Source organism: Rousettus aegyptiacus, unplaced genomic scaffold (assembly GCF_014176215.1).
Source record: "Rousettus aegyptiacus isolate mRouAeg1 unplaced genomic scaffold, mRouAeg1.p scaffold_m13_p_12, whole genome shotgun sequence".
Lineage (NCBI taxonomy): Eukaryota > Metazoa > Chordata > Mammalia > Chiroptera > Pteropodidae > Rousettus > Rousettus aegyptiacus.
The window spans coordinates 44759964-44832052 of NW_023416287.1; the positions used below are offsets into that span (position 1 = coordinate 44759964).

At 36.4% G+C, this 72089-nt stretch overlaps 1 protein-coding gene and 3 pseudogenes across 1 annotated transcript; 1 reads left to right on the plus strand and 3 right to left on the minus strand.

Moving 5' to 3' along the window:
- Window positions 1–9056: 9056 nt before the first annotated feature.
- MC2R (melanocortin 2 receptor) lies at window positions 9057–22880 on the plus strand. The gene is made up of 2 exons (XM_016139167.2): window positions 9057–9102; window positions 20755–22880. The coding sequence occupies exon 2, from the start codon at window positions 20879–20881 to the stop codon at window positions 21770–21772; it is 894 nt and encodes a 297-aa protein (XP_015994653.1). The 5' UTR covers window positions 9057–9102; window positions 20755–20878; the 3' UTR covers window positions 21773–22880.
- A 7695-nt stretch (window positions 22881–30575) lies between these two features.
- LOC107507844 lies at window positions 30576–32235 on the minus strand (annotated as a pseudogene).
- Window positions 32236–32286: 51 nt separating this feature from the next.
- LOC118610294 lies at window positions 32287–32405 on the minus strand (annotated as a pseudogene).
- Window positions 32406–54254: 21849 nt separating this feature from the next.
- On the minus strand, window positions 54255–54373 carry LOC118610465 (annotated as a pseudogene).
- Between the last annotated feature and the right edge of the window lie 17716 nt (window positions 54374–72089).

Sequence of the window (72089 nt, forward strand, 5' to 3'; positions counted from 1 at the left end):
TGGGAAAGGTTAGCTTGGGCCCTGACAGAAGGCAAAGATGAAATGCCAGGGGCAGTAGCTCAGAGCAAGAGTCGGTTGGCAGCAACTAAGAGAATAACGGTTACAAAATCTCAGCAGGAATTGGAGGTATAAGCCAAACTTCTAATGATATCACAGAATGGCAGTTCCAGTAATTTAATTTTTATATCCAAGAGAAGACAAGAAATTTGGGCCTCTAATGAAATACATATTAGGTAAGAAAGATAGTTATCTGGTCTTACAGGATGGTATTGAAAGAGTCATCTCAATTTCCTGAGCTTCAATTTTCTTATATGTAAGTCAAAGTTTTTAAATCGCAGGACCTCTGGATGCCCTTCCAGTTCAGAAAGTATGGGATTTGCTAGTGGTTTTTCATTAACATAAGAGCAGTTGGCCCTGTGTATATGGACTTGCGCTGAGGCAAAGTCAAGTGCCTTATTTTTTCAGAGGAAGCTCCAAAACCAAAAATGATTGATATCACGTGAAAGCCAAAACCACAGTATTTGCTAACAGTTCTTGGTGTTCTCAAGGTTGAGGAAACTTATTATTTTCCACTTAAATTAAACAGATAGCTGCCGGAGCCAGCCGGCTAAAGTCGATCAGTACCTGAAAGAGGGGGGTGAAGCCTAAGAAAAAAGAAGAAGATAGGAAAGCGCTTCGGGAGGGCATACAGTCACTGCTGCAACCCAGAGTTTATTTAGCACAGCCTTTATATAAGTTTTTGGATATAATAGCAGAGTACAATAGCAAAGCACAGAGTACAATAGCAAAGCACAATGTACATTACCATAGGAATGCTGACATTTACATAAGTTCCTATATATCCTTCCCTCAGGGTACAAACATCCTTTTCTGGGCTGTAAAACATTCCACTATCTTAAAAGGATTTCTTTAGGAGGCAAACCTCCCCTCCAGGGTCAGTAACATTTAACTCCACAACCTGCTTCCTAGAACCATTGTTTAAGCAGTCTCAGCAGCTGCTCCATGGCTATCAGCTGCGTGACTTCTTCAGTGCCTCAAAATGGCTCCCGATAGATAGCCCGTGTTTTCTGATAGATGTGATTTCTCTCTGGTGAAGACAGGTTTAAGAGAATTGTTTAAGAGAAGCATTTTAGACAGTTTGGCCAAGTGCAAAAAATGAGCGTTCCGGGATGCTGTGTAATTTAATCATGAAAACTCTACACATATCTTCCAAGAGCGTAAAACACCCTCTCCCCACCTACAGACCACTCAGGCACGATCCGTGATGTTAAACCTTAAGGACTGCATAGAGTATTCTTGTTATAGAACCATTCTGTTGCTGTTTAATGAAAACCAAGACAGACATGCTTAGCACTACTCAGTGACACAGGAGCAGTGTGGGAACAGGATATGGATACAAAAATAAGACAAGTCAATGATTGGGACATTGGTTAAGATGCTGAATACAGTGTTTGGAGGCCCAAGCTAACATTTGCCATCAGGCAAATACATAATGACCTCTGCAAACTCCACCCAACTCAGTTTTTGTTGAACTTGTTTGTGCAGAAAATCTTCCATTTGCCCCTCCAGATCCTCTCTCTACCCTTCCTCCCAGCTCTGTGCCTTGAGAGGCTGAGCAGTAGAAACATATCAGTAAGTGCTTACCCTCTAGCTTCTGGTTGGATAAAGCCATGAAACCCAGCAGCAGATCAGAGAAGAGAGAGGAGGGAAGGGTATCCTCCCAGCTCCTCCTCCTGGGGTCACTCAAGTATAATCAGTAGGCCTTCTGCTGTCATTTCACAACCAGCGCCGCAAACAGGTGAATAGGTGAACAGAGTATAGCAAAATCACAGAGAGAGCACAGAACTTTAGGACAGTCTGTGCTCTCTCTGTGGTTTTACTATTCTCTGCCCACATGTTTGTACATAGCATTTTTATTCAATAGAGTTCTGACTGCCTCTATGTTTAACCAAAGCTCAATATAATCTGGAAGGGATATGGAAACACTAGAAAAATTCAAAAAAAAGAAAAATAAATAACTATTGGGATGAAATGAAATAAGGCAAGAGAACTAAGAATTTTTTTTTAAAGAAGAGAAGGTGGAAAGGAAGTCTTCACTACCATGGGCTCTTTAAGAAGATGGAAGCAGTAAGCAAGAATAAGGAAATGCAGACTTAACTTTCATCTACCTTGGAATTGCACTTGAACTTGGACAAGTCAGCCCTTCTGGGGTCAGTCTCTTCCTTTATAAAACAAGGAGGGCTGGACTAAAGTGAAGGATATGGTGTGCCTTTCAGCTTTTAACCAGATTTTCACCATGTTGACTCTATGACTTACTCTTACACTTTCCTTCATTTTGTAACTTCCCCTAGCCCTAAGGGTGGTGCCCCAAACACAGAGCGGCTAAGAAACAAATCCCTTTTTCAAAAATAGCCACCATGTCCCCCATTTCCCATCCTCAAATCAATCAACATGTTCCTTCTAAGGGTCTTCAGCTTCAGGATATGACTGGTACCCCCACCCTCCCAGCTTCACCCTCACCCACTAGTCAAAGAACAGGATAGGATACACAAAAAGCAGTCCTCATTAAGCATTCACTATGTACAAGGCACTGCCTTTGTATTCTTGTTATCCACATTACCAAAATTTTCACCTACTTTTAATACACTCTTCTAATTAAAAATAAAATTTGTTTTGTAGTGTAAGCCCTGCCATTTTTTCTTTTTGTAATGCAAGTGCTTGACTTAAGCTTTGATTGCTGAAGCATCTCCTTCAAAGATGACTGTATCTTGAATAAACACATTGCCAGTCACAGGACTAGATAAAGAGCCAGGCTGCCTCCCCAGTCAAGGCTCCTATTTTAGAGATACGGTTGATTTCGTACTGACCTTTTGGGCTACTTGTATGTTTTTCTCTTTCCCTGTTTTAAATTCTTGCTCTTATGTTTTAAATTCACCAATAAAGAGTGAGCCTGAAAAAACTTAGGCCTCCAGCCTCTATCCCAATAAAAGCTGAACCCCAGATTCCTGTGAGCACATGCTTACTCTGCCTCTTTCTTCCTCTCTCTACTCACGACCTCACCATGTGGCCCCAGGAGTGCTGTATAATTTCCAGGTTTTGTAAGTAATAAATCTGTATTTTTTCAAAGTTTCCTAATAGTTGTTGCTGAAGGGCAACTTGCAATCATGATAAGAACCACAAGGGCCGGTCCCATCACAACACTGGTCTTTGATAGGCTAAGACCAATACAAAACACTTTTTCATTGCAGATAAGGTTTTTCATAATCTAAATTGTGCTGGCTTTACTTACCACCCTGTCCTCACCCTGTATTTAGTTAAACAAACTCTTATATAGCACTTACTATATACCAGGTATTGTTGTAAATGCTTTATAAGTGTTCATTTGATCCTTGCTACAACACTAACCAGTAATATATTAGTTAGGGCAGGCAAAGTTGCTATAACAAATTAACACAAAATATGAGTAGCTTAATATGTAAAGGATTATTTCTCATGATATGTAAAATGTGGTTCAGGGAGGGCTCTGTTCAACATCACCACTCAGAAACCCAGACTGACAGAGGTACTTATAGTTTTACCATATAGAATACATGGCCTTCTAGGCCCCTGCAGAAGGGGAAAAGAAAACAACTGGGAGACACACTGGCATTGACTGGCTTGATGTGAAGCTCAACTCATCACTGCACACACCATCTGTTGGCCAGATGTATTCAGTACCTACTTAACTATAACAGAAAATGGAAAGAAATGTGATGTTTGGTGAGCACAGTGTCTCTGTCACAGGTCGAAAATACTAGTATTTTTCTTAGAGAGAAAAAAACTTTTTTTTTTTTAAAGGCCCGGAAAGGTTATGTAACTGGTTTAATATTACTCAGCTAGTTGGTTGCAAATCTAAGATTTATACCCAGGCAACCTGGCTCTATGGTCCACATTATCAACTTCTATGGTAGGCTCCCTCCTTACTCCCCGCTTCTCTATTCACTCTCCACTCCTTACTATGCCCCAAACATGTGCTTTTAACACTCACATTCCTTCTTTTTCTGAAACATGCTTTCCAACTAAATCTGCTTGGTAATATCCTATTTATTTACCCTTCACAGTGCAACTTCAGTAATGTGAGAAGATAGCTTCACATTTGCCTAATAAAGAAGGCATTTTGAGATGTGAACTCCCCCAAAACTTTATATATATTTATGATACAGCACTTATCACATTTAACCTTTGTGTGTTGCACATTTATATCTATGTGATTCTTCTTCCCAGCTAGGATGATCTCAGAGATTGTGTCATATACATTTATCTTCCTAGCATCTAGCAGTGTGTCAGGCATATGGTGTACACAATTAAATAAGTGCTAAGTAAATGAGTAAATGAATCAATAAATCTGTATGTGAAGGGCTAGTAAATTGAAGGGGCTAATAAAAACAGCCAGAGATGAAACAAGAATCTTTTACTGAGTACCAACTCTGTGCCAACCATTATTGCTACACTTTTTTGCGCAAGTAGAGGTGTTCTACAAATGGATTTCAACATACTTACTTTCACGCTGGAAATGGGGTCAAAATAAGAAATCTGAAACTGAAAAATTTGCTTCCTTTGGCAATTCCTTAGGCAGAAGCTAAATTTGTGCCTGTGACTGACCCACTTTATTCTGGGTGGCATAGCTTTAGTGAGCCCTCATGGTCATACACATATGTCAAATACATGCTTCTAATTTGCTTGGTAACTCATATATTGGTGAAGTCACTGAAATGTTAAATCGGAGTAAAATAACTTTGCCTCATATTTCTGAAAGAAAGTAAACAATTAAGCAGCAAGCTTTACCAAACTCACATATGTCATCTTGTCATTCTGGCTGAAGTGTGTCCACTCTTGTCCAAGATTCCAGCCTATTGTCTCAGAAGCCTATGTCCTGCAGTCTTTCTGGCATCATCACCTGCCTCACCAGTTCTCTACTTCCTACTGGATGTTTCCATGGATACATGAACATACCTAGAAGATCTTTTCCTGAAAAGAATGCCTCCCTGAACTCATGCCAGCTCTCCCTCTGCACTCTCTTGCATCGAAACTTCTAAGAGGACCTGTCCATACTCACCATCTCTTCCTCCTCACTTTTCATTCCCTCCTCAGGCAACTTCTAACCTATACAGTTGCTCCTAATCTCCTCTCTTGTCCCTAAAATTCATTCTCCACCGAGCAGACTGAAGGATCCTTTTAAAACCTGAGTCAGATTATGCCACTTTTTTTCTTTTGAGATTTTTACCAAAATTTCTTTTATTTCTTTAATTTATGAACACAAGTGTTTTCATGTATCTATAGTATAGGAAACTCACTGTTGAATGTTCACTTTAAAAAAGAATTTATTTTATTAGTTTCAAGTATACAGTACATTGGTTAGACATTTATATAGTTTATAAAATGATCCCCCTAATTGCTCTTTCTCTCCTCTAGCTCCCAGCTAGCCATTATATTAAAGCTAACTGCATTCCGTATGCCATGCTCCCCATCCCTGTGACAAACTACTAATTTGTACTTCTTTAACGCTTCACCCCATTCTCCTAGCCCCCTAATCTTCCTCCCCTTCGACTGTCACCAGTTTGTCCTCTATGTTTTTAAGTCTGTTTTTAATTAGTTTGTTCTTTTTGTTCCTTAGATTCTGCATATAAGTGAAATCACATGCCACTTCTTCCTAAAACCGCAATGACTTCTCATCATTCTCAGAAGAAAATCTTAAGTGCATATTAAGTCTCTACCTAGTGACTTCTCTTCTATGAATCTCATCTGTAAATGGAGTCTATAAGGCAATCTTTCAGCTTTGTTGTGAAGATCAAATTTCAACATATGTAAGAAACTTAGAACAATGATAGTGACTGGCACAAAAGAAAAACTATGTAAATTATTATTGCTTCAATGGCAAATTTCAGCAAAGATGTTTGTGGAACATTAGAACATGCCTATGTATCCATATATCTATCCTCATTTCCTGGCACAGAGCTACTAACACCTTGTAGTTTTCTAAGTGATAAGAGCAGTAGGAGTATCTTTTGTCCTAATATATGGCCCTTAACCCTGGTTCCTGACAATAAGCTCCTAAATACCTTAGAATTTTCCTAAGTGACAGGAGGGCCAATTGTTCTAATGAAGCAATTCTGTGATCATGCCTATGTGATTAAGTCTCCATAAAGATTCCAAAAGTACAGGGTTTGGAGTGCTTTTGGGTTGGCGAACACATATACTTGCTGAAAAAGTGGTACACTCCAATTCCACCGGGATGGAAGCGTCTGCAATCAGGACCCTCCCAGACCTCACCTTGTGAACTTCTTCATCTGTATCCTTTATAAGAAAGGAGTAAACATAAATAAGTGTTTCTATGTGTTCTGTGAGCCACTCTAGCAAGTTATACAACCCAAAGAGGGGTTGGTCATAGGAACTAGATTTATAGGGTCTGAAGCACAGGTAGCAACCTGAGATCTGAAGTGGAGGTAATCTTATGAGACTGAGCCCTCATCCCACGGTATCTGACACTATCTCCAGGTAGCTTGTATCAGAACTGAATTTAATCGTAGCACACCCAGCTCGTATTGGATAATTGCTTGATTTGTGGAAACCACCCACACATCTGAAATAAGTATTGTGAGCATGTAAATAAAGGAGAATCCCAGGAATGTGTGTTTTTCTTTACAGAGTTACTTTTAAACCTCCAGTATTTGATGTGTTGTCCCAATGGCATGGCCCTGCATATCTGAAAGAAATATTTCTGTCCCAGCTCTTCTTGTCCCCCATTCCATCTCTCTCCCTCAGCTCTGTCTCCTGACTCAGTATCCCCAATCTCTCTCTCTCTTTCTCTCTCTCTCTCTCTCTCTCTCTCTCACACACATACACACACACACACACATTTCCTTAATGGAGGCATAACACTGAGTAGGGTGGTGGAGTTGTGAGAAGAAGCAGAAAAGCGTCTGAGCTGCTGGATTGTATAAGAAGAGAAAAAGTATGCACACCAGAGCTCCTATTATACTCTCTAGAATTCCTTTTTCCAATCTCTAAGAGGAAAAGAGATGGAATGGGGATGTAATGCAAGACACAATTGTAGCATCCCTTATTGCAGTTTTTCAAGCAGCATCTCAGCTCACAAATTTGCTTTTAAATGTTCACATGCTGAATGAAATCTCTTCCGACTAAGGAATATCTTAAAAACTGACCACTATTTCAATAATACTTTGGACCAGGCTATAAGAACCACAAGTACTGGTGTATGATTTTATAGTTTTCTAAGCACTACTACAAACTTAATCTCATTTAACCCTCACAACAACTGACTTTACAACCCAGAGACCTGACAGAGTTAGAATTCTAACACGTATCTTCTGGTTTTAAATCTCACATCCTTTCTACTCTGCTATTTCCAAGAGCTTTTTGACTGATTTTCTTGGATAATTAGAGGAAGATGAGCACCCTCTGACCCTGAGAATAAATAAAGAACTAAAATAGCAAAACTCACTTTCTTTTCTAGGGCTTAGCCAAACCCATAGCCCATCTTATCCTTCTTTGAAATCTCTTTCATGTCTCCTAAATTTAGCTGCCCAAGTCTTCACACAGAGGGAATCTGCTGAGAATTGCCTTTCCCAAAGAGCACCCCATGTTGCAAAACCCCTTTCATCTGCTGAGCCTGCCTGGGACCCACTCACTGGGTCCTGCCATTAGTTTTCCTAACCAGCTTATCAGATACACGGATCTTTGACAAAGGTTCTGTGAAGTTGTAAATCTGAGAGTTGAAGATGAGGTGTTCCTTCTTTTCCAGGCAACACAAACAATGGCTTTCTGGAGGAACTGTTCAGCTATTATATTCTGTCTCAACTGTTTGGCTCTGGTGGGAAAAAGAGGCCTGTGGACTACTCTGGTTTGAGCCCTAGGGTATGTTGCCAATTCCACAACTATGCACAAACAATCCTAAGCCTGAGCTGAGTCCAGCAGTGCCCAAAGAGAACATGCTTTGCCTAAGGGACAGGCCGGAAGAAAAGCACTTCATAAAAATGTGTTTCCCTGCCTGGGAAATCAAACTCAGACCTCTGTCCTCTGTCCTTTCCAGACCACCCATATGGGAACATCTTTCAGCTTGTGGTTGGAGCTAATATTTTCAGAGGTGGCCACTGGTTTTGGATCAGTCCCAAAGTTCCGGTCCATCCTAAAACTTGGCTCCATGCCACATTAAAACATTCAGGTTGATAATACCAATAGCTATTCATATTTTTATTTCCCTAAGCTGCCTTGAGATAATTTCAACTCCTATTCTTCTCCCAAACACAGGCATGTACATACATATGCACATATACACATACATACACATGCATCATACATACACATGCATATACATGGACACACATATACAACAGTCTTTCCCTGTAGGGATTGGCAAACAGAAGCCAACAATATTGTACCCTAAAACTAAACAATTTTGCTTTGAATTACAGAGCTATTGATAGTGGTTTCTGTGAAATTTTATGACAGAGAAGAATTGGCAAAACATGAGAGTTTTCTTCTCATTTTGGCCCACGTTCTGTTAGGTGCCCTCAAGCACACAATTTCCTCTGTCTCACTGTTTAGTCTTGTGAAATATGGGTAATAGGGTTATTCTCTTCTTCTTAGTGATTAATGAGCCAAATGTTTGCAAGATGTCTTGAGAAGTTTGCTGAAAATTTTAAAACAAATTCATCTAAAACCATTTCTTCAAAGCCCTAGTTTATTGAATTCCTTGTATCAAAACTAAATGCAACTCTAAAATGCTGTCAAAAAGGAGCAAGATCACAACTCTGTATCTGCCATAAAACTTGTCATAAACTTAGGGAGCAACCTTGTCTAGCTGAGCCCATGGAAATTGTGTCTTAATCTATTTCTTTTTATTTCTCTAATTTCACATTACAAGAAATATGCAGTCCATTTCATACAACATTTATTCAAGGTTATGATAACAAACTAACTGTCTCTCCCAAGGATGCATATGTTCTTGTGCTTCCTGGCCCAAGGTCTTTTCACTGGCTTTTCTTTCAAACCTTATTCATTCTTAGTCATCTCGGCTAGAAATTTCCTGCTTCAGAGCTGAAAGTAAGTACATTTTCTACTAATTTCTCAGGTTCTTATGTGCTTTGGGATCATAATCAGAACAGTTAGAAACAAATCTGAGAAAATATTGTGTTCAGAATTCCTCCTAATAGTTTATTCTTTTAATTATGGTCTTTCATCCTTCCTGAGGAAGTTCATTTTTCTAATTGAATTATAACAATAAAATCTATTACTTGTTTGTCTAACTAAAGTAGCCTTCACTGTTAATAAATTTATTAGCTTCTCTATATTCTCAGTCTTTAAATTATTATGGCCAGGGTTTTCCTAATGGAAATAAGGGTGAAAAAAATCCTACTTCTTTTACTCTTTCATGAGAGTCACTCTTTTACCCAGTTAACTTTTAATTAAGTATGATAGTTTTGCTTTTATGGTAATTAAGGAAGCTAGCATGTGTTTGGCTTCCTGTATTTCTGCCATCAACATATGGAAGTGGATTATTAGTGGTTCTGGGACAATGTATATTCTCTCTCTGCCTTTGTTATCCATTAGTTCCACAGTCCTCTGACTTCCTCGGCAACAGCACAGAGTGTAGTATGAACAAGAAGTAAAAACATGTTCATTATCACAGACCCTTCTGAAATTGTTATCTCTTGGACAGCCATTCAGTCACTGTAGTCTTGAGACACTCTTTTCTTGGTTGACTGTCATTGGGGGACATGCATTCTCCAGAATAGAGGTCTCAGTCTTTTCTTTTCTTTTCCTTTTTTCTTTTTGCTCTTTTTTTTGGCTTTTTAAAAAATTAATTAATATATTTTTATGATGACATTAGTTAATTAAATCTGGTAAGTTTCAGTTGTACATTTTAACAGTAAGGCATACATATATTTACATTGTGTGTTTACCTCCCATAGTTAGATTTCTTTCTGTCACCACATATTTGACCCCTTTTACCTCATCTACCTCCTCCTTCCCCCCTCCTCCCTATCCTCTGGTAACCACTAGTCTATTGTCCATGTCCATGAGTCTCTGTTTGTTTGTCCTGTTTATTTGTTGCTTTTAGGTTTATATCCCACATATAAGTGATATCATGTGATTTTCAACTTCCGTCTGGCTTATTTTGCTTAGCATGATTATCTCGAGGTCCACTCATGTTGTCACAAATGACAGTATTTCATCTCTTCTTATTGCTGAGTAATATTCCATTGTATATATGTACCACAGCATCTTTATCCATTCATCTATCTATCATAGGACATTTCAGTTGCTTCCATGTCCTGGCCACTGTGGTTAATGCTGCTATGAACATCTGTGTACAAATACCTTTTCAGATATGAGTTTTCAAGTCTTTGAAGTTTCTAATAAAAACAGTTATTCATATTTTTATTTTTCAAGGCTACCTTGAGATAATTCTCCTCCTCTCAAACGTGTGCATGTACACACATACATATATATGCACACATGCAAAGTCTTAAAGGGATAGAAATGGTAAAAGGATACAGGGGCATACTGAGAGTAAGGCCTTGAAAAAGACTGAGAACAGGAGAGCTTCCTTCTGTGCACCCAGAGCAGAAGTGCAGAAGGGATTGTGACAAGCTGTGCTTACTCATTTGTGTATTTATCAAAAATGTCCATTGGATACTTAGTACCAAGCCTTGCTGCAAGCCCTAGTCAAATTGTCTACTATGAGCTTCCAGAAGCAGTAAGGGAATAGAGGAGACAGCTCTAGAACAATCTTGACCTTTCGATGCATCCTGCATCTCTTGTGGCAGAGGATGAGTTTCGCTCTAGTAGCGAATTCCTCTTATTGCCTCAGAGAAACTTAAGGTAATTCAGTGTAAAACATTTTAAGCCATTTTATTCTTTACCTTGTTAATTTTTCCAGGTGTGTTTACCATCTGAAATCTTAATGGTTTATTCACCTTTAATGAGATCTTTCTGCTTGGTGTAAGCAACATTCATCTTCCATTGATTGTACAAATATGGGTATGGCCAGGTTCTCTGTTAAGTGCTGGGCATACAGAGATGGTAAAGACAGTTCTTATCTTAAAGAACTCAAAATCCATTTACAAGAGAAGACAGTGTGTTTTAATGTGAGCAGGACTATCAGAAAAAAATAAAGACAAATTGTATAGAAAAATATAGGTGAGAAGCTCTCTCATGCTTCTTTGGGAGAGGGGAGGCAGTTTGGGAAAGTCTGCATAGAGATAGGAATGTATATGCTGAACATGAAAAGGTGATGAAGAAAATAGGGAATGGATACCACACAATAATTATATATTATGATGAAAAGAAAGAAAAGAATGAGGCTACCTCATTCCCCAAAATACAGAGTCACTTCAAGGCCTCTTATAATTGATTCTAGACAGAGTTCAAAGCAGGCCGTGTGCTGGGTTCAGATGAGTCATTGTTTATCATTAATGAGTACTGCCACATGAATAGCCAAACTTTAGAGTTATAACTACTTCTATTCAGTAATATCAAGAAAACTGATATCAGCTGGTAATGGTGATGTGGTGCTAGCAAAGGCTGTTGGGACAGTTCAGGATCAGTAAGTGAATTAGAAATTTATCTACCTTGGAGTTTCTCCTTGCCTTTTCTTTCAACAGTGTACTGATTAATAATATCCACAATTTATTATGATGCTACTTTATTTTATTTAGCACAAAATGGCCTTAGAATTGGAAGCACTTACTCCCCAGCATCTTCCACCACAAAGTGCCTAAACTAAACTTTCAAATATTTGGGGAGTGGGTGAGACAAGTACCCACTCAGTCTGTCTGCTGGACTGGAATCCTGCTGCTTCCTCTTATGCTCAGCCTCCAGAGCCTGTTTGGAAAAAAGGAGGGAACATGGGCCCTAGGGGAAGGCAGATTTAGCAGCTGGATAACCTTAAGTAAGTACTTAATCTCTCTGAATCTCAGTTTTCTTATCTATAAAATTGGTGGGGGAGCAGGGAATAGGAGTAGTATCCTTTATATTTAATTGGAACATTAACTAGAATGCCTTTCACTGTGAACCTTCTCTGACCTTCTCATAGACACCACTGTAAGAGAAGCTATGGTAAAACCAAATTGCCTTTAAAGTGAAGAATTTTAAGGATGTGCTGATGTACCAGGGAGTCTGGTTTTCTATCTGTTAGAGTATTAATTGAAATTGCTAAACACACATTTGGGTTCCTACACAGTAGACAATGAATTACCGATAATGCTTGTAGATAAAGCCAATCCTTTTCTGCATCATGTATACCATGTAGCAGCCATGACTCATTAGCAAGTCACCATAACCTTACCTGTTTTCTTTCTCAGGTGTGTATATCTTATCTCCTCAGCTAGATTTTGATGAGCAGTATGGTGTTTCTTATCTTTTTTATTCCCAACCATACATAACCTGGATCCTAGAAGATGTTCACAAAGGCCAGTTCTTTATTCGATTACTTGAATTAAAGCCAAAAGATCCTAAAACTTTCCTTCCCCCTAACCCTCCCATACAGCTATTCTCACCACATTCCTTGAATAACAACTACTTCATTAACAGCTCCTCATCCTCTGGGACTGAGACTCACTGTGGAGTATAAAAAGGCAGAGACACTAGCTCCTCAACACTCCAGAGCAGAGTCCAGAGACTAAAAGCTGTCTGTAATGCTCATGGTGGTTATGGGGTCCAGTTAGGCTGGGGTCAGTCCACTCCCTAAAGGTAGCGATAGCAGGAGTCAGGTGAGTCAAAGAAAGCTTTGAGTCACCAATCTAAAGATATAAAATAAGTTTAAAATTCTTCATCTGGAATAGGAAAGCAGTTGTTTAATATTGTTTTATTTAATGGCGTTTGTTCAGCTCACTGAACCAGTTAAAAACTATTCCATGCTTTCGCAACAGAGTGGAAATTGGAAACTATTTCAAGGATGGAAATATAAACGAAACTGTGCAGTAAAGAATCTGGTATTGATTTTTTAAAAAGTAAATTACAGAAAGGGTTTGATGGAGTTTTTTTCCAAAAAAATCTCCAAGAAAGATTAAATGCCACCAAGGTTGCTCCCTAACACATGTCTGCTCCAGGCCCTCAGCTTCTATTATATGCATATATACTTGGTTCCCAATATTATGGAAGGTCTCCTTTGCCTAGTCTGGGAACAACTGAACATTTATATGCAAAAAAAAAAAATTTAGATGTAGATCTCATACCTTACACACACACACACACACACACACTCACACACACACACACTCCCAGTGGATCACAGACCTAAATGTAAATATAAGACCACACAACTTCTAGAAGAAAACTCAGATGAAAATATACATTACAGCTGAAAGTCTAATGACATGCTAAATGTAATAATGGCTAATTGTCACTGTGGGACCCTGGAACAGAAAATGTACATTAGATAAAAACTAAGTAAATATGAATAAAGTATGAACTTTAGCTAATAATAATGTGTCAATACTGACCATCAATTGTGGTTAATGTACTATATTAAAGTGAGATGTTAATATGGGAAACTGGGTGTACTTTGTATGGGAACTCTCTGCTAGCTTTGTAACTTTCCCGTGAATCTAAAACTGTTCTAAAATAAATATATATATATATATTTAAAAAATAGTTCATAGCTCCACCACCCAATTAATATTTGAGATATTCTTCTAGCGATTTTTCTATGCCTTTTCATATATATATATATGTATATGTGTATATATATATATATGTATATATATATATATATATATATATATATATATATATATATACACTTCTGCACCACTGAACCATGATTTTAATTATAAAATAGTGTTCTATCTTATGGGCCTGCCGGAATTTATTTAACCAATTGTCAATTACTAGTTATTTATGTCGTTATCAGTTTTTCACTATATAATTAACAATTCAGTGAACATCATTGTATATACATCTTTGTACATATCATTGATTGTTTGTTTAGAGCCTCTGAGTTACAGATCTATCAGGTTTTTAGTCCTAAAGGTAGACAGTGTGACAGTGGAACTATATGTGTCACCTTCTATTGGGTTAGAATGTGTGAGTAAGATGCTTATTCTAGATTTTTAGTGACAACACATTTTCTAATTAATGAGTTTGAAGAAATACTTATATTTGACAAATATGGTACTTGGATTTTGAACAATTTGTATTTATTATAATTTAAATAGATCAATTGTGATTATAATCCTTCACAGCACCTTAGTTTATTTACAACTACTTTTTATCTTCTATTCTTATTCTTACTATATATTAGTATCAGGTAGACAATACAATGGTAAGACATTTATATGATTTATGAAGTGATACCCTGATTACTCTAGCACAACCATTACAATAATATTGACTATATTCTCTATGCTATACTCTACTTTCCCATGACTGTTTTGTAGCTACTAATTAGAACTTTTTTTATCCCTTTACCTTTTTCACCATTTCCTCTCCTCTCTCTGGTAATCAGCAGTTTGTTTTCTGTATCTATGAGTCTATTTTCATTTATATTGTTTCTTTTGTTCCTTGGATTCTGCATATAAGTGAAATCATATGGTATTTCTCTGTCTGACTTATTTCACTCAGCATAACATCCTCTATGTCAATCCATGCCGTTGCAAATGATAAGATTTCATTTTTTTTATGGCTGAGTAATATTCCATTGTATATATGTACCACAGCTTCTTTATCCAATCATCTATGATGGGCACTTAGGTTGCTTCCATATCTTGGCTATTGTGAATAGTGTTGCTTTGAACATAGGGGTGCATGCAACTTATGAACTAATATTTTGGTTTTCTTTAAATAAATACCCAGAAGTGCAATTGCTAGGTCTAAAGGTAGTTTTGTTTTTAATTTTTTGAGGAACCTCCAGACAGTTTTCCTTAGCAGCTGTATCAATTTGCAATTCTACCAACAGTGTATGAGGGTTCCCTTTTCTCCACATTCTTGCCAACACTAATTTTTTGATTTATTGATGATAGATAACCTGACAGGTATGCGGTGATATCTCATTGTGGTTTTAATTTACATTTCTCTGATGATTAGTGATGTTGAGCATCTTTTTATATGTCTATTGGCAGCCTGTATGTCCTCTTTGGAGAAATACTTATTCAGATCTTCTGCTTATCTTTTAATTGGATTTTTTTTATTGTTGTTGAGTTTTAAATATTAACCCCTTATCAGATGTATCATAGGTAAATATCCTCTCCTGTTCAGTAAGTGGTCTTTTCGTTGTTGATGGTTTGCTTGCAAAAACTTTGTAGTTTGGTATAGTCCTAATTGTTTATTTTTCCTTTAGTTTCCTTTGCTTGAAAAGATATATCAGAAAAAAAGTATTACTAAAAGCAACATCAGAGAGTTCACTGCCTATTTTTTCTTCTAGGAGTTTTATGGTTTCAGGTCTTACATATAAGTCTTTAATCCTTTTTGATTTTATTCTTGTATATGGTGTAAGAAGGTGGTGGCGTTTTCCCACCGCCATTTATTGAAGAGACTGTCTTTACCCCATTGTATATTCTTGCCTCCTTTGTCATAGATTAAATGAGCATATAGATGGACTTATTTCTTGGCTTTCTATTCTGTTCCATTGATCTATGCATTTGTTTGTTTGTCAGTACCATGCTGTTTCAATTACTATAGTCTTGTACTAAACCATGATATCATGCAATGTAATACCTCCAATTTTGTTCTTGTTTCTCAAGATTCCCATGATTATTCAGAGTCTTTCATGATTTCATATAAATTTTTGGATTATTTGTTCTAGTTCCCTGAAAAATGCCATTGGTATTTTGATAGGGATTGCATTGAATCTATAGATATTTGGGGAATTACAGATATTTAACATTAATTTTTCCTTTCCATGAGCGTGGCATATGCTTTCGTTTATTTGTATCTTCTTTAATTTCTTTCTTTAGTGTCATAGTTTTCTGAGTGCAGGTTTTTACCTCCTTGGTTAAATTTATTCCTATATATTTTATTTTATTTTTAGGTGCAGTTGTAAATGGAATTTTTTTTTAATTTCTCTTTCTGATAGTTCATTATTGGTTTATAAAAATGCAACAGATTTCTGAATTAATTTGTATCCTGCTAATTTATGGAATTCATTGATCAGTTCTAACAGTTTTGGGGTGGAATCTTTGGGGTTCTCTCTATATAGTATCTTGTCATCTGCAAATAATGACAGCTTTGCTTTCCCTTTCCAACATAAATGCCTTTTATTTCTCTTTCTTGCCTTATTGCAGTAGCTAGGACTTCTACTTCTATGTTTAATAAAAGCAGGAAAAGTGGATATCCTTGTCTTGTTCCTGATCCTAAAGAAAACAGTTTTAGCTTTTCCTTATGGAGTATGATGTTAGCTGTAGATTTGTCATATATGGCATTTATTATGTTGAGGTATGTTCCCTCTATTACCACTTTGCTGAGAGATTTTATTATAAATAAATGCTGGATTTTGTCAAACACTTTTTCTGCATCTATTGATATGACTATATGATTTTTATCTTTCAATTTGTTAATGTGGTGTATCACATGGATTGATTTGCAAATATAGTACCAACCTTGCATCCCAGGAATAAATCCAAATTAATCATGGTGTATGAGCATTTTAATGCATTCTTTAATTTTATTTGCAAATATTTTGTGGAAGATTTTTGCATCATTGTTCATCAGGGATATTGGCCTGTAGTTTTCTTTTTTTGTACTCTCTTTGTCTGGTTTTGGAATCAGCATAATGATGGCTTTGTAAAAAGAGAGTTAGGAAGTTTTCCCTTCCCTTGAATTTTTTGGAATAGTGGTAAAATAAGTGTCAATTCTTATTAGAATGTTTGGTAAAATTCACCTGTGAAGGCATCTAGTCCAGGACTTTTGCTTTAGGGGAGTATTTTTAAATTATTGATTCAATTTCTAGCAACAATCAGTCAGTTTAGATTTCTGATTCTTTTTAACTCAGTCTTGGGAGATTGTATGTATCTCGAAAGGAATTAAGTTCTTCCAGATGGTCCACAATTGCTCTGTGGAGTCAGTTGTCACTTCTTTTTTGTTTCTTTTTTCCTTGGTGAATCTGGTTAAAGATTTATCACTTTTTTAATCTTTTTAAAGAAACATCTTGGTTTTATTGATCTTTCGTACTGCTTATTTACACTTATTTCACTTATTTCTGCTCTAATCTTTATTATTTTCTTCCTTCTACTCTTTTGTGCTTTGTTTGCTGTTCTTTTTCCAGTTCTTTCAAGTGTAAGGTTAGATTGTTTATTTGAGCTTTTTCTTCTTTATTGAGATAAGACTGTATTGCTATCAATTTTCCTCTCAGGACTGCTTTGGCTGTGTCCCATAGATTTTGAGTTGAGTTTTCATTTTCATTTGCCTCTACATATCTTTTGATTTCTTCCCTAATCTCATTGTTAACTCATTTAGTGTTTAGTAACATGTTGTTTATCCTCCATGTGTTTGTGTATTTTGCAGGGACTTTTGTTGTAGTTGATTTTCAGTTTTATATCATTGTGGTTGGAGAAGGAGGTTGATATGACTTCAATCTTCTTAAATTTTTTGAGACTTGTTTCACGGCCTAAAGTTGTCTATCTTGAAAAATGGTCCATGTGCACTTAAGAAGAATGTCTTGGGCTGAAACACTCTGAAAATATCAATTAAATTTATCTGGTCTAGTGTATCATTTAAAGCCACTGTTTCCTTGTTGACTTTCTGTCTGGAAGTTCTGTCCATTGGTGTCAATGAGATTTAAAGTCCCCTACTATGAGTGTATTACTACCAATCTCTCACTTTGTGTTGGTCAATATTTGCTTTATATATGTAGGTGCTCCTGTTTTGGGTGTGTATATGTTTACTAAAGTTATGTCCTCCTGTTGGACTGACCCCTTTATCATTATATAAAGCCTTTCTTTGTCTCTCATTATAACTTTTGTTTTAAAGTCTATATTTTTTGATATATATTGTTATCCCAGCTTTTAAAAAAATCTTCACTTGTATAAAATATCTTTTTTCCATCTCTTAACTTTTAGTCTGCGTGTGTCTTTCAATTTGAAATGGGTCTCTTATAGACAAGCATGTATATGGATCTTGTTTTTTTATCCATTCAGTTATCCTATGTCTTTTGATTGGAGCAATTAATCCATATATAATAAAGTGATTATAGATAGGTACATAGTTATTGCCATTTTATTATTCATATTTATGTCCCCCCATACTTCTTCTTTTTACATAATTCCCCTTAACATTTCTTGTAATAGCAACTTGGTGGTGGTGAATTCCTTTAGCTTTTTCCTGTCTGGGAAACTCTTTATCTTACCTTCAATTTTAATTGATAGCCTGAGTAGAGCAGTCTTGGTTGTAGGTCCTTGTTTTTCATCACTTTGAATATCTCATGTGAATCTCTTCTGGCCTGCAAAATTTCTGTTGAAAAATTAGCTGACATTCTTATGTGAGTACCTTGTAAGTAAAGAGCTACTTTCTCTTGTTGCTTTTAGAATTTTCTCTTTGTGTTTAAACTTTGCCATTTTAACTATGTTTTGGTTTGGGTTTGTTTGGATTCCTCTTGTTTGGGGCTCTCTGCACTTCATGGATTTGCATGTCTATTTTCTTCAATAAGTTAAGGAAATGGTTCACTATTATTTTTTTCAAATAGGTTCTTATTCTCTTGGCCTCTCTCTTCTTTTTCTGGTACCCCTATGATGCAAATATTGGTACTCTTGATGTTGTCCTAGAGGTCTCTTAAACTTTCTTCATTTTTAAAATTCTTTTTTCTTTTTGCTATTCTTCCAAATTACTAATTTGACCTTCTGCTTCATCTAATCTACTATTGATTTTTAAATGTATTTTCATTTATTTTATTATTAATTTTTCATTGGTTCTTTTTAATGGTTTCTATGCCCTTTTTATGCTCACTGTGTCTCTGTTGAAGTCCTCTCTAAGATCATCTATTATTCCCCAAAGTTCACTGAACATCCTGAAAACCAGTGTTTTGAACTCTGTCTTTGGTAGGTTGCTTGCCTCCATTTCATTTTGTTCTTTTTCTGGAGTTTTCTCCTGTTGTTTTATTTGTGACGTTTCTTTGTTTTCTCATTTTAGTTGTTTAGTTGTTAGGTAGATTTGTTAGATCTCCCAGTATTGGGCAGGTGGCCTTATGTAGTAGGTGCCCTGTGTGTCCAGTGGCACAGCCTTCATGATCACTTGTACCAGGAGTTCCATGAGTGTCTCTTGTGTGAATTATTTGTGCTATCCTGTTGTTACGCCTTAGTTGCTGTTAGTATGTTAGTGGATGGGATTGACTTTCAGTGCTGACTGGTTTTGAGGATTGACCCTTCCCCCAGTGTATGAGCTACTTTGTGGAGGCTGACCCTACTGAGTAGAATTCACCCCAGTGAGATTGTGTACCTGTTGAGATCACCCTTTGGCTATGTCACTTGTGTGCCTTATCAGGTGGTGATTTGATTTGGTATGATGCCAGCCTCTCGGTGTGTTTGTTTTGTAGCCCTTTGAGAGGGGCTCCTGTTTGAACCAATGTCAGCCACTGCCTGTGACCTTCCCAGGGCTGCCTGGTAGGCAGTACAAAGAGATTCATGGGTGGTTGTTGCCCGTGCTGGACCTGGAGGCATGTGAGAGAGACCATTTTAGGAACTCAAGTCAGCTGCCTCCAGTACCAGGCCTGGGGCAGCTTAGCAAAAGGTCCAAGGCATCCCATGAATAGAGAATGGTAATACATTTCTATCAACAAGTACCTCAAATGGAAAAGAATTAAGTGCTCTAACCAAAAGATAGAGTGGTTGAATGGATAAGAAAACAAGATCCTTACATGTGCTGCCTACAAGAGAGACTCACTTCAGATTAAAAGTCACACACAGACTAAAAGGAAGAGGATGGAAAAAGATATTGCCTTGATGGACCTAGAGGGTATTGCACTGAATGAAGTAAGTCAGATAAAGACAAATACCTCATCAGCCACATACATGTGGAATCTAAAGAACAAAACAACAACAACAAAAGTTAAAACAAACTCATAGACACAGAGAATATTTTGAGGGATACTAGATGGGAGCAAGGGTTCGGGGGATGGTGAAAAGGGGCAAAAAGATTAAGAAGTACAAATAGATAGATACAAAATAGTTATAGAGATATAAAGTGTAGCATAAGGAAAATAGTCAACAATGTTATAATAAATATTTACTTCATTTAGTGAAGTATCCCTCATGAAGTAGGGTGACTACTCCATGAGTTATATTGATCTCTAATCACTATGTCATACAACTGAAACTGATATATTACTGTATGCCAACTGTAATTGAAAAAAAAAAACTCATTGAATTGTACCATGTAAATATGAACAACTAATTGTCTATTATAATTCAATAAAGCTGGGAAAAAAGGGTAGTTATGTGTTTTCCTGTTTCTATATATGCCTTTAATTTCCTTTACTTCTTTTCTTATTCTAGTCTATCCATATATAATTGGGTTCATGAGAAGAATATGAAAAGGAAAGGGGAGAAGACAAAAAAGTAAACTTTATTTTTATCTCTGGGCTTAAAATTCCACTATAGATATTTGTCACAGAGCAATTAAGATTGAGGGTTCAGTAAATTGTTTTATTTAAATTATTACACCATTATATTTCATTAAGGCAACAGAAATTTCTTCGAGGTAACATGGCTTGTTTTTACCTTGTAGTCAATTTTGCAGCTGATATTTATATATATTCTTTCTTAGGTGATAGTGTGGCTTTTACCTCAGATCTCCTGCAAGTACTACAAAGAAGAAAAAATTCTGAATAATTAGTCCAGATTTCTTTCAAGACCAAGTAACATTTTTGACTTTACCACAAGCAGAGGAAATGAAGCACATAATCAGTCTATATGAAAACATAAATGATACAGCAAGAAATAATTCAGACTGTCCTCATGTGGTTTTGCCAGAGGAGATATTTTTTACAATATCCATCATCGGGGTTTTGGAGAACCTGACTGTCCTTCTGGCTGTGATAAAGAATAAGAATCTCCAGGCACCCATGTACTTTTTCATTTGCAGCTTAGCCATTTCTGATATGTTGGGCAGCCTGTATAAGATCGTGGAAAATATACTGATCATGTTCGGAAACATGGGCTATCTCAAGCCTCGTGGCAATTTTGAAACCACGGCTGATGATATCATTGACTCCCTGTTCATCCTCTCTCTACTTGGCTCCATTTTCAGTCTGTCTGTGATTGCTGCTGACCGCTACATCACAATCTTCCATGCTCTGCAGTATCACAGCATTGTGACCATGCATCGCACTATTGTCATCCTGACAGTCATCTGGACATGCTGTATATGCAGTGGCATCACCATGGTTCTCTTCTCCCATCACATCCCCACAGTGATTACCTTCACATCACTGTTCCCTCTGATGTTGGTCTTCATCCTGTGCCTCTACATTCACATGCTCTTGCTGGCTCATTCCCATGCCAGAAAGATCTCAACACTTCCCAGAGCCAACATGAAAGGGGTCATCACATTGACCATCCTTCTTGGGGTCTTCATCTTCTGTTGGGCCCCCTTTGTCCTTCATGTCCTCTTAATGACATTCTGCCCAAATAATCCTTATTGTGCCTGCTACATGTCTCTCTTCCAGGTAAATGGCATGTTGATCATGTGCAATGCAGTCATTGACCCTTTTATATATGCCTTCCGGAGCCCAGAGCTTAGGGAAGCATTCAAAAAGATGGTCTTCTGTTGCAGGTTCCAGTAGAATTATTGGTCCCTTATTTTAGGAGTTATGGTGATAATATTGTCAACTGATAGAATAACCAACAAATACTAATGTTCTCAACCATTTTTTCCTTCCCTAGTGTGTATGAGAATTATTCCACTTATTAGTATTTGTAATAGTTTTGTTCTATGTGAACAGTCTTGCCTTAGTACAGCTTTTATAACTAGAGAGATAAAATAATGAACTATAAAGAAGGACAGAATACAAAGCACACATAACAATATAATTTGAGAGCTTCGGACTAAGGCAAAAAAGCTTGTTCTCTCCTGGCTGGAGGCCGCTATAATTGATTTCTAAAAGTTAAAGTACCAAGATAAATACTCAGGCCAGAAACTACATGGCCTTTAAGCCAAAGATGCCAATAAATTGCTGCAGTTGAACTTGCCCATCACACACTACCATATGTAAAATCTCTTTCCTCCCTCCTACCTGCCTACTTTACTGTATGTCATCTCAAACATTTTTGGAAGCAGGAAGGTAAAAATCATAAATGTCAAATAATATGCTTTGAGTTTTCATGAATGAAGGAAACTTCTCTGTTAGTCTTCTTTGCTCATTCAGTATCCCACTACTGTTTAAATCCTTATTAAAACTTTTCATGTTTTAAAAGCATACATTTCAAAGGAATAAATAAAAATTTAATCCATTTATAAAGGCCAGAGGAAAATTATAATTATCTGAAGAAGGTATAAACAATCTTTGTGAATTTGTCACAGTGTAGAAGTACAGGAAAAGAGGCCCCAATATGTATTTTGTGAAGTATTGAGAGAGAGAGACAGAGAGACAGAGACAAAGACAGAGAGATAGACAGAAGGACAGAAAGAGAGAGAGAGAGAGAGAGAGAGAGAGAGAGAGAGAGAGTTAATTAGTTAATCATGCTTTTGGACTATGGAAAAAACCAAGACCAAAACAACACTTCAAGACAGTGCTATTATTGAGACCCAAGCCAGAGACTCTTCCACAGATGAATCTGAGAGGCGGACTCGATGACTAGAAAATTTCATTCTCATCAGCCACAGGACAGATGCTAGATATTGAAAAGTATCATCACCAATGGGAATAAAACATAATTTGTAAGTTCATCCATTTAAAGAAATTTATTAAATTTATTGGGGGTGACATTGGTTAATAAAATTACATAGGTTTCAAGTATACAATTCAAAAATAAATAATATGTATATTGCATTGTGTGTTTACCACTCAAAGTTAAATTTCCTTCCATCACCATGTATCTGACCCCACTTACCTTTTTCTGCCTTCTCCAACCTGTGTTTATGAGTTTTTGTTTGTCTTGTTCATTTGTTGCTTTCATTTTTTTTTAGCCCACATATGAGTGAAATCATATGGTTCTTATTTTTTTCTGACTTTTTTTGCTTAGCATAATAATCTCAAAGAAGATGTGGTACATAAATACAGTGGAATATTACTCAGACATAAGAAAAGATGAAATACTGGTATTTACAATAACATGGATGGATCTTGAGATTATCATGCTAAGCAAAATTCATCTGTTTTTAATAGCTAAAAATAAGCTTAAAGCAGAAGTGACTTCTGATCGCAAGTTCTTGCTAAGTTAGAAAGTAACCTAAAGGCATAGTGATAAGAGAAAGAAAGGAAAGAAGCCAGGTCTTCAGATGCACAGAGCACGGTTGCTCCAGATCCACTGGGAGTGACAGTGTCTTCTGGAAGAGGCAACACTTTGACCTTAGAAGAGTTTTCCCTAAGTTGCTGAGAGCAGAAGCCAACCACACATAGGACTGCTGGTCTGGTGATGGGTTTGATATTAGATATGGGGAGGGACTAGATCTTAAGAGACAGAACAGAAAGCATGGAATTAAAGAGAAGACAGCTGTAGGCTTTTTTTCCCAGATGGCCTCTGTCACAGATTGAATATGAAATCCAAAGTGTGTCTTCTTGACCTCTGCTCTATAGAAATCCTTTGGTTCTTCTCCCTCATCAAAAGGGCTACATTACTCTAATGTATATTAGCCTAGATTTATTAATAGATAAAATACTATATTTAAATTTATTTTTCATAAAATCTAAAGCACATTCCTATAAATGCTTTTTTAATGTTAGTTCTACCATTAAAAGAATAATATATAGCACAATTTTCTGTGATTATTCTGAATATTTTCAATAAAATATAATCTTTCTTTGATGTTGGGTGATTTGCTCCATGTCATAAATGGTCCCAAACTGCTGCACTTATTGAATTCTGCTTTTGTTAATAACTTTGATACCACTCTCAAGCTTTCAGCTGTCACTGTTGCCAGAGGGAATCACCCACCTCTGACTGCCTTTAATTTGTTTTGTTTAACATAAGAAACAAAATCAATAAGGCTATTCTAATAGTTTATAAAGCGAAAACATAGGATGAGTGCTAACTCAGAGACATTTTCAATTCTAGGTTCTCAGCTATATTCAAATCAGATCAGGGTATTTAGTACTCAGAATTATTGAAAAAGCTATGGTTACCTACCCCTACCTTCATATGTAATTCAAACAAAAACAGTATTGAACTGCATTCATTTGAGTAAGGAAGATCAATAAAGCTCAGATTCTTTCCATGATGACTACTTCAATCCTTTTATCATAATAACAAATTCTAAAACTGATTTGCTAATGCCATATGCATGTGTCCAGTTTTGTTGATCATCTAGCCATGATTCAGACAACTGAGAATGCTAGAAAAAGAATGAAGTACTATAGGTTACTTGATGTCCTCTTTAATTCAGAAGTGCACTACTTCTGAGCCATCTCTAATAAAAAGGAAAGAAAATTTCCTATTTTTCTCTCTCATTTTTCCATTGCTATGGTTCGAGTGTTTGTTTTTCCCCCGAATTCACACAGTTTGAAATTTTACTCCCCAAAGATAGTAGTATTAGTAGGTGGGGCTGTTGGGAGGTACTTAGATCACCAGGGTGAAGCCCTCATGAATGAGATTAGTGCCTTTGTAAAAGAGGATCCAGAGAGATCCCTCACCCCTTCTGCCAAGTGAGGAAACAGTGAGAGACGGTGCCAGCTATGAAGCAGGAGGAGGGCCCTTACCCCACCACGCTGGCACCCTGCCTTCCAGACTCCAGAATTGTGAGTAATAAATTTCTAATATTCATAAGCCACACAGTCTATGGTATTATTACAGTCTGAACACACTAAGACACACATCAATTCATGGACAGACATAAATAATTCAGTAAACATTCCACTCCTTCAACCACACATTTATTGGGCTGAGGTAGGAAAGGGGCCAAGAAAGCAGTCAAGGAGCACCCCTAGACTATCTAGTTAAGACCTCTGGGAAACATGAGCAAATCAATAATAAATCTTGAGAAACTGTCAGAGTTAATATTTCCTGGATGGTGGGGACATGTAATAACAATACTAATGATATGATAATAGTACCTATTAATTACTAAACAGTTACTTCAAGCCAGGTATTATTCTGAGATATGTGTGCATTAATCCTCACAACAACCCTAAGAATAAGTACAATTACTATCCTCATATTTTTTTCAGATAAATAAACTGAGGTTCTGAGATATTAAATAACTTCTGTGGCAGCAGATTCTAAAGTAGGTCTTATGATTCCTGCCTTATGATATTTCATATCTTTGTATAACACCTTCCCTTTGAGTGTGGGTGGACTATGACTTGCTTCTAACCCATAGATTATGGCAATTGTGATAAAATATCATTCTCATGACTATAATACATTATATAAAATACCATCTTGCTAGCAGGCTGCTAGAGACTCTGCTTGCTGGCTTGACAGAGTAAACAGACACTATGTGAACCCATTTGACAGGTTCTAATTCCTGTGCAAACAAATGAGCTCTCAGCCCTGAATGCTGCTGACAGTTACATGTGTCTAGAAGCAGACGCTGAGCATCAGATGAAAGTGCAGTCCAGCCCATACCTTGATTGCAGCCTTGTGAAATCCTGACGATCTTAGCAGATGACCCAGCTAAGACCTGGGCAATTATGAGCCATGGAAACTGTGAGATAAATATGCATGTTGCTTTAAGCCTCTAAATTTGTTGAAATTTCTTATGCAGCCATGGAAAACTAATATACTTACCCAACATGAGTTAGTGAGTACCAGAGTCAGGAGTCAACTCAAGGCTGCAATGTGGCCCAAGAGTCCAAGCTCTGTGATACCATTATGTACCATATGCAAAAATGTGTCCATAGCATGGCATAGTGATGAGTCACTTTGTTTCATTCCATGCCAAGACAGGCAAGTCAAGAATACCTGGGGCCTTCTTCCTCCAACTGAGTACTTAGCTCCTAAAGTAGAGGTGTCACTCAGAGAGGACACCACTTTCCTCACCTCACATCCAGAGTCCTGACTCAGATATTATGCCTGAACGGGGAAGCAGGCCACAAAACAAATAGCTCCTAATCTCTTCTTAAAGTAACTGACTTCATTTTAAACAGTGTATAGAGAAGTCCTAGCATTCTCAAGAACAGTGGAGATTGTAGCAAAAGGTAATTGGGAAAGGAATAATAGATTCATGTGAGATATAGAAAAATCTACAGGCAAGGCAGTTTGCTGAGAAAAGGAAGAAAGCAATGAGGGCCTTCCTAGGGTCAGAACAAATCTCAATCACTGACCTCAGAAACTATCCCTTCAAAGGAGCCCAAATTTAATTAGTCTTCAGAACAATTTATGTCCTAGGACATTATTGAAAATAACAAAATAATCATTCAACAATTAGTGAGGCTTAACATCTGGGTATGGTCAGGAAAATAGCAGTCAAACACAGCCCTGTCACAACCAGGTGACAGTAAAAAAACCCGTTTGCACACACTGCTCCCCACCCCCACCCGGAGGACATCAGAGGCATAACACTGCAGGGTGCGGTAAAGGGGCAGAATGCACAAAATCCAGCCAGTCACTAAACAAATAAACAAGTAACTAAGAATAACAAGTTCCAGAAGGGGGAAGGGTCTACAGGAACTGCCTGTGAGAGCCAATTAGTTCTCAAACTTAACAAAGACATCAAAACAGCTATTATAAATATGTTCAAAAAATTTGAGGAAATAATGGTTAAAGAAGTATAAGAAGGTATAATGACAATGCCACATCAAATAAAGATTATCAATAGAGACAGAAATTATAAAAATGAACCAAATGAAAGTTGTAAAGATTAAAGGATAATAACTAAATAAATAAAAGAAAATGCAGGAGTGATACCACAGAAAGGGTAGATTAGTTGACTCCAAGAATTAGTCCCTCTACTAACTGAAGGACAAACCAACAGACTAAAATTATCCAAACCCAATATCTAATCAAACACAGCAACCAAGGGAGTCCTTAATGAAGAAAGAAGTAACTAAATTTTAGTAAGAAAGCATAGTGGCCTTTTTTATTACTTACTTGCTATTCTCTATCCTCCAGCTTGCTAGTGGTGATGAAAATGGTGACCCACATTTCTGGTGTTGCTTGCTGGTGCCAGGACCTTCTTCTTGAAAAATTGGGGTTGTGCTTTTTGACCAGTCTGGTGGTCCCCTGAGGAATCAGCACAGTGCCTGACCTTTGTTTCACCTTCCTCAATCTGGCATGAGATCCCAGGAGGTAGCTAATGAAAACAGATAAAGATATATGCTATCCATAGCTACCAGGGACAAGAGATGGAAAGAATGGGGCAAGCAGAAGGCAGACCAAAAAGCCTGGGAAGGAAGATTCTTAGGCAAATAATGTCTTTGAAGGGCAATTATGTACACCGGGGAATCTGGAGTACAACACATATATCCATAATTCACGAATGACCTGAGAGAACCCTACATGTGCACCTCAGGCTGATCCTTAGACACTGCTTAAACAGGAAGTGAAGATGAAGGCAGAGTTTAAGCAATCTGGCTTAGTGTTGAAGGAGTATCCTAGCTCAGGGCTAGTCTATAAAAACTAGGGATGATTTGTTTTTCTTTTTGCCTCCTGGCATTTAAGGAATCTCTGTCAATCACTGGCTAAACACAGAGATAAAGGAATAGAGACACCAGTGACCACATACAAAAGGAAGACAAATTTTGCAGAAATAGTTTGGAAAAATCGCTAAAAATGTGGATGGCTGTAGTCTTCAGCAATCAATACCAAACTCTGGGGAGGGGAGAGAATTTGATTTTTAGAATTACCACATTATAGTGTTTAATTATAGTGTCCAATTTTCAATGACAACAATAACAAAAGTTATAAAGCATATGAAGAAACAAGGAAGTATGGTCCATTTACAGAGGAAAGAAAAAAGAAATTGATAGAAATCCTCCCTGAGGAAGTCCAGATGTTGGACTTACCAAAAAGGATTTTATTCTTTACTTGTTAAAATTAATTTTTGTCACTTTATTGTTAACAAATGAATGTTATCTCAGATTATAGATGTAATTGTAACTTAATTGAACAGCAAAAAAATCATGCTAATGGTAAAAGCCTGTTGGAATTTACCAAATGCATATTAATATAGTTTTACATTGCTATATGAACTGCTCTCAACTGCTAATAATAAAAGTTATAACTGGTTTAATCACTTTGAAAACCCATATAACAAATAGCTGTTTTGTTCTAAAAAATTCACACAGCTTTAAAATGGATTTAATCCATTTTTAATCCTCATCTGAAAATAAACAGCAAATAGAACTGGAGATTTTCAACATAGATATCAAACTGATATAGCAATCATAGTGCATGCAATTCAAAATGAATAAAATTAATAAAAATCCAATGGTAGTCCAAGATTTTGCCTGTTGTAGCAATTACCTTAATGCTTTGGAAAAGTGAACACAGGCTTTAAAGCATAAACAGTAGGGTTCATCATCTAATGTGTTGCAAGTAGAAACATTCTCTTCCACAGTGTTTGGAAGCATGTGTACAACCACTGTACAATGGTCACTTCAAATTTAAGCAGTTATCTTTTGTCCTACAAAGTCGAAAATCTGTATTAAATGCAACCTTTCTTTTTCATAATGTCTTCCCAAATTAATCCTGTTAAAGTCAGCAAAATCAAAAAGTACAAGAGATATTTTCAGACACAGCTTGAATCTACTGTGCATGAAAAATGTTTTAAAATGACAATTTTAATAGATAAATGTAAATTTGAACACAAATACCAAATAAAAGATAGCTGAACCACACAGAAAAAATGCTTTCCTTATCTCCATATTCAGATGTTTTACAAGAAAGAAAATATTAGAACATCATTCAAAATGGAAAGATTTCTTCGTAAGACTTTCATTGAACTTAATATTACCTAATTATAATTTCTAAAATAGAATTAACAAACCAAATTTAAGTATTCTTAGTTAGAGGCTGAAAAAGAAATAAGCACAATGATCTTGTAAGTAGATATGTTAACACGATTATGTAACAATTACATCAAGAAATGAAGGTATGCTACTAGGGCAATCCCAATATCTCTCTCTCTCTCTCTCTCTCTCTCTCTCTCTCTCTCTCTCTCTCTCTATATATATATATATATATATATATATATATATATATATATATATATATATATCTATCTCACACCCACATGCTTACTCAGACAGACAATACGCCTCCAGGAAGATAGTATACCAATGATAGCTTACAATTTTAATACAATTAAGAGTCCCATAATTCAGTTCAATAAGACATTTGAAGATTTATCACTTTAAGATATTCTAAAGGAAAAGAAAATTACAAAATATTCCAAAATGGTTGAAAGTAACACTATGTATTATAAAACATGTAGCTTACAAACTCCATTATGTTTGAGCAACCAGTCATCACAGATGTAGTAGTGAGGTAGTGAGGTAGTATTAATGCCCTTCATAAGACTATGTTTTCAATATGCTACCCTTTTGGGAAGGTCCAGTTTTTTTTTTTAAATGAATATAATCAATTACCAACAAATGTGTATTAACTTTTATTAAATGTGTGTATATCTAAATCAACCTATGAAATAGCAAAACTTTAAAAATCTTAGAGACAACTGTTATTTGCAGGCAGTGTTTCTTCAATAAACTCTCTTAGGGAACTGTTAACTGCTGTTTATACCTTTGTGTGTGAATCAGTAGGCAAAGAAAATCAAAGGATGACAGAAGATGAAACTGCAATTAGTTCAGCTGTGAAAGATGAGATGACTGTAATTAAGTAAGCAAATATCAAATATCCAATAATGTAATAAAATTAGGATTAAAAAATTAATTACTAGCTGCACATTACACGTTCCATAATTTACTGTTATCTTCTATACAATGACTAATGACTGTCCACCTGTGACCTACCCTCGTTTTAAATGCTGCCAATAATCTGTATGGTGGCAGAATTTATGGCTATGGGGATGGCAAGATATAAGAATGGCACACCGAGAAAATATAATGAGAAAGAATGTGAAAATACATGCAGGTAAAATATGGAAAGGTAAGAGAAAACAGAGTGCTCAACTTAAACACTTATTAAGTCACCATCATCCTTTAAAATGCACAGTGTTTAAATAACACAAACACATTTGTCAGACATGATAATTAGTGGTAATCTGCAACAGAAAAAAATGGAAAATGCAAAATATGAAAGGAGATGATGGAACACTGTTCTCCATTTCCCGGCCCAAAAGAAAAAGAAAGCCAAGCATGATATCAGACTACCTTAATGTTGATGAGCTCCCCTTAAATGTTTTTTAGCCACCACAGTCAAACTGGTATAAATGCTTTGGCAAGGTGGGATGCATTCCATCACATCTGCAAAGACCTTCTTTTCTCTGTTAGTGGTTCAGCTTATGAAGAACATGTATGCAAAATAACAGCTTTACAATGCTTCAAACTCATCATTACATAGCTTTGTATTGCCTTGTTGAATCTATCACAAAGTCTTGTGTTTATCACAGACTGCATATTAACACACTCATTTTTCTATGTTTCTGTGTTTCCTCCTCATTTCTGTGGTTCATAACTTTATTATTTGATAATTCAGCACCAGCCACAGCATTATTCTCATCATATTCGTTGTGCTCATTTTCAGTTGGAGGAATGACCGGTGGTAGTGGAAACAGAGTGGGGCAGACATCACAATTGTTAACTCTTCTTTGGTCATTTTCTAGTCTTCCTAGGCCACAAAAGCTTTGTGTTGCCACTCAGTAGCTTTCTCTTTCTCTTCTTGGTCTCTTCTAGAAGTGCAATCTTGGCAGTAAATTTGGCAAGTTCTGTGGCTACCTGTTCCTGATTCTTCATCGGCTGGGTAGCCTGTTTTGCTATAGCAGATTTGGACTCTTCAGCAGCTTGATACTCCTTTTCAAGTCTTTCTGCTTGTCCTTTTGTTTGTTTTCATTCCTAATCCAGTTATAGAGCATTTTGAATCTGTTCTAGTTATTTCTGGACTTCCATTTTCTGTTCTTCAGTTTGCTTTAGACGTTCTATTAGCTCTTCTTTTTCATAGTCTATTATTTCCTTTTCCTTTTCTGCTATTTCTTTCTTTTCTTTTTATTCTTTAATTGCACCCTTTCCAACTGCTCCAATGTTTCTCTTGCCTACCCTGAACATTCATCTATTGTATTTCATTAGTATCAGGCTTTCTTCTTCACATGTATAGTTCTTGGTATCCCATACACAAAATCCACTTATTGAGACTCAGACAAAGTGCATAAGAAACAAATCAGGTGTCTTTTTGTATATTTGCTTTATAATGTTTTTTAAATCATTAAATAAAATATTTCTGATTTTACTCCAGAGCAAATCAATTTTAGGTGTTAACTTGCATCATGCTCATAAATATCAAGACCCAAAGCATCAATGTCTAGCTGCAATTCAGTTCTGTTTTTTTTTTTATTTTTAATTTCAAAATAATTGACTCCATACATTTCTAGGTATTGTACAATATTTAGGTATTTCATCATAGAATCTTCTTTTTGCATTCTTCTATGTTTTTTATGTCAGTTCTGTATTCTAGCTTCTCATTGTTTTTTTTTTTGGGGGGGGGGTCAGTTTGTATTATTCCAAAACACATTGAGGTAGGAGTCTATCATTTGCCATGTAACTCTTTTTTATGAATCTCTTTGTTATAATATCCATACATGGTTTGAACAACATGGGAAGCCAAAAAGACTACAGTTTCTGAAGGGCAATAGATCTCATCATTTAAGATACCTTCTTTAACTTGCAATAAGAAAATTTTCTGGGTTATTTCTTGAATTAATTCCTCAGAAACATCTTCAGGAAAGAATTTAACTCTAAATTTGAACTGTACAGGATTTTCTTTTTTAACATCTTGCTGTGTCACCATTTTATTTAGTTTAAGTCAGGTAAAACAACCTTTGCTGTCAGCATACCAAAGCCCAAAAAAACCCGACCTCATGAAAATCAACTGTTTTCACCACTTGGTCAAAAAGTTGTCTGCCAGTTTTATTAGGCTGAATGGCAGATTCCAGCTCAGCATCTATTGTGGTTACTCTTATATTGATTGGTTTCAGCATTTTCTGTGTGTGTGTGTGTGTGTGTGTGTGTGTGTGTGTGTGTGTGTTTTACACCTACAGCATCTGGTCTTCCTAGGTGGTCTCCCATCCAAATACTAACCAGGCCTGACCCTGCTTAGCTTCTGAGATCAGACAGGATCAGGCTTGTTCAGGGTAGCATAGCTATAGACTATTTTCCTTCCAATTTTGTCACCTTCATTAAAAATTCTTCACTTTAATCAATTCCGTTGTCATGTCTAGATATATGTCCTCAGTTTCACTTTGATTAATCTTGAAAACTTTGTCTTTCAATGTTTTGTCTTTTTTCTTCGCCCAACAGCGAGCAGGTACTCCCACCCAGAGTGTGGCTGAGGTGATGTGCAGGGGCACCAGGCATTGCAGCTATGGCTGGGAGTGAATGGCAGCAGTGGGAGTGCTAGGCCACCAGAGAGGAGAGGCAATGCAGCCACCACAGACAGTTCTGCAATATGATCGAAGACTTTAAATCAACTGTCCTAAATATGCTCAAAGTGCTAAAGGAAACTAAGACAATAATGTATACGAAATATGTATTTAAACAAAAAGAATATCAAGAGAGATGGAAATTGTTAAAAGGAACCAAATAAAAATTCTGGAACTGAAAAGTACAATATTGGAGATTAAAAATTCACTAGAAAGGGGTTCAAAAGCATATTTGAGGAGGCAAAAGAATTATCAAGTATAAACACATGGCAATTGAAATTATCTATTCTGAGAAGCAAAAGAAAAATAATTTATTAAAAATGAACAGAGCCTAAGTGGTCTGCAGGACATCCTTATGTGTATCAACATATGCGTTATGGTAGTTCTGGAAGGGAAAGGGAGAGAGAAGGGGCAAAAAGAGCACTTGAAGAAATATAGGCTCAAAACTTTCCAAATTTAATAAAAGACACAAACCTACACATCTAAAAAACTCATCAAAATCTAAGTTGAATAAATTCAAAGAGATACATCATAATGAGATAGATTATAATCAAAGGGAGAATCTTGAAAGCAACAAGAGAGTAGTGACTTGTCATGGACATGGGATTCTCTATATGATTAACATCTAATTTCTCATCAGAAACCATGGAGATTGTAAGGTTACGGGATGGCCTATTTAAAATGTTGGGGGGAAAAGCCTACCAACCAAGAATTCTATATCCAGCAAGGTTACTTTGACCTTTGAAAATCAATTATTGTAATATAGTATGTCAATAGGATAAAAGAAAAACCACATGACCATCTCACTAGATGCAGAAAATTAACAAAATCTATCACTCTTTCATGATAAAAAATATGTAGCAAACTAGGAATACAAGAGAACTTTCTCAATATGATGAAGGGTATTTACCCAAACCCCCACAGGTAACCACATAGTTAATGATGAAAGGATGGATGTTGTTTGCCTGAGGTCAGGAACAAGAGAAGGATGCCTACTCTTACTTTTTCTATTCAACATTGTAGTGAGATACTAGCCAGGGCAATTAGACAAGAAAAAGAAATAAGTGATATCTAGATTGGAAAAGAAAAAGTAAAATTATCTCTATTCACAGATGGATTAATCTTTTGGGGTTTTCCCCAGGCTTAGGTGACTGAAATGAAGTGTCATGGAGTCAAGTTGGGCTATAAGCTAAAAAGGGTTCCCAGAATTGGGTTTATGTGTGTGACATCATCCCACACTTGGCCCATAATTATGTACACATAACCTCAGGTTCAAAAGGGTCCATAAACTTATATTTAAAAAGATATGTAATAAAAATAACTATAAGAACTAATAAGTGAGTTTTAGGCTGCAGAATACAAGATCAATATATGGAAATTAGTTGTATTTCTATACACTTGCAATGTGAAATACACTTACAATGAGCAATCTAAAAATAAAATTAGGAAAACAATTCTACTTATAATGGTGTCTAAAAGAATAAAATATGAATAAGTTTAACAAGAGTGTAAACAGACTCTAAAAACTACAAACATCGTTGAAAGAAACTGAAGATCTAAATAAAGGGAAAAACATTTATGCTATGAATTGGAAAATTTAATAATGTTAAAATGGCAATACTTCCAAAACTAATCTACAGATTCAACACAATCATAATCAGAATCCCAGCTGGCTTCTTTGCAGGAACTGAAAGCTTATTCTAAAATTCATATGGAATTTCAAGAGATCGTGGATTGTCAAAATCTTGAAAAAAAAAAAAAAGGAGGACTCGCACTTCCCAATTTCAAAACTTGTTGTAAAGCAACATTAATCAAAATTGTGTGGTAGTATCCTAGGGTAGATATATAGATTATTGGAATAGAATTCCATTCGAGAGTCCTGAAATAAACTCATGTATCAACTTTTTTCTTTTATTTATATTTTTATTTTTTTAATTATAGTTGGCATACAATATTATATTAGTTACACTTGGACAACATAGTAATTAGATATTTATATAACTTATGAAGTGATCACTCTGATAAATCCAGTACCCATCTGAAACCATACATAGTTAATACAACATTATTGACTATATTCTTTTTGCTATACTTTACGTCTCCATGACAATTTTGTAACTACCAATTCGTACTTTTTAATCCCTTCTCCTTTTAAACCCAACCCAAAACCCCTCCCATCTGGTAATCCTTAAAATGTTGTCCATATATATGAGTTTGTTTCTGTTTTATTTGTTTATTTTGTTCTTTAGATTCCACGTGTAAGTGAAATCATATGGTATTTGTTATCTCCACTCAGCACAATACCTTGTAGATCTATCCATGTCATTGAAGATTACAAGATTTCATTTGTTTGTCGTTTGTTTGTTTATTTATTCATTTGTTTGCTCACTTACTTATTTTTGTGGCTGAGTAATATTCCGTTGCTTGTGCACCACTTTTTTTTTATGCATTTGCCCATTGATGGACACCAAGGTTGCCTCCATAACTTGGCTATTTTAAATCTGCTGCAATGAACAAATGGATGCACATGTCCTTTCAAAGTAGTATTTTGGATTGCTTCAGATAAATGCCCAGAAGTGGGATTATGGAGTCTTTTTTTTGTCTCTTATTATAGCCTTTGTATTAAAGTCTATTTTGTCTGGTGTAAGTATTGCGACACCAGATTTTTTTCATTGCAATTTTTATTAAATATAATTTTCCATCCCTTTACTCTCAGTCTCTGCATGTCTTTTGATCTGAAGTGAGTTTCTTGCAGGCAACATATGTATGGGTCTTATTTTTGTATCCTTTCAGCCACCCTACCTTTTTATTGGAGCACTTAATTCTTCTTCATTTGAAGTAATCATTGATAGACATGTAGTTATTGCCATTTTATTATTCATATTTTTGATATATATATTTTCTTCTTCTTCAAGAAGTCTATTTAACATTTTCTGTAAGACTGCTTGGTGGTGATGAACTCCTTTAGCATTTTCTTATCTGAGAAGATCTTTACCTGTCCTTTGATTCTAAACGTTAGCTTTGCTGGGTAGAATAATCTTGGTTGTAGGTCCTTACTTTTCATCACTTTGAATGTTTTATAGAAATCCCTTCTGGTCTGAAAAGTTTCTCTTAAGAAATCAGCTGACAGTCTTATGAAAGTTCCCTTGTAGGGAATTGCTCTTTTCTTGCTGATTTTAAGATTCTCTCTTTGTCTTTAAGCTTTGGCATTTTAATGATGATGTGTTTTGGTGTGGACCTCTTTGGGTTCATCTTCTTTGAGACTCTCTGAGCTTTCTGGGGTTGTATATTTCTTCATCAAGTTAGAGAAGTTTTCCATAATTATTTCTTCAAATAGATTTTCAAATCCTTGCTCTCTCTCTTCTCCTTCTGGTACCGCTATGATATGAATGTTGTTATGCTTGCTGTTATCCCAGAGGCCTCTTCAACTATTCTCATTTTTTAAGGATTCTTTTCTCTTGTTGTTGTTCTGAATGTGTGTCCTCTACTACCCCATCTTCTAAATCACCGATTCAATCCTCTGCTTCATTCAATCTGTTGATACCTTCGAATGTACTCTTCATCTCAGATATTGTATTCTTCACTTCTGACTGATTCTTTTTTATGTCTTCTATCTCAATTTTTATGTTTTCTATCTCTTTGTTAAAGCTCTCACTGAGCTCATCTGTTCTTCCTCTAAGTTCATTGAGCATTGAGCATTCTTATAACCAGTGTTTTGAACTCTGAATCTGAGTCCATTTTGTTTAGTTCTTCTTCTGGAGCTTTGTTCTGTTCTTTCATATGGAACATGTTTCTTTGTCTCCCCATTTTGTTTTCCTCTTTGTGTTTGTTTTTAGGTATTACATAGGGCTCCTCAGTCTCTCGGTTTTAGTAGAATGACTTTATGTAATAAGTGTCCTATGGGGCCTAGTGGCACAGTCTTCCCTGGTCACATGAGCCAGGTGCTCAAGGTGTGTCCTATGTGTGGGTTCTGTGTGCCCTCCTGTTATAGTTGAGCCTTGGTTGCTGTTTGCAGATCAATTGGGAGGGGTGATTGTGAGGGTTATTCACTGAGGGGCCAACCCTATGAAGAACAATTCAGTTTAGCAAGGCTCTGGTACTTTCCCAGTCTGCCTTTTGAGTGTGTCTTCCTCAGATGAAGCCCTAGGTGGTGCTCCAGCCTGGCTAAAGCCAGCCACAGAGTATGTGAGCCCAAGTGCCTCATGTGAGGGGCCTAGCTGCAGGTCAAGTTCAGCCACAACCTATGTACTTCTGAGACCACCTGGTAAAAGTCACCAAGCAATTCACAGGTAAACTGTCACCTGTGCTGGGCTTAGAGGCGCCTCAAGAGGCCAAGTCAGGAACTAGGACTGCCACTAGTGCCACGCTTGGTGTTGCTTAGCAAGAGGTACAGGGCATGCTAAGGCCAGATGCTGCATGTTTGGATTTTGTGAGCCTTAAAGAGATTTTAGGAAAGTCCACAGTATAAGCCAAGATAGGCCATTTGTATGAAAAAAAAAAAAACACTGGAGGCAGCTTGGATGGGCCCACAAGTTGGGAAAGACAAAGTCTCAGAGTATCACCTAGGTGGGATGAGCTGTGTTATTCAGGTTGATTGAGACTAAGATATGGCAGCTGCCTACATCTGCATGCCAGAGAAGGGGAGGTCTCAACAAAAGAACAATAGATACCACCAGCACATCTGTGCAAGAGAAAGTCACCACTCCAACCCCGCCCTGAAGCCAGACAGCTCAGTTTCTCCCCATATGCTCTTAGTACTCTTTGAGCAGCTGCCCTAGTGCTAGAGCTCATAGCAAGTGAGTCCATCACTGAGTAAGTCTATGAGTGTGCCTTTAAGTGACTCCTGCAGCCTTCTGTTTCAGTTGGCCACAATCTCTGCTGGGTTCCACAGCCAGGGATTGTGGGGACTTCTCTTCTTGGCACTAGAACCTTGAGCTTAGGAGCCCAGGGTGGAGTTGGGAACACTCACTTCTCCAGAGGTGGAGGGGCGGCTTTCTGCAGCCAAGATCATCCTTCCAATTCTTGACCACCACAGGTGGTTGTGGGACTGGCTCATGTCACATCTCTTCCCCTCCCACCAGTCTTGAGGTGACTTCTTCTGTATGTCCTCAGTTGAGGATTTCTGTTCAACCAGATATCAGGCAACTTCCAATGATGGTTGCTCTGTAGTTTTGTTGTAATTTTGATGTGGCTGTGAAAGGGAAAAGCACAGCATCTATCTTCTATGCCGTCCTGACTGGAATACCTATGGTCAACTTTTAACAAGGGTATCTAGACCATTCAATAGAGAAAGAATAATCTCTTCAACAAAAGGTGCTCAGACAACTTGATAAACACATGGGAAAGAATGAAGTTGCAACCTTACCTCACAGAATATGTAAAAATGAGCTTAAAATGGATCAAAGAAAAATGAGCTAAAACTATAAAACTCTTAGAAGAAAACATGGCAGTATATTTTTTTAACTCAAGATTTGGCAGTGGATTCCTGGATATGACATTAAGAGTACAAGCAACCAAAGAAAAAATAGATAAATTTGACTTTATCGAAGCTAAAATCTTCAGTGATTTAATGGACACTATCAGAAAGTGAAAAGAAACCCACAGATTGGAAAAATAGTCACAAATCATATAGCTGGTAAAGGACCTACATCTGGAATATATAAAAACTCTTAAAACTCAACAATAAAAATATAAATAACCAATTTTAAAATAAGCAAAGAATTGGAGTAGACAAATGGCCAATAAGCAGATGAAAAGATGCTTAACATCACAAACATAATGTGAATATAAACCAAAACCATATTGAGATCCCACTTCACTCTCACTAAGACGGTTAGATGCAAAATATCAGATAGTAATGTGTTGAGGAGGATGTGAAGAAATCAGAACCTCCATTGGGCTGGTGAAATGGAGAATGTCGACGTCTCTTTAGAAAATAGTCTGGCAGTTCTCCAAATGGTTATAAAGCTACCACAAGACCCAATAATTCATTATCTAGGTATAGCCCCAAAAGAAGTGAAAACATATGATCTCACATAATACGTACACTAATGTTTACAATGACATTCTTATGGTAAACCACATTATAGCTCCATGTTCAGCTCCGTGATCTACATGTTGTAACCCTGGCTGGTGTCTATAGACTCTGCCTCTCTAAGATGGGATAAGAATAGGGAATCATAGGAATCTTGCCCTTGCCCTAGAGTTTAGAGTGTGACTCTCAAAATTTATACTATTTTCCAGGCAAATGTCACATACTGTTTGTTTTAAAGTTAATTTTTAAATACACGATTAAAAAAACACACACATTGTGAAGTCTTTCCCACTGCTCTTCCCTATCTGCCAAATTTCTACTCTCTCCCCATCCACCATAGGTAATGATATTCAGTTATTTCTTGTGTATCCTTCCAGACTCTCTTTATGCAAATATAAGAAAATACATATATATATTTTTATTTTACAATTTTTAGACAAAAGATATCCTTCGCTTTGTTTTTTTTTCACTTACCAAACTATCTTAGAGTACATTTTTTACATTAATACATAGAGAATGTCCTTATTCTTTTGTACAGTGGCATAATATCCTGTTGTACAAGTATGACATAATTTCTTTAACAAATCTCCTATTACTGGCTATTTAAACAAATGATTCGAAAGAACAGTTTATAGACATCCAATGCAAATGACTCCTAAGCATATGAAAAGATGTATGACATTTTTTCTCATAAGAGAAATGCAAATTAAAAATTATTTTATAATTCCATTGTTTATCTATCAGGCATGCAACAATCCAAAGTTTTATTAACACACTCTGCTGATAAAGATATGGGGAAAATGATGTACTTATATGTTGCTGGGAGAAGTATAAATTGGTACAATCCCTAAAAAAGAAAAATATGGCAATATCTGTAGATACAAAATTTACAAATGCACATGGCCTTTGACCAGTATTCTGCTTCTAGGAATTCATCCTGAATATATTTTCAGAGGTGAAGTAACATATGTAAATAATTTCTCATAATATAGACTGTAATAGCAAAAGACTGAAAACAATTCAAACATCTATCATGCAATTTTTGACTCCTATCTAAATTGCAATTTAATTAGTCCTTATAAATGTTGAGTAAGGGTTGGGAACAAAGGTTCCTTTTATTTCATTTAGCCTTGAGTTAAGTAGCAAATGAGCAGAGGTGCCAATTGATTTCTTACCCCACCATACTTTTATGTAAACATGTATTCAGAAATTAGGACTAAGGACAAAGTTAGGTAATTTTAACTGTATCTTTTGGCAATCAGTACTGGCAAAATCCAATAAAACCTAACAAACTGAATTAGGCTTAGTAATTGAAGGTCATGAATATAATCTTTAATTACTGAGCCTAATATGGCTTGTTTCCTCTAAGGAGTAGTGGCTTTTAGTGCCTATTGGCATAATAAATATCCAAATTTATCTGTGAGTAGGAATAATCCAGGTAAAGGTTGAGAGAGAGTGCCCCAAGAAGAAAAAACAGCAAGTGCAGAGGTCTCAAGGTAGCCCCACATCCCCAGAGAGAAATCTCCACAGAGGTGAGTGTTTGCCCTAGGGGGTATGCAAGATAACCCGCTGGAAGACAGAAATATTAGCACTTTTACTGAGGTTTCTATTACACTTAGGGAGCTATGCTTTACTAATTTAAGATGAACAATAATATTTGTATAGAATTGCTAAATATATACTCAAAATATAACTGGTAAAAACATACATAAAATTACATTACTGACAAAGGTTCATGATCAAAAGAATTTGGACACCAGGAAAGGAGTACAGAGGTGGAGGAAAAGTGCAGAAGACAAAAGACTTAGTGACAATAGATGGCCTTTTTAAAGTTGTCATTCATCTAAAGGCTAATGGGATGTGATTGAAGCATTTTTAGTCAGAGAGTGAGTATCATGACAAAGGTTCCATCTTAGTAACTCCTCTGGTGCTTGTGTGGATAATGAATAAAATTACCAAGGCAGGGGACATCCAGATATTATTTTGTTTCTTTGAGCAAGAGAAAATTGTTTTCTGGATTACTGATGGCAAGTGGGGGATGGAGGTGTCCAGTCTTGAGGCAGAATGGATAGATGTGTCCAAAGCTGAGATGAGGAAGGAAAAGAAGTAGAAAGAAACCTGAGATGGCTCCAAGTCTTACCTGAGCTGCAAGGAAGTTATTTATAGAGATAGTGAAAAGAAGAAGCATGTTCAGTGTAAAGCGCCCAACGGACAACATAGATATCAAACAGGCTGTTAGCATTTTGGATGGGGAACACAGGAGAGGTCTGACCAAGATTGAGAGTCAATAGTGGATTGAAGCCACATGAGTGCAGTTGCACACCAATGGAAAGTGTATAGAGAGGGAGGCGGGGCAGGGTAAAACCAAGCTGAGAAAACTGCTAGATCTGTGGAAAGGCTCCCAAAGCTGCCTGTGTTTCTGAGTACTGGTGAGGGCTTCTTTCTGTACATAATCAGCATATTTCCTCTCCTGGGTCCTATGTTGCACTTCTTATGCTCAGAGTCTCACAAGGTCTGTGGTGAAAAGAATTCCCTCAGTATTTGAATCTCTGATCTTAGTCCCGTACCAGAGCTAGAAAGACAGTGGGTGCCCTTCCATTTCCTCTACTCACCTCAGTTTTTTCTTTCTCTCAGCTTCTCATGAATAAAAACTTTGTCCTTTTCCTTCAACTCAAAAGAGAAGCTCTGAAGAATATTAAGTAATGAAAATGCTACATTCCCAGAAATTCCCTGCCCTACCTATTCCATAATTTCTGAAGTCAGAAAGAGTTGGATTTATACTCAGAGAACCTGGGAAAATTATTCAAAACTCTTAGAAGCTTCATTTCTCTCATCTATGAAACTGGGCTAATGATTTCATCTCTATATCAGAATGCTATGCCCAGATAGTGACATGGTGAAGATTTGATGAGATAAGGCACTTAAAGCACTTAGCAGAAAATTCAATGAATTTGTTGACTCGTAAATAGTTAAAAATACTATGATTATTTATTGTTATTATTTATAACATTTCTGATAACTAAATAGGAGTCTGAGAATTTAAGCTACCAATTCTTAATCTTAGGTTGTGACTCAATTGGGAATCTCAGGACACCCAAAAAGTAATATGAAGGAAACTATGCCTAGGCATATCCCAGTAAAACTGAGAAAAGAAATCCTCATAATTTCTGGCTGTGAAAACCAGAGAAGTTATGGCTGACTAAAATGGAGGGCTACTGGAGTAACAGGCATTACTCTTAAATGGCCTACACATGAATGTAGTCACTGGTAGACCCACTTATTCTGAGCTCCAGGGCTGGGGCAACAGCTCGAAGTCACCAGGGGCATATGGAGAAGAAAGAATTGTCTGGCTTCAGGGTAAGGACTGAAGGAGCAGGTTTCTCTCAGACAGAAATGCTGACAGAGGCCAATGTTACTTTATTGAGCTCTCCTTCTGAGCATAATCTGTGAACTATAATATAGGACAATAGAAATTACTCTATCTGAACAGAGGGGAAAAAATAGACTGAAAATAAGTAAACAGAGCCTCAGGGACCTGTGGGAGTATAATAAAAAAATTAATATTTATGTCATCAGAGTACCAACAGAAGAGGAGAAAGAAGAAGGGACTGAAAAAGTACTTGATAAATAATTGACAAAAACCTCCAATGTTGCAAAACACATAAGCTTACAGATTCAACAGGTAGAGCAAATCTCAAACAAGATAAACCTAATGAAATCCACACCAAGACGTACTGCAGTCAATCTTTTAAAATCGAAAGAAAGAAAGAAAGAAAGAAAGAAAGAAAGAAAGAAAGAAAGAAAGAAAGAAAGAAAGAAAGAAAGAAAACAGCTTGAAAGCAGCAACAGAGAAATGATACTTTTCCTACCAGGAAAAAGCAATTTGGAGGACAAGAGTTAATGATAAGAAAAAAACTGAGGCCAGGAGTAGCACAATATTTTTTAAGTGCTTAAAGAAAATAACCATCAGCTCAAAACTCTACATGCAGCAAAAATGTCCTTCAGGAATAAAGGCAAAATGAACACGTATGTTTTTGGTTTAAGGAAAACTAAGAGAATTTGCCACCAGTAGATCTTAAAGAATGGCTAAATTTCTTTAAACAGAAATAATAAAATAAGCAATCTTGGAACATCAAGAAGGAAGAAAAAAAACAATAAAATGAGTAAAAATATGGATAAATACAATAGACTTTCCATCTCCTCTAGAGTTTTCTAAATTATGTTTGACAGTTGAAACAAAATTTATAACACTGTCTGATGTAATTATAAGTGTATGTAGAGAAAATACTTAAGACAATTATAATGTAAAGGATGGAGGAAAAGAAATATAAAGGAAGATAAGATTTCTATATTTCACTCTAACTGGTAAATGTTGACACCAGTAGACTGTGGTAAGTTTTGTATAAATCATGTAATATCTACAGCAACTCCTGAAAAAGTCATACAGAGAAATACAGTAAAAGAGTTTATGGATGAATTAAAGTTAAAGTCTAAAAAATGCTCAAGTAATTTATAGAAAGTCAGGAAAAAGAAAACAAACAAAAAAAAAACAGAAAGAAACAAAACAAAACAAAAATCAAATAATAAAAAGTCAGGTTCACCCTAACATATCAATAATTACATTAGATGTAAGTGACTGGCACATAGTAAGAACTATGTAACTGTTAGCAATTTCTATTGTTCTTAATATTATTTGCTATTATTTATAGATACCACACTTTTTATTTATTTATTTTTTCTGTTTACTCATCCTTAAAAGAAGATACAGTTACCAGTCGTTAGCTTTGGGTATGAGGAAAGAATTGGGTCTACCTATCTCATTTTTCCCAGAGTGCTGGAATATTGTTTTTTTCATATTATACCTCAAATTAAAACAAAACAAAACAAAACAAAAAAAAGTAGGCTTTGTCACATTTTTTAGTATGTATAAGTGTAGTTTGGATCTGCTGCTTGGGGAAACCAAAAGAAAAGCACTTTCTTTGCAGCAAGCTAAAGAGAGACTTATAAAATAGAACGTTCTAGAAAAACAGCAGAATACACTTCCATTAATGCCCAGGCAGAGAAATAGTCCATTAAACACCATGAACAACCAAAGTGACAAGGTATCTCAGAAAGAAAGAGAAAAATCTCCAGAAAATAAACTTACAGATATAGAAATGTGTGACTTAAATGACAGAGAATTCTGGATAGTGCTTCTGAAAAAAATCAATGAGTTCCAAAATGAGACATATCAACAACTTCAGGAATTGAAAAAACAACTAGATGAGCAGAGCAGGAGATTGAAACCTTCAAAAAGAACAAAATATCTAGAGATAAAAACACACTACAAGAGTTGAAAAATGAAATAGCAAGCTTGGAAAATAGTCAATCAAATGGAGGAAAGGATCAGTGATATCAAAAACAGAAATCTAGAAATAAATCAGAATGAGGAAGAGACAAAATGAAGAATGAAAAATATGAAAGAGAAATTCAAGAACTAGCCGATACCATCAGGAGAGGAAATATAAGAATAATGGGCATAATAAAAGGTGAGGAAAAGGAGCAGGGATTAGAAAGCATTATCAGACAAATAGTGGACAAGAATTTCCCAAAACGAATGAGTGACCTGGAGTTTGGAATTGAAGAATAATTGGGTGAGTGAGGAAATAAAAAGAGAGATCAAGAGAAACAAAGAAATGAATGATAATGATAGTATAACATATCAAAATTTTAGGGAAATGGTGAAAGCGATCATAAGAGGAAAGTTCATATCATTACAGGCCTATCTCAAAAAACAAGAATGAGCCCTAATTAAAAAAAAAAAAAACCTAATGCTTCATTTTAAAATACTACAAAAGGAAGAAAAAATGAAGCCTAAAATCAGCACCAAGAAAGAAATAAACAAAATCAGAGCAGAAATACATGAAATTGAAACAAAAAAAGCAATAGAAAAATAAATGCAATGAAGAGCTGGTTCTTTGAGAAGGTGAAAAAAATTGACAAACCCCTGACTAGACTCACTAAAGAAAAAAAGAAAAAGGACACAAATAAACAAAATCAGAGATGAAAAAGAGGACATTATGATAGACACTGCAGAAATACAAAGGATCATACAATAATACTATGAAAAAGTATATAACACCAAATTAATAACCTAGAAGAAATGGACCAGTATCTAGAAAAATACAACCTTTCTAGACTGAATCATAAAGATCTGGAAAAGATAAATAGAATGATCAGCAGTATGGAAGCTGAAACAATCATCAAAAACGTACCAAAAAGTAAGAGTCCAGGACCAGATGGCTTCATCAGTGAATTCTAACAAACATTCAAAGAATATTTAATACCTATTCTCCTCAAACTCTTCCAAAAAATCGAACAGGAAGCAATACTTCCCGACTCATTTTATGTGGCTAATATTACCTTGATACAAAACCAGCAAAGATAACACAAAAAAAGAAAACTACAGACCAATATCTCCCATGAATATAGATGCAAAAATCCTAAATAAGGTACTGGAGAACTTAATACAGTAACATATTAAAAAGATTATATACCACAATCAAGTGGGCTTCATCCCAGGGGCAAAGGGATGGTTCAACACATGCGAATCGATTAATGTGATACACCACATAAACAAATTAAAATATAAGAATCATAAGATCATATGAATAGATGCAGAAAAACCTTCAAAAAGATACAGCACCCATTTATGATCAAAACACTTAATAAAATTGGTATAGAAGGAAAGTACCTTAACATAATAAAGACCATGTATGACAAACCCTCAGCCAACATTATACTTAATGGTGAAAAACTAAAAACCTTCCCTCTAAAATAAGGAACAAGGCAAAGCTGTCCACTATCGCCACTGTTACTCAATATAACACTGGAAGTCCTAGTGAGTGCAATCAGATAAGAGAAAGATATAAAAGGCATCCAAATAGGAAACAAAAAGGTCAAACTGTCACTATTTGTGGTTGACCTGATTCTCTCTATAGAAAACCCTAAAGACTCCACAGGAACACTACTAGAAACAATAAGCAAATACAGTTAAATTTCTGGATACAAAATCAACATTCAAAAATCCATAGTGTTTCTATACACTAATAACAAAGTGTCAGAAAAGGAAATGGAAAAAAAAATAATTCTTTTTGCAATTGCAAAAATAAATAAATAAATAAAATACTTAGGAATAAATTTAACAAAACATGTGAAGGACCTATACAATAAAAACCACAAGACTATTAAAATAAATCAAAGAAGATACAAAGAAATGGAAAGATATTCTGTGTTCTTGGATTGGAAGAATCAACATAGTTTAAATGACCTTATTACCTAAAGCATTATATAGATTTAATGTAATCCCCATCAAAATCCCATCAGCGTTGAAAATATGTGTGTGTGTGTGTGTGTGTATAACAAAAAATCATCAGATTTGTATAGAAGCACAAAAGACCCCAAATTTCTAAAGCCATCCTGAGAAAAAAGAACGAGGCTGGAGGCATCACTCTGCCCAACTTTAAATTATACTGCAAAGTGACAGTAATCCATACAGCATGGTATTGGCAGAAAAATAGACACATGGACCGGTGAAACAGGATAGAGAGTCCAGAAGTAAACCCATAGTTACATGGGCAAATAATTTTCAGCAAAAAAGCCAAAAACATACAGTGGAGAAAGAAAAGTCTCTTCAATAAATAGTGCTGGCACAACTGGAAGGCCACTTGCAAAAGAATGAAACTAGACTGCTGTCTATCACCACACACTAAAATTAACTGAAAATGAATTAAAGACCTGAATATAAGACCTGAAACAATAAAATGCATAGAAGAAAACATAGGAACTAAACTCAAGGACCTTGGACTTAAAGAGGATTTTATAAATTTAACCTCAAAGGCAAGGGAAGTAAGAGGATCAAACGAAACAGCTTCTGTTCAGCACAGAAATTGTCAACAAGGTAAAGAGACAATCATCCAAATGGGGAAATGTATTTGCAAGCAACACCTCTGATAAGGGCCTAATATCCAAAATATACAAAGAACTCATACAACTCAATAACGACGAAAAAACAATCCAATCAAAAAATGGGCAGAGGACCTGAACAGATATTTGTCCCTAGAGGACATACAAATGGCCAACAAATATATGAAAAGATGCTCAACATCACTATCTATTAGGGAAATGCAAATCAAAACCACATCTGTTAGAATAGCTGTAATCAACAGGACAAGTAATAACAAGTGTTGCAGAGAGTGCAGAGAATAAGGAACCCTCATACACTGCTGGTGGGACTGAAAATTGGTACAGCTGCTATGGAAAATGATATGGAAGTTCCTCAAAAAACTAAGAATTGACCTGCCATATGATCCAGCAATCCCTCTACTGAGTATTTACCCCAAAGACTTGAAAACTCATATTCAAAAAGATATATGCACACTGATGTTCATAGCAGCATTATTCACAGTGGCCAGGACATGGAGGAATGTAAGTTGGTACAGCCACTGTCGAAAACAGTATGAATGTTTCTCAAAAATTTAAAAATAGAACTATCATATAACCCAGCAATTTCACTTGTGGGTGAAAATAAAATCAGGATTTTGAAGAGTCATCTGCCTCTTCTATATTTATTACAGCATTATTCACAATAGCCAAGATAGGAAAACAATTTAAATGCTCATTGATAGATGAATGAATGAAGAAAATGTAAAATATATTTTTCTACAAAATAGAATATTATTCAGCCAAAGAAAGAGAAATTCTGCCTTTTGTGACAACATGGATAAACTTAGAGTGTATTTTGCTAAGTGAAATAAGTCAGACTGACAAAGACAAATACAGTATGATCTTACTTAGATGTAGAATCTAAAAAAGCCAAACTCATAGAAATAGAGAGTAGATTGGTGGTGTGCCAGAGGCTGCAGGGAGCAGGCGAAATGAGAAGTTGGCCAAAGGGTACATCCAGATATAAGAAGAATAAGTTCTGAGAATCTAATATATAGCATAGTGACTATAGTTAACAATACTCTGTTGTATACTTATAAGTTGCTAAGAGAGTAGGTCTTAAATGTACTTACTAGAATAACAACGAATAAATGGCAATTGTGTGAGGTGAAGAATACATTAACAAATTTTAGTGTGGTCAACATTTCACAATATTTATGTGTATAAAATCATCATATTGTACACTTAAAACTTACTCAATGTTATATGTCAATTATGCCTCAATAAAGCTGGGTGGAACAAAGCAAAACTGAAGGTTTTATTCTTCCTGATTAAGTCATTCACTTCCAAGAGTAGTGAGAGAAACCTGCCAATGACCAAGTTTAAGTTCCAATATTTTATCCTAAATTTATATGGTGAAGATAAAAATGGCACAAGAAACTACATTTTCAAAAATAATTTCCTAATAATATCATTGAAAATGTCTGGTCAACTGCTAAACTTCAATATATAATACATTTGATAAGTAATGATCTGTACTTCATAGGTGAGATAAAAATCAGAAATAAATAAATGTAAACCCAGGGTCATAATTGCTCAAAATGCTAAAAAAAAAAAAAAAAAAAAAAAAAAAAAAAAGAAATAAAGAAAGAAAGAAAGAAAAAAAAATAAAAAAAGAAAAAAAAAGGAAATTTAAATGATTATATCGATCACTATGTTATGCATGAATTGTAAAGATGTTATGAAAGTCTAAAACTTCTAGCTTATCCATATGTGTATCAAAAATGTGGTAAATCATTAAATTTAGTAATATCACCAAAGAAATGTAAGAATTATCAACTCTGAAAAAGAAGATACCTACCAAGAAGGGTTCTGGTAGCTAACTAGGGTCAAATTTAAAAATAGAGCCTAGCAGTCACTTCTAAACAGGGGCCTCTCACCCAAGCCCACTCTAGGGAGAAGCCTGGAATGAACTGACAGCCAGCACTGTGGTCTGGCCATCTGAGCTAACCCTTGTAAAGGAGTTCCTGGAATCCTATTTCAACTAGGAGGATGGAGACTTTCCCCATCCAATCAGAGCTGTGCAGCTATATCCTCATTCACAGATCCATTCTGACCAATTGGGACAGTGCTTTTTGGACCTATCAAACTGTGAGGACTTGGAGTCCTCATTTGCATGAGAATGGGCTAATCATGGAGCAGGGGTGGCCACTTCTCTCTATACAAGTCAGTCAGCTCCCCTCTTGGTGGAGAGTATACTTTCCCTTTCCATTGAAGACTGCTATTTTCCTGGCTGGAGCTGAAACACTGAAGACATGTCATCAGATCAGAGCAGAGCAGAGCTGCCCTATCTCAATGGATCTGAGTGGAACAGATTTGCCGGGGAAGACTGGAGCAGGGCAGAGCTGTCAAGCTGGAGAGGGACTAAACTGGCTCACCCCTAGGACTGTCTCATAGCTGTGCTGTTCCTCAGCCATGCTATCTCATAACTGAGCTGTAACACTATTGAGCCGTTCCGCAGACAGACTGGTCCACAGCCATGCTGTATCACAGTTGAGCTGTTTGCACTGAATAAAGTCTCTTTCTGCCACATCCTAAATTGGGGATTCCTGTAGGCATTGAATTGGTACCAATGACCATCTGTTGACAGAATCTAGAGCATTAACTACACGAGAAACTAATGAAAAATGTTGACTTCTGCTAGTTCTCATCCAACTTTCAACAGGGTATGTAACATTTAAAAAGTCACTTAAACTTTCTAAGCCCTGACATCTCATCTATAAAGTGAAATTGCCTGACTGCACAAAATCAAAAGTCCCTTTGTTTTCTAAAAGTCCATTGTTCTATAATAGATAAATGTAAGAAAATATCAGTTTCCTGAAGCTTTTATATATATTTCATTAAAAGCTACATATGAATGTTATCACATATGCTCCGTTAAGAAAAACATGTGAGTATGGGGAGTTTATAACAATCTCTTCAACTTGCACTTACTTTACCAGTCTCAGCTAAGTGTTTTTTTTTTTCCTTTTTTATGTGTTTTGCGTGTTTCAGACTATACAAAGTGGATTTTTTTTTTTTTTGGTTTGTTGTTTTGTCAAAAGGTAGAAGCCCCCATCAGACACATGCTATTTCAGCATGGCAGACTGATTAAGTCAGTGAGATCTTCTGGGTTCAAAACCCAGCTCTGCATAGGACTTCCGCTCTCTGAGACCTTGAGCAAGTGACTTCACTCTCCCTTTTCTGTTTCTTCACTGTAAAATTGAATAGCAATATTATCTGCTGTCATGGATTTGTCACAGGATTTTAAAAAACGTAAAGTCCTTAATTCTGGCACAAAGCAAGCCTTATGTAGAGGGTTGTTCAATAGTTTATTTTTTTAATTAAATGTATTGTACCCAAAATTGGATTTCCTTTTTTAACTAAAAAGAGGAAAAAATGGCTTATTATGGGTTCCTGCATTCTGTATAACAAGTTTTTTTTTTAATTCAAAGATCTAAATAATGACATTTAAATAATATACCCAAATCATCTCTTTATTTCAGGAGTCAGAAACAACTGTACTACTGAGTAAGTGAAATCTTATTTCTGTGGAAGTTATACATCAGAAAGTTAGCCCCCAATGCAAATAATTGTGATAAGCTGATATTTACAAATCATAGTATGGACCTTGTTATTGCTCTCCTGGTTCACATATCTTCATCAGAAAAAAAAAAAGTTTTCTGTTTATGATGATTTGCTTAGAAGATTAATGTGTTATTGGAAAGAAAGGTATACAAGGGAAGCAAATGGATTATTTAATTTCTGTATCTGTTTAAAAAATAAGACTGCATTTTTTCAGTCCGTTCTCTACTGTCATTACTTGCTAGATGACCTATACAAATCACTTGTTTTCTGAACTTCACATGTTAAACTGTAAAGGGAAACAATTAAAACCTGGGACAGCTATTACCATCTCTCAATGATTTGAACCTCCTAAGGTACACCCACATATGATCCAAGTCAAAAAACTACTCCATTTCAGATGAACATGGCCTATTTCTCTTCTTTAATGTTCCCAAATCCAGCTACACATTATCACCTGAAAATTTTTGAAAATACGAATGCCACACCAAATAACGGTAAGGATGTGGAGCAGCAGGAAGTCTCATTCATTGCTGTGATAATGTAAAATGGTACATTTACTTTGGAAGACAGTATGGCAGTTTCTTACAAAATTAAAAACACTCTCACCATATGATCCAGTTTTTGTGCTCTTTGGTATTTACCCGAATTAGTTGAAAAATAGTGTCCACAGAAAAAAATTATACATGAATATTTATAGCATTCTTTATTTATAATTGCTAAAACTTAGAAACAACCAAGATGTCCTTCAGTAGATGAACTGGTTTATATTCACATAATGGAACAGTATTCAGTAATTAAAAGAAATTAAAGCCATGAAAAGACATGGAAGAAACATAAGTACACATTGCTAGGTGAAAGAAGCCAATCTGTAAAGGCTACAGATTATGATTCCAATTGTATGACATTTTGGAAGAAGAAAACTATGAAAACAGTTAAAATATCAGTTGTTACCAGGAGTTTGGGGGAGGCAGGATGAATATACAAAGCACAAAGGATTTTTAGGGCAGTGAAATTATTCTACATGATACTATAATGTGGATACACATCATTATACACACACACACATACACACACACACACACACACACACACATATATATTCATAGAATATAAACTAAGTATGAATCCTAATATAAACCATGTACTTTGGGTGATATTGATGTGCTTATGTACATTCATTGACTGTGAAGTGATTCAGAGTATGCAACCCTAAAATACGCCACAGTGGCATAATTATTATTTTGAGCTGAAAGCAATTGAGAAACAGATGCAGAAAAACTCTCTACCTTCCTTTTCTCTACTTAAAGGCAAAGTATAAATTTTTCTTTGTGAAAGGAAAGCTTTTATGCATATTTCATTAAAAGCTGCGTATGTATATGACCTTTCTCCTTCTCTTGTTCCAGAAGACACTCTTATCGCCCTGGAGACTACAAAAGATGGAGTCTGCATAACAGACCTTTCTAAAATAACACTTAACTTTCATTAGTTCCCTTCATATATTTACTTCCCCATAATTTATTTCCCCTAGAAGCCCAAATCCCTCTCTTTTATCTTGACACTTTTTCATAATTTGTTTCTCTTTGTTAATATGGTATGTAAGACCTAAATTCTAACCACTCCTTTCAGTTATTCATCAATGAGTTCTCCTGTGTGTATGTGTATTATACATATAAATACATTCTATTTTTTCCTGTTAATCTGTCCTTGGTCAGTTTAATATTCAGATATTGAATCTAAGAGGGTAGAGGAACAATTTTTTACTCCCCTCCAATTGTAATAAATGTACCACTCTGGTGTAAGATGTTGACGGAGAGAGGTTAGGTTGTGGGGAAGAATATGGAGAGTGGGCATAAGATAACTCTGTACTTTCCACCCAATTTTACTATAAATCTAAAAATGCCTTAAAAAGTAAACTCTATTAAAAATAAAAACAGTAGGCAGACTAAACAAAGCAAAGCAAAACAAATACCAACACTCAGGACTCACGCAGACCTAGTAGAGTCACTGAGAGTAGAGTCTAAACATAAACATTGTTTTATTTTTTAAGCTCCTGGATTGATTCTAAAGAGCAGCCAAGATTGAGAACCACTGAGGTACTTTCCACATTCTCATTCTCACTCTTTCTTCCCTTCAATCTTAAAAAGAACTTTAACCAAAATTAACTTTTGTCGCTTATTTTACCCAGGGTGCTGTCATGGACTACGTGTTCAACAAAATGTAGTTGCTTTCTCCACTACCATTTTTTTTATCCTTACTCAGGAAAACCACAACCTAGAACCCTGTCCAGTACACTTCATCCTCAAGTACTGACTCTCCACACATCACAAGCTGTGTCCTCCTTCCCTGCCAGTCAGACCTTCGAGGGCTGCTGGAGAAACCCTCCCACATCTGCTATGGCCCTAAGCACTTTTAGTCTCCTGCATCAGGTCCAGTGTCATCTCTTTTTCTTCTTTCACTAAACGTCTACTGGACACCTCCAGCTCTCCTCTGTCAACACCTCAACCTCAATCCTCTTACCATCGGTGTATTATCTTACCTCCTACTTACAAAATATACACCATCACTATCTTTCTTTCTCCAGTCCAGAAGATGCCCCTTCTTCCTCTCCATGGTTCTCCAAACCATGTGGTCCCCTGGCCCCACATCTTCTCTAGGACCTGACTATGCCAACCAGCGTCTCTTTCTCATGAAACTTACATCTTTTTCTCTAGTAACTTTATTTTTCATTCTATAAACATGTTCAATATTACTTATCCTAAAAGTTTCCCTTGACTTTGCATTTCTCTCTACCATCAGATTTCTTTTCTCCTCTTATTTAAAGTTATTTAAGGAATAGTCTAGAATAATGGTATTGTGGTTATAATAGCTTTAAAGAGCCCTTAACTTGATGAAATAATATGATGTCTGAGATTTGCTTTAAAAATAATAGGAAATAGGCTCAAATAGGAGATGATACAGATGAAATAAGATGGCCATTAGATGACCATTGTTGAAGCTGGGGGATTGGTACAGAGGGGTTTGTTATTCTGTTCTATCTACCTTTATAGATGTTAAATGTTTCCAAAACAAAAAGTTTTCAAAAAATCTACATGCATTGTCCACTCTTAGCCACTCTTTAGCCCACTGTTATTACTTGGCTCCTTCTCATCCCTGCAAAAGTGTTCTCACTATAGTCACATGTTACCTTCCAATTTCCCAAATCCATTAAGCATCTTTCATTTATTATCTTACTGTAACTGTTTGCTATAATTGTTACATTGATCTCTCTTTCCTGAAACACTTCACTCCCTTTGCTTCTGCAACAGGATAGTTTCCCAGCTCTCCCACACTCTCCAACATTTCCTCTCTCAGTTTCCTCCTCACTCTATCTCCACTCAACATACTCTCCACAAATCTTTGATTTCATTTCTACCTGTATACTGGAGATACCAAACAACATATATTCAATTCAAACTTTCCATTGGCTTCATTCTTGACTACCAAGTGCCTGATGAGCATCCTCACTGAGTCACATAAACACATTCAGCTTCAGGCTGAATCCACAGACTTCCCTAAGCTTGCTCCTCCTCCTCCTCTTTTCCTCCACCTGTGAAAATATTCCTCTTATACTATCTTCCTGATTATCCCAGACTCCTCTCTCTTCTTTATCATTCCCTTCCTGTTTACTTTACATCCTCAGTATCACTTCTCCCTATCTTTACTAGCACTCTCTTATACAAGACATTATCATCTCGCATCTAGAACACAGCAACAGCCTCAGACCTAGCATCTCAGTTCTTATCAATGTTCTCTTATCTCATCTTCCCTCCTTGAAGTAGTCAGAGACATCCTCAGAAAACGTGCATCTGATCATATCATTTTTCTGTTTTAAGACCTTCAAAACTTGCTAAATCAATATTATTATTGTTTTTAGGTGAGGCACCCCTTGGTTGACCTCACAGACTGCAAGGACCTTGTCAGCTTACAATTCGTTATTTATTATTATTATTTTTTATGCCTACATCACCTGGTCTTCCTAGGTGGTCTCCTATCCAAGTACTAACCAGGCTTGACCCCACTTAGCTTCCAAGATCAGACGGGATCAGGCTTGTTCAGGGTAGCATGGCCATAGACCAAATCAATATTATTAACATACAAGTTCCTTAACATGACACATAATGTCTTCCAAACTTGTTCTCCTCTTAGCATCAGCCCTCAGCACTTCCTGTTTCGCAGCTTACATTTTAGATTACTGAATTATTTGCCTTCTACCTTGTGCATCTTCAAAATTCTCATCTCTGTGTTTGCTCATGTATCACTTCTTCCTGAGATGCCCTTCTCTCCACTGCCATCTGCTCTTGAAGATTTTATCCAAGCTCGTCCTTCTCCAGGAAGCTTTCCATACCTCAGCCCCTTCATAGTCTCCCTTCGGTGCTCCTATATCCCTATGAATCTCTGTGAATAGCTTGATCTTCCACATTGGACCATGCAGTCATCAAGGACAAGAACTCGTCTCTTTCATTGTAGTATCTCTAGCATTCAGCCCAGTGAATGATAAATTGTAGATGCTCAATAATTATTTGATAAATAAATGAATAATAAAAAAGGCATATTTGGGGAATAAATGAAATATCATGTTACCTAATAGAAGATTCAAATGAAAATTTTCCATCACTGGCACTTAATATAGATATGTTACAGTCTATAAAACTTTCAATAATCCAAGTTAATAGTCATAATATTTCTGACTATAACACACAATAATTGTCTAATGTAAAGCATAGCCAAAATAATTCCATTTTGTTCTCTTGATATGAACCTGTTTTTGTAGTCTATGCCAGAATGCTTATAATAACAAGAAATATAACATGCTTTTGTATAGATCTCTTAATACTTCTTGTTTAGTTTAAGGTATCACAAATAACAATCACCAATTGATTACTACCATGTACTGGATACCGTGCTAAATAACTACCTCAATTATTTCATTTAATCTGGCAAGTTAGTCATATTAACCCACATAGAAAAAAAGAATTGGAGGCTAAGAGAATTTAAATTACGCACTATATATTACAGGAACTAGTAAGTCACAGAGTCTAGATATGAATGTAGGTCTGCCTGACTGCAAAGCAAAAAACCACTGAAATCTCTGATATGTTCTGAAAAATATTGAAACTTCAATATAATTTAAAAGTAAAATAAATTTTATCCAGAATTAGAGTATGACATTTTTAAAATACATCTTCAAAATCCTTTTTTACATTTCTATAAGAACAGAATAAAAGTGTTGACAATAGCGAAATCAAAAATAAATATTTAATAAAATTATTTTTTAAAAAAATTTAAGTATGGTTGGCATTCAAAATTATTTTATATTAGTTTCAGATGTAAAGCATAGTGGTTAGACATTTATTTAACTTATGAAGTGATCTCCTCAATTAGTCTATTACCCACCCGACAAGATACATAGTTAATACAATATTATTGACTTTACTCCCTATGCTGTATTTCACATTCCCATAACTATTTTGTAACTATCAATTTATACTTCTAAATCCCTTCACATTTTTCACTCAGCTCCTCAACCTTCCTGCCATCTGGCAGTCACTAGTTTGTATCTATGAGTCTGTTTCTGTTTTGGTCTTTAAATTTCACTTACAAGTGAAATTATATGGTTTTTGTCTTTCTCTGTCTGATTTATTTCACTTAGCATAATACCCTCTAGGTCCAGCTATGTTGTCACTAAAGCAAGATTTCGTTTTTTTATGGCTGAGTAATATTCCATTGTATGTATGCATCATATCTTTTTTATTGATGGACACTTAGGTTGCTTCATATCTTGGTTATGGTAAATAGTGCCGCAATGAAAAGAGGGGGCATATGTCTTTTAAATTAGTGTTTTTGTCTTCTTCGGATAAACACTCAGAAGAACAATTGATGCATCATAAGGTAGTTCTATTTATAATTTTTGAGAAACCTCCAAACTGTTTTCCATAGTGACTGTACCAATTTGCAATCCCACCAACAGTGCATGAAGGTACTCTTTTCTCCATATCCTTGCCAACAATTGTTTGTTGATTTATTGATGATAGCCAATCTAACAGATGTGAGGTGATCTCATTGTGGTTATAGTTTGAATTTCTGACGATCAGTGACGTTGAGTAACTTTTCATATGTCTATTGGCCATTTGTACATCTTTTTTGGAGAAATGCCTATTTGGGTCCTCTCCCCATTTTTTAACTCAATCGTTTGTTTTTGGTGTTGAGCTGTATAAGTTCTCTATAAATTTGTATGAGTCTTTAATCTATTTTGAGTCTATTCTTGTTTATGATGTAAGGTGGTACAACTTTTTTTTTTTTTTGCATGTATCTATCCAGTTTTCCCAGCACCATTTATTGAATAGACTGTCTTTACCCATTGTATATTCTTGCCTCCTTTGTCAAAGATTAAGTGGACTGTATAGGCATGGATTTATTCCTGGGCTCTCTGTTCTGTCCCATTGATCTAGGTGTCTGTTCTTGTCCCAGTACCATGCTATTTTGGTTACTATAGCCTTGTAATACAGTTTGATATCAAGTAGTGTAATATCTTTTATGATTCCATGTAAATTTTTGGATTACATTCTAGTTTTGTGGAAAACGCTATTGGTTCTTTGATAGGGGTTGCATTGAATCTATGGATTGCATTGGGTAATATGGATATTTTAAAGATGTCAGTTTTTTCATTCCATGAGTGCAGAATATGCTTCCATTTATGTCTATCATCTTTAGTTTCTTTCTTCAATGTCTTGTAGTTTTCTGGGTACAGGTCTTATATCTCTTTAATTAAATTTATTCCTAAGTATTTTATTTTATTTTATTTTTGATGCAATTGTAAATAAGATTGTTTTCTTAATTTCTCTTTCTGTAAGTTCATTATTGGTGTATAAAATTGCAACTGACTTTGAATACAAATTTTGTATCCTGCTACTTTACCTAATTCATTGATCAGTTCTAACAGTTTTTTGGTAGACATGTAATCCTTGGGATTCTCTATGTATAGTATCATGTCATCTGCAATTATACAGTTTTACTTCTTCTTTTCCAATGTGAATGCCTTTTATTTCCCTTTTCTTGCTTGATTGCTGTGTCTAGGACTTCCAATACTATGTTGAACAATAGTCATGAGAGGGACATCCTTGTTTCATTCTTGATACTTAAAGAAAATGCTTTCAGTTTTTCATTGTTTAATATGAATTTAGGTGTGGGTTTGCCATATATGGCCTTAATTATGTTGAGGTATATTCCCTCTATTTCCACTTCGGTGAGAATTTTTATAATAAATGGATGTTGGATTTTCTTGAATGCTTTTTCTGCATCTATTGATATGATCATATGATTTTTATCTTTCGATTTGTTAATGTGGTGTGTCACATTAATTGATTTGCAGATAGCAAAACAATGCTGCATCCCAGAAACAAATCCCACTTGAGCATGGTGTATTATATTTTTAATATATTGCTGAATTTGATTTGCTAATATTTTGTTGAAGATTTTTGCATCTCTTTTTATTAAGGATAATGACATAATTTTTTTTTGAAATGTCTTTGTCTGGTATGGGAATCAGGGTAATGGTGGCCTCATAAAATGAGCTTGGGAGACTTCCATCCTGTTGAATTTTTTGGAATAGTTTGAGAAGAATAGGTGTTAATTCTCTTTGAATGTTTGGTAAAATTCACCTGTAAAGCCATCTGGTCCAGTACTTTTTCTTTTTATCTGTCATGTATTTTATTTATTTTGGGGAGTACAAAAGTGAATATTTATTTAGAATAAAAAATAGGTTAACAAGAATTACAAATTTTCAAAATCTGACTCCAAACATCACAAAATCTGGACAGTAGTATACAGATATTATATAACATGAAGTACATATATACACATTACATTATATATATAACATATTATTAATTTACAGTTTAACATACTCATATAATACCTTTTACTATGTATTTTTGCTACATATTTTTTAGTATTTATTTAAATTTTTCAATTATAGTTGGTATGTATTATAGTAATTTCAGGTGTACAACACAATGATTAGTTAGACATTTATATAACTTACAAATGATCACCCTACTAAATCTAGCACCCATTTAACACCATGCATAGTTATTATAATATTATTGACTATATTCCTTATGTTATATTTTACATCCCATAATGATTTTGTAACTACCAATTGAACTTGTTAATCTCTCCCCTTTTTTTACCCACTCTCCCAAACCCCCTTCTATCTGGCAACCCTCCAAATGTTCTCTGTATCTAAGAGTTTGCTTCTGTTTTGTTTATTTTGCTCTTTAGATTCCACATGTAAGTAAAATCATATGGCAGTCATCTTCTTCTGTCTGATTTACTCCACTCAGCACAATACCCTCTAGGCTCATCCATGTTGTTGCAGATGGCAAGATTTATTCTTTTAAAAAAAATTATGGCTGAGTAATATTCCATCATTCATATATATATATATATATATATATATATATATATATCACCTCTTCTTTATCTATTCATCCATTGATGAATATCTTGGCTATTGTAAATAATGCTGCAATGAACATATGAATGCACATGTGCCTTCAAAGTAGAATTTTTGACTGTTTGGGTAAAATACCCCAAAGTGTGGTAACTGGATCCTTCTTTGTCTCTTGTTATAGCATTTATACCAGACAAAGTCTACTTGGTCTGGTATAAATATTGCTACCCCGGGTTTTGGGGTTTTTTTTTTTCATTTCAATTTTCATGAAATATCTTTTTCCATTCCTTTACTTTCAGTCTGTGTATGTCTTTCAATCTTAAGTGGGTCTCTTATAGATGGCATATGTACAGATCTTATTTTCTTATCCATTCAGTTATCCTATGTCTTTTGATTAGAGTATTTAATCCAAGTATATATAAAATGATTATTAACATATATACATTGGAATATTACTCAGTCATAAAAAGAGATGAAATACTGCCAATTGCAACAACATAAATAGACCTCAAGATAATCATGCTACACAAAATAAGCCAGATAGAAAAAGTTGAAAATCACATGATATCACTTATATGTGGGATTTAAACCTAAAAGCAACAAATGAACAGGACAAACAGAGACTCATGGACATGGGCAATAGACTAGTGTTACCAGAGGGAAGAGGGGAGAGGAAGTGGGGAGGTTGACAGAGTAAAGGGTGTCAAATATGTGATGACAGAAAGAAATCTAACTATGGGAGGTGAACACTACATATATATACATATATATATCTGCGTATATATGTATGTATATGTGTGTGTGTATATATATATATGCCTTACAGTTAAAAAAATAAAGTGATTATTGATAGGTGCATAGTTATTGCCATTTTATTATTCATATTTATGTTTTTCTCCATTCTTCTTTTTAAGGAAGTCCCTTAAATATTTCTTATAATACTGCTTTCGTGGTACCGAGTTCCTTTAGCTTTTTCCTGTCCGGGAAGTTCTTTATCTCACCTTCATTTTTAATTAATATCCTTGCTGGGCAAAGAAATCTTAGTTGTGGTTCTTGCTTTTCATCACTTTGAATATTTGTGCCAATCCTTTCTGGCCTGCAAAGTTTCTGTTGAGAAGTCAGCTGACAGTCTTATGGGAGTTCTCTTGTAAGTAACTAGCTGCCTCTCTTGCTGCTTTTAGTATTCTATCTTTGCCTTTAATCTTTGCCATTTTAATTTTGATGTGCCTTGATGTGGGCCTCTTTGGGTTCCTATTGTTTAGGACTCTCTGCACTTCTGGATTGGTATGTTTATTTCCTTCTCCAGGTTAGGAAAGTTTTCGGTCATTAGTTCTTAAAATAGGTTCTCAATCTCTATGATGTGAATGTTGTTATGCTTGATGTTGTCCCAGAGGTCCCTTAAACATTCCTTATTTAAAAAATTTTTTTTCTTCTTGCTATTTCTATTGAGTATTTCCTTCTACATTGTCTTCCAAATCACTGATTTGATCCTTTGCTTCATCTAATGTACTGTCTTAGTATATCTTTATTTTAGTTTATGCATTCTTAATTTCTGACTGCTTTTTATGGTTTCTGTGTCCTTTTTTATGCTTACTATCTCTTTGTTGAAGTTCTCACTGAGATCTCTATTCTTTCCCTCTGTTCACTGAGCACCCTTATAACCAGTGTTATGAACTCTGTCTGGTAGGTTGCTTGCCTCCATTTCATTTAGTTCTTTTTTTCTGTTGTTTTCTCTTGTTCTTTTATTTGGGACATGTTTCTTTGTTTTCTCATTTTGTCTACGTTTCTGTGTTTGTTTCTATGTATTAGGTAGATTTCCAGTGTCTCCAAGTCTTGGCCAGGTGGCCTTATGTTGTTCCCTATGTGTCCTAGTGGTGCAGCCTCCTTGACCACCTATGCTGGATGCTCCAGTACTGTCCCTTTTGTGGGTTGTGCATGTACCTTCCTGCTATAGTTAGGCTTTGATTACTGTTAGTATGTCAGTGAGTGGGACCGACTCTTGGTTGACTGGTAGAGAGGATTGGCTATGCTCACCAGGTATGAACTGCAGTGTTGGAGCTGACCCCCATGGAGTAGGTTTTGCCCCAGCAGGCTCATGTGCCCTAAAGGGGCGCCCATGTAGGCCAAAGTCAGTTGCCATTGTGACCTATCCAGGGCTACCTGGTAAGAGCTAAAAAGCTATCTAAAATTGTTCACTGCCCATTCTGGACCTGGAGACACATGGTTGAGGCCATGTTGCAAACTGATGTTGGCTGTCACCAGTGCTGGCCCTGAGACAAATGAGCTAAAGGCTAAAAGCACCCCAAAGCCCGAGATTGCCTGCTAGCTACCTGTAAGGTTCAGCAGCTGAGAAAGCATAAAATGGTATGAGAGAGTTGGGTGAGGCAGGGTCCCAGGAAGTCACCAGGTTGGGGCGAGTCATATTTCTCAGGTTAGTGCCAATTCAGATTTCATGTCAGTGCTGAGTCACTTGCAAAAGTCTCAGATCACACTAAGACTAGCCACTGCCCACCTCAGTCCCACAGACCCTTGAGATTTGTTTAAGAAATACTGCAGCTTGGGCTGAGGCTGGTTGCCTGAAACAGGAGGCTTGTTGATTGCTGTTGAAAGATGGGGCTGGTTGCCTAGTCACAAATGTTTGCCTGGCAATTTGTGAGATGGGCAGGGTGGGGTCTCAATGAATCACCTGGGTGAACTGAATAGATTTCATGAGGCCAATGCAGATTCAGATTAGGCCATGTTGGGGGAGGGCTCAAGCAGGCAAGATGGTGCCCTCTTGCTGGCTACTCAGGAGGGTTCAACACAGGGATAATGGTGACCGTTCCTTCAGTCCTCACCCTGAAGCCACAGAATTCAGTCTTTCCTTGTATGTCTCTGTCACTTCCCAAGAGGCCGTCCCTCCACTGGAGACCAGAGTGATTGCCTATGGGTGAGTGAATGAGTCTATGTGTATAAACATAAGGGGATGTCTTGGTTCTGAGCTGCCTTCCTTCTCACCTGCTTGGTCAGAATCTCCACTGATTTTTACAGCCAGATTTTGTGTGGACTCCTCTTTCTGGCAGTGGAACCCTAAGCTTAGGAGCTGGTTTATCCCTCCCAATGCTCAACCACCACACATGGGTATGGGCCAGTCCGTTTTGCATCTCCACTCCTCCTACCAGTCTTGGTGTGGTCTCTCCTTTATATCCTTAGTTATAGGAGTTCTATTCAACTAGTCTTCAGATGGTTCTCCAGGTAGATTATTCAATAATATAGTTTTAATTTTAATTCTGTCATGGGAAGAGGCAAGCACAAAGTCTACCTACTTTGCCACCTTGACAGGACTCTCTTAAGTGAAATTATTGACAATGTAAGAAGCTATAATCCTGATGCTCCCTGACATATGGGAATAATGAATTCATTACTAGCTAAACTTAATTCTGAGACTTTCCAGCACTTTCTCTTACACTCAAATCAAAGTGAGTCTCTACCTGCTCAATGTTTTCATTAATAAGAAGCCATGCATGTAGATCGATACAGGGAAACTACCTATGTTTAAATTACACAGGGTGGAGTCTTCGCTACCTTATATGGAAGGTTTGTTCATTTGTAAATTAAAAATGTTGTCCCAAATAGTCTCTAAGGCCCCTGATAATTCTATGATTATATAAACCCGAATGTTTTAATTTGTCATTAATCTGAAGCCTAGAGTATCATGATCAGCGAAAGACAGAGGGTACCAAATTTGAGCAGATACTTAACAAAGGAAACCAGCATTCTTAATTATAAAAAAACAGAGGACATTGGTCTTACTTTTGTACTTTAAGTATGCTACCTCCTCATCCATATTTTAAGATACATTCAGAAATAGGCTGAGCAATCAGACATTATGATAATGAAAGGTAAGGAGGTGGTCAGCCTGAGGGCCTTTGAACTTTGTATTTGGGATCCTATGACTATGATTTAATTTAGGAAATGTGTTTGTTATGAACAAAAGCAATTATGTCTTCTGTGTCATACCTATTTTATTCTGTCATTTCAGTCTTCCTCACCAGCTGTTTTTTTGCTTACTTATTGCTGCAATGAAGGGACCAGAAATAACATCATTGTTTAGGTAAGAGAGGTAGGGACAATCCTTGGAAGATAATATCGACAGTAGGATTTCATATTGAATGTCAGGTGACATAAGAAGTATATACAGAAATTGACTTCTTGTTAATCTTTTTTTACTACTAATCTTAAGTATCACCATGAACTAAATGCACTTTATGCAACCACCAATACACTTCACTTTTAATATGCCTTCAAGTAAGTTTATGATGGATAATGTCTTATAGCAATGAAATACTAAACTATCATTTTTAAAGCTATTTGAATCTTGGTAGAGCAAGCAGAGTTTTGATTCACATAAATAATAGGGCTTTTAGGTCAAAAGACAGAATGGAACAATTGAGATTGATTTTCTATAAAAAGGATCTCTGGGGAAAAAAGAATACCCTTAAGTATCTCTTCACAAGTACATAAACAAATAATAGATTAGCTAAAGACTAAGCCACGTAGCAAATTAAGCAAAAATTATTATACCCAGGATCATAAATAAAATGTAATGCAATATCTTCTTTGGAAAGATTTTTATTCTATTTGAAAATAACTGCCTCATGCTGGTGACAGGCTATCTTATACAAATATCTAAAAAGTGTTAAAGAATTAAAAGATGTGCTGACTCTTCATGATAAGAACTTTGCAGCAGATGATTTTATTTCCTGTCTGCAGCACCCTGCATGCAAACCCTGAAGTGACTAGACCTGACCAAATTATTTGCTGATGAATAATTGTGTCTAGAATGCTTGCTATGATGTCTATCAATTGAGATTTTTCTACATGTCAAGTTTTTTCATATTTTATTGCACCTACAATGACAGATGAGAATCTGTTTTGCAGTATAAGAAAACTATTTTACAGATGAAAAAACTAAAGCTCAGAGAACTTTTGCCATGTTTGTGAGGTCTCAGGTGGACAGGGGTAGGATGAGGATTTCAACCACTTGGCCAGGATCTCCATACTGAAGTATTTGGACTCCAGGGAGACCAGTTTTTCCTTGATTGCTCCTTTGCTATCTTGTTTCTTTCCCCTATATTTTCAGGAGAGTATATTCAATCTTCGACTTTATATGTCATGTTTCGAAAACTGTGTTTCAATTACCCTGGGAATGTAAAGGGAAGCCAAGAGAGGCCTTTCAGTGGGCTCATGGCCCTGCCCCATTCCAACTCCAGTACTACTCTTTTATCTGACTTATTTATTGACTTTCCACAAATTTCACATGAGGAAAGCTTTCTGCCATTTAGGGGAAAAAAAGTCAGGGATGGTATGAATGAAAGAAGTAACAGGTGATTCAAAATGTTTTTAGTCAGTGTTTTCTACTCTTTTATTTTAAGCTTAAGAGTGAATCAATAACGGGGTTGCCTAAAAATCAGTATTTTTGGAAACCTTCTTTTTCTCTATTTTAAACTCTAGCAGAGATCATATAAAGTAAGAAATAAAAGGGAGCAGAGGTTAAAGCAAAGGCTTCCATAAATCTCTGGTAAGTCACAGAGCAGTGCTGAACAATTTAATTCATCCACCACAATGGGAAATTCCCAGCTGGTTCATTGAGGACTGTTTGAAGCTGAGAACGATCAGACAAATAAACTATGTTTTCCAGATCAAATTAATCCAGAAGTTTTTAAATCACCATGATAACCAGAAAATAGGAATTCCCTACTCTCTCCCAGTTCTGCTGGGAACAACAGCCTGCTTACCCCAACACTGAGAGGCACTAGATGGGATGCTCCTTAGGCCCTGTGGGCCTAGCACTGGCGGTTCCATTTCCCTCTTCCAATTGCTGTTTTGGACTGCAGGCCAGGCCGCTGGGAATTGTTCTGCTGCTGGTTCATTGAAGGCTGAAAATCATGTCTGCACTGGTTGCCTTGTCTGTAAGGGCATTATTGCCTCCAGTCCCACTGCCTCTCCTTGGAGGATTCTCCGGGCCACTGTGGATGTAGCCTCTTGGGGTTCCATGGGGGGAGGAGTTTTTAGGTTTGGTTTGCTCTTTTCTTTCCACCTCCCTACCCCCACCAAACCCCCAGCTGCCCTGTTCCACAGACATGGAGACGCAGGGTCAGAGGACCGCCAAAGTGACGGACACCTGCCCATGTTCACAGCATCATTCCCCTCTCATTTGTTCAATTGTCCTTCATGCCTATGTGGCATCTCTGGGATGAATGTGCATAAAAGGACACTGATAACTTTATATCACAGCTCCATAAAGCCTTCTCCTCCTGTCGGGAGCCATTATGAGACACTGAAGAAGTCACGTAGCTGATAGCCATAAAGCAGCTGCTGAAACTGCTTATCCAATGGTTCTAGGAAGCAGGGTGTTGAGTTAAACATTACTGACCCTGGAGGAGAGGTTTGCTTCCTAAAGAAATCCTTTTAAGATAGTGGAATGTTTTACAGCCCAGAAAGCAAGGATGTTTGTACCCTGAGGGAAGGATGTTCAGGAACTTATGTAAATGTCAGCATTCCTATGGTATGTACTCTGTGCTTTGCTATTGTATTTAAAAAGATATATAAAGTCTATGCTAAATAAACTCCAGGCTGCAGCATTGACTGTATGCTCTCCGGAAGAACTTTTCTGTCTTCTTTTTTTTCCTTAGGCTTCACCCCCCTTTTAGGTGCTGTTCGATCTCAGCTGGCTGGCTCCGGCATCCTCCAGACAAATAGAGGTGCCACTGGATCCTTGGGTGAATGCAGTTAGAATTACCTGCCTCACATGGGATTGTTGGCCACTGCTCATCTAAGAGATTAGCCAGCCCACAAAGCCTCTCTCCCAACAAGCAAGTTAAGTACTTTAGAAGCCAGGTGTAATCAATCAAGTAGAGAGGAAAAGTAATAAAGGGAGGGAAGGAAGATTTCATTTATTTAGCAATTACAATGTTCTCCACATGGTGGTATGTGCTCAGCTGCTGTGTGCTTTCTTAGTTACACCTATATCACAGCTGCTTGCACCACACCATCCTTCCACATTCATGCAAGTCTTTCCAAGTGCACAGCACTGCCATGTAGGAGGGTGAGAAACGATGCAAGAAAGCCCAGGCTGAAGGCTCAGCCTGGCTTCAGACAGCATAATCTGCTACAGACCTCCACTCCAGTAACTGAGTATGGTAAATTTAGAAAACACATTAAAATACAGAAGAAAGTAAAAAGTAGTCATAATCCTATAATGCAGATATGTACTATCATCATTCGTGTGTGTGTGTGTGTGTGTTGGAATAGCCTACCTAATGTAATTTAACACCCCTAAATCTTGGTGACCTAACACAATGAAGGCTTATTTCTGTATCATGCCACTGTATCAGTGGTGGGAGAGAGCAGAAGGGCCTCTTCTCCTGCAGTCATTTGGGAATCTAGCCTTCTATCCAGTGGTTCTATCACACTCTGAGGCTTAGAGTTCTATCCTGGTTCCTTGATATCTGCAATTTGAGAAAGAAGAAAGAGGTTTAGGGAGAGAAGCTTATGAGTAAGCTGCCCATGTTTCACTGGCCAGCTGTACAGGACACATGGCTGTTTCTAACTGCAAGGGAGACTAGAAAATATAGTCTACCAAGGAAGAAAATGGGACAGGTTTAGTGAGCACCTAGATATTATATATAAATGAGCAGATGCAGATATTGATATGTGGATGTAAGTGTAGATGAGGGTATAAGAATAGACATGGATTTGGGTATAGGTACTGGCATAGGTGTGGAGATGTATAGGATTATGGGGAGTGATATGGATATGCTATGGGTATAAGCATAGGTAAAGGTTTTCATTAAAATTTATTCATATTCTTTTTATTCTTTTTAAACTTAACATATTTTTAAGTCATTAAATAGTTGAGAAAGCAAGCATTATAATAAGTAACTATGTATAGACCATCTCTCTTAAATAAGAAAAAGACCTAGGTTGCATAGGGTCAAATATTGTACTTACCTGATCTACCTAACTAGGTATCATGAGGGTGACTGCAAACGTTAGTTAGGTCCATCTGGGCCAGACAATTAATGGATCTTCTGACTCAGAATTTTATGAAGTGAACAAGAAGAAGAGGGCAGAAGAAAAGAATCCTACAAAATGTAATGGACCCTGCAGAGGCCGTTAGTAGTTTTGACATATAAAGGTGACATATATACATAGTAAGTAAGAAAGTAAACTGTAGCTAGACTGCTGAGGTCCAAATCTCAAGTCTGCTACTTAGTGGGTAAGTGATTCAGAAAATCCCATTACTTCTCTTTGCCTCCATATCCTCACTCCTAAAATGGCGACAGTGGTGGTGCCTGCCTCCTAGGGTTGTTTTAAATTGATTTCTACATGATAGGGACTTAGAATAGTGCCTAGCACCTGGGAAGAACCCTATTAAGTCTTCCTTTAAGGAACGTGGCAGGAGGCAGGAATGATTACAGGAGCAGAAAAATTATTTGTATACACATAACTTAGAAAAAAAGTGTAGCTATAACCATGGCGTAAGCCTGGTATTACCCTCCCAATCCTCCTTTCTAGCTTTAAAAGTCTTGGCCAGGAGTATCTGGAATGAACAAAGTCTCCTCCTGGTTGCCGTTTTCTACTCTTCCAGTATACTTATTCGGCACTGTCTTCTGATATGAATAATCATAGATAATCACAAATCCTCTGATCTTTATGAAAAATTCATGCTAGTCTGTGATGTTTCATTCCCCATTCTGTTCACTCTCATATCAAGCCTTGGAGCTCTGAGCCTCTTTATAAGCAAAGTGGCATATTTGAAGTACAGAATATTTATACCTCAATCACACAATATTCCAGCTTTGGCTATTTTTGCTCTTAACAACTAATGTATGAGGGCCAACAATGGTGAACTGCTTTTTTCCACTGTTACTTTCTATGTAGTTTTTTGTGTTAGAATGTAAATACCCTTTGCTCTCTGTTACCTATAAAATATCCTCCATGGCTATGGCAGCTAGGTTGATAGGACTCTTCAGCTTCAATGGAAAGAGTAGCAGCAGATTAAAGTGGAGAAAATTCCTTGATTTAAATCACCTGCTTCCAGAGTCTTTCCTACTTGGCTCTCCATGACAATACACAGATATTTTTAGGTACTACTCTACTGGTGTTAAGTGTTGCCCATTTGCACCTACTAGAGATTAGCTATTTAACTATTTGTTGTTCACTGAGAAATTGGTTTTATATTGTGCTAACCTGTGCCTTCAATTTTTAAACAAAAGGGAAATGTAGCTTAACTTAGTGTTAAACTTAGTAAGAGATTATATTATAGGCATTAATAATTACAAAGAAGTTGAACTGAATTGAATTAGAAAATTATCATCCAGAGAGTACAGCAAAGATTCTGGTCACTATGGAAACCAAAGTACTATAGGTACTGACGATGAGAGTGGTGGAAAGTTAGAAACAAGTGAAGCTGGGATGCGTTCACATGCAATGATGGGAATCTGAGCCCGCTCCTGCTCTTCCCTGGGACCCTGACTCTTGAGGCCTTTGTGTAACACCTCAGTCTCTTGTCCTCCACTCCCCACCCCCCGTGTGTGTGTGTGAGTGTGTGTGTGTGCATGCACACGGTGTACACACACATGCACACATTAGAGACACCGCACCAGGCATCTTTGAGGTGCATTTGCTGATGTATATGCTAGATACTGTGACTTGATAAAAGATTTGCCAATCTTGGCTTTTGTTGCAATTCACAAACTAAACCACAAATATGGAATTGTCCTTTCTTTTTTTTGGTCTTTTTTTAACAATTAAAAATATTTTTCAATTATAGTTTGCATATATATTATATTACTTTCAGGTATATAACATGGTGATTATATATTTACATAACTTATGAAGTGATCACCCCAATAAATATAGTACCCATCTGACACTATTCATAGTTATTACAATATTATTGGCTATATTTCTTATGCTATACTTTATATCCTCATGACTGTTTCATAACTACCAATTTGTATTTCTTAATCTCCTCCCCTTTTTCACCCATCTTCCCAACCCTCTCTTATTTGACAATCATCAAAATGTTCTCTGTATGGATGAGTTTGTTTCTGTTTCTTTTATTTTGTTCTTTAGATTCCACATGTAAGTGAAATTGTATGGTATTTATCTTTTTCTACCTGACTTACTCCACTCAGCACAATACCCCCTGAGTCCATCCATGTTGTTGCAAATGGAAAGATTTCATTATTTTTATGACTGAGTAATATTCTATTGTATATATGTACCACTTCTTCTTTATCCATTAATCCATTTATGGACTCTCAGGTTGTTTTTGTATCTTGGCTATTGTAAATAATGTTTCAATGAACATATGGGTTCATATGTCCCTTTGAAGTAATGTTTTGGGTTTCTTCAGGTAAATACCCATAAGTGAGGTTACTGGATTCTCTTTGTTTCTTGTTACAGCTTTTGTTTTAAAGTCTATATTGTCTGATATAAGTACTACTACCCTAGCTTTTTTTTGTTTATCTTTTCATTAAATATATTTTTCCATCCCTTTTAGCCATCCTATTTCTTTTTATTAGAGCATTTAATTCATTTACTTTTAAAGTAGTTGTTGATAGATACTTACTATTGCCATTTTATTCATAGTTTTTCCTTTTTTAAAAAATTCTCCTCCTTCACCTTCTCCTCCTCCTTCTCCTCTTTCTCTTTCTCCTTCTTATTCCATCTTCTTCAGAAGTTCCCTTAGTATCTCTTGTAATACCAGTTTGGTGTTGATGAATTCCTTTAGGTTTTCTTGTCTGGAAAGATTTTTATCTGTCCTTTGATTCTAAATGATAGCCTTCCTAGGTAAAGTAGTCTTGGTTAGAGGTCTTTGGTTTTCATCACTTTGAATATTACATGCCAATCCCTTCTGGCCTGCAGTTTCTGTTGAGAAATCAGCTGACGGTCTTATGGGAGATCTCTTTAAGGCAACTAACTGCTTTTCTCTTCATGCTTTTAAGAGTCTCTCTTTGTCTTTAAGCTTTTGCATTTTAATTATGATGTATCCGGGTGTGGGCCTGTTGGGTTTATCTTTTTTCGGATTTTCTGTGCTTCATGGGTTTATACATCTGTTTCCTTCAACATTTTAGGACAGGGTTTTTTTGTTGTTGTTGTCATTATTTCTTCAAATAGGTTTTTGTCATTATTTCTTAAAATAGGCTATCTCTCTTCTCTTTCTGGTACCTATAATGCAAATGTTGGTACATTTAATGTTGTCTCAGAGGCCCCTTAAACCGTCTTCATTCTTTTAGATTATTTTTCTTTTTGCTGTTTCGATTGGGTATTTTCTGCTGCCTTATCTTCTAAATTGCTGACTCACTCCTCTGCTTCGTGTAATCTACTGTTAATTCCCTCTAATGTATTCTTCATTTCAGTTATTATATTTTTGATTTCTGACTCTGATCCTTTTTTATATTTTCTATATCCATTTTTGATTTCTATCTCTTTGTTAAAGTGCTCACTGAGTTTATCTATTCTTCCCCTAACTCCATTGAACATTTTTCTAACCAGTGTTTTGAACTCTGCCTCTGGTAAATTGCTTATCTCCATTTTATTTAATTTTTTTTTTCTGGAGCTTTGTTCTAATCTTTTGTTTAGGACATGTTTCTTTATCTCCTCATTTGGGCTGCCTTCCTGTGTTTATTTTTTATGTATTAGGTAGAGCTGCTCTATCTCCTGGTCTTAGCAGAGCGACCTTATGTATCGAGTGTCCTGTGGGGTCTTCTGATCACCTAAGCCAGGTGCTCCAAGTGTGCCCCTTGTATGGGTAGTGTGTGCCCTCCTATTGTAGTTGAGCCTTGGTTGTTGTTTGCATGTCAATGGGAGGCATTGACCTTTGGACTCATTGGATGTGAGGACTGGCCTTGACTACAATGGAGGAGCTGTTGTGTAAGGGCTGACTCTACAGAGCAAGATTCACTTTAGCAGGGCTCTGCCCAGTCTACTTTTTGAATGTGTCATCCTTGAATGTGGTCCTGGGTGGTGCTCCAGCAAGCAGGCTACTGAGTGTGTCAGTCCTAGGTTCTTCTGGGAGGCACCCTGCCACAGGCCAAGTTTAGCCACAGCCTGTGCCTGGCCTGGGGTAGCTGGAATGAACCACCATGTCCAGTGATAACTGGACACCCAGCACCTAGCACCATAGCTGGGACACCATAGCCACTCAATAAAGATTTGTTGAATAAATAACTGAATGAGGACACCTCTCCTTCCCTTCATTCATCTTAGAATCTCATGTTCAATAAAGACAATTAAGCAGGCTGTTCCAATGCTGAGTGGAAAGTGCTTGGACAAGAAAAGACCAGGGAGCTAAAGGAGCCCAAGGGAGGGACAACTAGACTTGAGGGTTAGACACAATCTCCTGAAAAGAATTGTGTTGAGGATGTACAAGAGTTGACAGAGGAGAAAAAAAGAAGGGAACACAGTTGTCTTAGAGGCAAAATCTGAAGGCAAAAGACAAAACATGGTTCCAATTGAGGAACAAAAGTGATACCATGTGACAAGAGCTGGACACAGTGGTAAACATGAGGGTTAAGAGATAAGCACAAGCCAAATCATGAAGAACATTATAAGCCATTTATAGAATTCTGAGGTCTAGATGAACTTTGCAAATGGAAAAGTTCCTGGAATTGGCCAGTGTACAGCCATGGAAGTGAGTAGTCTAGGGGAGTGAAAGTGAAAATCATTGGAGATGAAGCTGACTTCCAGTAAGGATGGAAGAGATGGTGGCAGATGGGTACACTGAAAAATCATGATTCTTTTTTGACATATGATGCTCTAGCTTCTAGGTGTAATCCCACAATCCCTCAAATCTCCCTTCCTGTTCCTCAGTAGTTCTGGGTCCTCAGGAAAGCACATCACAGTCTGAGAAAGGAGGACAGAATCAGTGAGCAGTTTAATGAATTTCCCAAACAGCACTCAGCCAAGTGCCCCTGAAGGGATCTATAGTCATACCCCTTGACATTGACTTCCTCTCATACACTCACACACAAGCCTTCTCAGTCTCAAATTTTGAGAAGGAGTTAAAAAAAGGAGAAACAAAAATGCCCATTACAAGAATAAAATATTCGTTAGGCAAAACTGTAAACTCTTTCATCTCTTTTTTGTCCTATTTTTGTCTCCCAGTTTCTGTCCTTCCCCAGTCCTGACCAGCCAGTGCTTTTTGTTCATGCCAGTGGGTGCCCAAGCCATGACTGATGTATCTATCTCACATGCTGGCCCTATCCCTTGGTCTTTGACTCTTTCATCTCACTCTTTGTTACAGTTCCACACAATTAATGAATCATAAGGCCCTTTAGGGAAAGA

Excerpts from the sequence above, each read along its gene's own strand:
- MC2R (XM_016139167.2), top strand. The coding sequence starts at position 20,879 with ATGAAGCACATAATCAGTCTATATGAAAACATAAATGATACAGCAAGA.